The sequence below is a fragment of the Alnus glutinosa genome, chromosome 14 (assembly GCF_958979055.1).
Source record: "Alnus glutinosa chromosome 14, dhAlnGlut1.1, whole genome shotgun sequence".
Classification (NCBI taxonomy): Eukaryota; Viridiplantae; Streptophyta; class Magnoliopsida; order Fagales; family Betulaceae; genus Alnus; species Alnus glutinosa.
Window position 1 is genome coordinate 24264824 of NC_084899.1, and position 71697 is coordinate 24336520.

Genomic DNA, 71697 nt, shown 5'->3' on the forward strand with positions numbered 1-71697 from the left:
GACTTCCATTCACAGCCTGCCAACAAAACACTATCCGTCGTCGTTTGATGTACCTTTCAATCCACATGTCGTAGAAGTTAGAACACAAGCTTGTCCCATTCTTATTGCGGCGCCCATTGCTTCTACCCTTGTGTTTTGGCAAAGCATTCTTATTTTTTATTGTTTTTGAAATACAAAAAAATAAGAATTGATTAATGCGATATATATGTGAAAAGAATTTTGAATTTTTGTGAAAGAAAAGTCTTAAAAAAAAAAGAAAAAAGAGAGAGAAAAGGTTGCCAAAACTCTAAATTTTGGACCCACAATTTTTTTAACCTAAACCTAGTAGCATCGGTCGGCCTCTCTTGGGAGGGGAGCGATGGGGACCATTCCCTCCCATCTAAAAACCAAATAATGTTCTCAATGAGGTACGTGCGTGGGAAGGTTTGATAGTTTGGAAAAAAATAATGGTTTAGGGTAGGAAGCAAGACATCATTAAGTTACCCTAAAAAATAATGGTTTAAGAAGTAAGACGTACATCATCAAGTTATCTTAAAAATACATTTAACTTGTGCAAATTGTACTTGTAACATTTATGTTCTATATTGAAAAGATGAATATCACAATATGTAATTTAGTGCAAAGTGTACCAATCTTAATAAAAATAATCTAGCATTGAGTGCATGTTTCACTCACATTTACTTTACAAGTTGGACAGGAATTCTATGCAAAAAATTAGGTATTGTAGGGCTTGTAATGCCTCATTATTACCTCATGGCATGATGGTTCGTTACAGGTTCATTTGTAATGAACGGTTAGGATAGTACCGCATCATCTAAATTTAGAAAGAGTTAAGAAGTGGTGGAAAATAGATTGCTTTACCACCCCTAAAAATGCTTTGCTGGAGTGGCTGGCGACCCACATCAATGTCGATGTTTTGAGGGTGGTCGATCGGTCACCCCCATCAATTGTTTTGGGGGTGGTCAGTCACCCCCCGTCAGCCGCTTTGGTGGTGACAGCCACCCTAGGCAATAAAGGTAGTCCAGCCACCCCATCGGTTACTTTGAGAGTGACTGATCATCTACTTATACTCATTTTTCAATACTTTTTTATTTTATTTTTTTTTTAAAAAAAAAGAATTTTTTCACTATCCTTGCCATTTATTATAAACAAACGGTCAAAATATGAGGTATTGCTGAGAATCTTGATCGATCCCCATGAGTGTATAATAGACATTAGAGAGCAATAATAGAGGAGGCTAATAATTTAATCAATGAACAAATGGAATCAAACATAGCCTAAGTCAAAAGGTAACGGGGAATTAATTAATTAATTAAGCTTTAATTACTTTTATATATATATATATATGTTGGTAAGTTCAATGTCACATTATTGAACCAAAGACAATAAATAATAATATTAGAATGAGCGCAGTTCACACATTAAAGCTTTCACATGTCTTCGTGTGAAAATGAACTCGCTTGCATATATGCCGGCCTCAATTATTTAATCTATACATTTTTTATGATTAAGAATCATCTAAATCACACCAATTTTGAAATTGAAAGAAGTAAACAATTAAGCATTCTATGTTAGACCATAATCCAACAATAAGTCTGTATCTTATGGCATAAAATATATGATGATTAGATAGCTAACAACACGGCCCGTAAGATTTATTTATTTTTATTTTTTAATTACAAAAAATATTTGAGATATTACAATTTTTATTATAATCTATTAAAAAAATAACGTGGCAATCTACGTAGCACTACCACGTTAGTTACAATGAAATTTAATTGTGTAGTGGCCGACTAGGTAAGTGCCACGTAAACTTACAAGCTGACATGGCAATGAATGCGACATTGTTATCTATGTTAGCTACAATCACTTTTAATTGTTTAGTGGCTAATATGATAAGTGTTATGTGAACTTACAAGCTTATGTGACATTGACGGCCATGTCCGTCACAATCAAATTTTTTTTGTCTAGTGGCTGAAGTGATATGTGCTACGTGGACTGCCATGTCAAGTTATAAGGAACTTGTAGTAAAAATTATAGTATCCATAGCAACACTTTACTTTTATTAGCACAATTACTAAGGAAATGCTTGAGGTATTTCAGCTTTTATTAATTCCTTAATAACTAATTAATGTGCCAATTCATGTGGAACTGCCATATCACCCGTAATTAAATTTAATTATTTAGTGGTTAAAATGATAAGTATTGCGTGGATTTATAAACTTATGTGGCAGTTCATATGATAAGTGTCATGTGGACTGCCATATGATTTTGTAAAAGACTTGGGGCACGTTTGAACACATAATAACTATTTTATTTGAAAAAAAAAAACATAACTATTATTAAGAATGGAAGAAGCTGAAATTGAATAACTATTCATATTCATTAATTTAGTTTTTTTTCTTTCTTTTTTTTGAAGCAAATGATTTTATTGAAAATCAATGAGAATACTCTTGCTCAACAAGAACAATGCTCTGAATAGGGGAAGGATAGTCCTCCATCCAGACTATGTCCATAGAACTTGTCCATTGTTTAGCTAAACTTGCCTTGACAAATTCATTAATTTGGTTGGAACATTGGATTAGAATCTCGAATATGTATTGTAGTGTTTAGTGCACTGTAATACACTGGTAAATAGAATCATATTATAATTGAATTTTCTAAAACACATTTATAATATAATTATAATTTACATTTTTATGAACTCTTTTCTTTATTTTTTTAAAGATAAATATTTATGTTATGACTCTCTTTTTTTTTTTTTTTTTTTTCAATTATGTCACACGAGAATACCCAACATAATCAAATTCAAGCATGAATTTCCATCATGTTCAATTCTTATAATATATAGATATATATAGTCAAGGAACCTTGCAAGCATTGTAAAACATGCTATTTGATTATAAATATAATTAAACCACCCTCAAATAACTTAACACCAATTCTTAATTTAAAAAGTGAAACATAAATGCAAACTAAAATCAGCCGGTAAAGAGAATTCAACAAAAAAGAATACACTATTCGAGCGGAAGTGGCAGAAATTAAGTAGAGAACTTCCCTGATTTTTTAGAATTTTATTTAGAGAGAACTTCAAATAAGGGTATTGAACTTTCACTTTTTTTTTTTAGAGAACGTATCGGGACTTCAAAACGTCTCAATTTAGGGTATCAATTTTTCGAAAAGCTTCAATTAGGGGTCATTTGTTAAGATTTTCGGTTAAATACTGTCAAAATTCTCAAAATACCCATAATTTTTTAGGAAAAAAAATTTATAGGATTTAGGTGTTTGTTAGAATTTAACGAAATTTACAAAAATACCCGTGCCTGAATCTTTGAAATTTTTTGTAATTTCTTTTTAAAAAATAAATACATGAATATTTTTTAAAATTTTGACAGGATTTAACGAGAAATCCTAACGGATTACTCATAATTGAAACTTTTCGAAAAAAAATAAATACCCTAAATTGAAACGATTTGAAGTTCAGATACATTATCTCAAAAAAAAAAAAAGAAAAAAAAAAAAAAAAAGAAAGTGAAAATTCGATACCAAAGTGAGGTTATCCTATTTGCTTTGTTTTCCACCTCTACATAAATTCCTTCCAAATTTCTGTTCCTGCTTCAAAAACACATTATTTCACACTCGCCACCCTAATTTTAGATCTATTATATTATTTTCTCACTCTTATGAAGTGCTGTTTTGGGAATCAAGGAGGCTGAACGGTTTCCGTGTATGTGTTAGAATCTTCGAAAGCATAAATCTTGAAAAAGCAACCTTTGTAATCAGCTGCCGCAGGATATATACAAGGATAACAACAGGAAGAAGATTGAAACATGTAAAAAAAAAAAAAAAAAACCCACAATATATTTTCAGTAGTTTTTTCAACGGCCGGTAAAATTTAATTTTAAAATTTTTTATAAAAAAATAAAAATAAATAAATTTAGACTGTTAACAAAACTACAAAAAAAATGTGTTTTTTTTTTTTTTTTTTAACATCACCTAAGCAAAATCCTTAAAAATAGCATCTATCTTAAAGTTGCCGAAGGTGGAGAGAGATACCTCAAGGGCTATTCGAATAATAAATAAAATAATAATTATTCCATTTGAATGATTTATTTTGCATACCAAAAGCAAACATATATACTCTTGTCGTAATTAAAGTTAGATCACCTCTAACTTCACTTTCACTCCAATTAGTAATGGCATTTGAAGTTCTTTTGGTGGTAAAAAAATAATAGGAAAATAAAAAAAAAAAAGAAAAAAGAAAAAAGAAAAAAAAAGATACCATTTGGAGAATATATAGGAATACTTTTTAACTTTTCCTACGATTGAAAGGCCAAATCTTGTTGATAGATCGAGTCGCAGCGTTTAGTATAAACTGCTTAAGAAATTTATTGGGGGAAACCCATTATTTTAAAATATTGGCAAGTGTTGAAATGCAATCGAAGGGTCAAGGTTCGACGACGTCACACGTGGCTTTATCATTATTATTATTTATTAATTTATTTTTATGACGACCATCTATCATGATATTCCCAACATGGAAAAATAAATAATTAAATAGACAAAGTTGGGAAACTAATGGAGTATATTGTTTTATAAAAACAAAAGTAGGGGAAAAGAAAAAAACCAAGGGTGTTAAGTTGTAGTCTTCGAATCGCCCCATCAGACAAGATAGCCAACTGAGGATGGCCGAAATTAACGAACATTCATTTTAAATCAACCATTCAAATAAGTTATTTAATTAAGTGTGTCGGGTTAGAATTGATTTATATAGTCTTATACACAACATTTAGAGCTTTCAATTTTTGACACACCTTGTGAAATTTGTTGATTAAGGCTGAGAGATACGACTCATTTAATTAAATGGGTTGAGTTAAAATTGACATATTTAATCTTATATCTATGCTTCGACATTACTCAAACCCGACATGTGAATACTAATCAAGAGTAATACAAGAAGAACTTCTAGCATTATATGAGAATGCTTTTAAAATTATCATTAGACTTACGATTAATTACTATTAAATTTTAATCAAATGATAATTTGAAAATGACTCTTCGAATTATTCAATCAAGAACAACCCCTACTCGTAGGGGAGAAATCATAACGTTTGTTAGTCATCCCTTCAAAGTGGCCCAATTCTAAAGGCAAATAAATTGCAAAAAAAAAAAAAAAAAAAAAAAAAAAAAAAAAAAAAATCTCATTTTTCAGCCGCCCCAGTCCCCCACCATGATGGTTACATCCATGTGCTTTAGAAAGAACTTAGGTATTCAAGAAAAGTCCAATCTGAAGGGCCATGGTTTAAAGTAAAATTTCCAAGATCTTTCCTATCATTCATTCTTCATCTTGAATCAAAAACCCTCAAAGGAAAAACTATAAAGTTCCACTTTCACATTAAAAAAATCAAAGTCGGATGAGACATAGGGTTGTGCCTCTTTGAAACTACTCAAATGGCTATCTAGCCCACTTCATAGTGGGGAGCACACTGAGAGGACAAGCCAGCATGGTCACACCAACTTCCCTACATGAAATAGCCTATTTAGAAGGTGACAATTCGTATTTATATGTCGGGTTAGATATAAGTATAAGATTAATTAACTCATTCTTAACCCAAATTATAATGGTCAAATCATAACTCTGACATACTAATTTTGTTTTGAATTTATATATCGTGTCAAAAATTGACAGCCATAAGCTTATCCCACTTCCTTTGCTCTCTTTAACAACCAAAGTTGGAATTTGAACTGCCTGCAGTTCCTGGAAGGTCCCTAAGTCAAAAATTGGTGCAATGGACGGGGCTCTCTTTGTATACATGGTCCAAATGGGTAGGCTGATGTTGTAACTTGAAAATGACAAATGCACTGAATTAACCTTCAAAAGCAGGAAAAGTGTCTTTATGTTTACCTGCTTGCTCAAATATCAAACAAAAAATCTCGTGCAAGAAAGAGATCGAGATGACCAAACTCAATTAGTCTGTGGTTATTTGGACCACTAAAATATAGATTGAGAGTTCTTTATAATCGGACATGTCTTCTAATTAGAACTCACATGTCCAAACACGAGACTTACTTATCCGAATAGGTGCTCGAACAGGTAAGCCCATAAAAGGGCTCACGCAATTGCAATTGCAAGGGGAATCATCCCTAAAATACTGTATCTGGGTCAGAACATGAGCCATAGATGAACATGATCATGCTGGCCCCAAAGCCATCTGATATTTTTGTCAGCAGATAAAGGGGTGAACTATTCTTATTTCTTAATGTGACCTGGGCAATATAGAGATCGAGCTGATCGAAAGCAATGTTGGTTAGCAAGAACAGTGAGACCACTAACCATATATATCTCAAATATAAAACATTGCAATGGTCGATGACTGGGTTAGAAGTGGCTACAAAGTGGCTAATTATAGCGGTGACCCAGACAAAATAATTACAGTTATTGATGAAATCCTACGAGCTGCTTATTAGTAGACATAATGATTAAGGTGGTCCAATAGCAAAAGTGTGTTAGCTCTTATGTGCAAGTTTATGAATTTTTTAGAAGGAGATAATCATGTACCTAGTTTTGATGGTTCCATGGATTCTGCCCTGATTCTGCCTAAAGTTACAGTTTTAGTTAGAATTAGACTTTTATTAGAATTGCAACACTTGTTTTTTTTTTTTTTTCTTTGGGGCGGGTGAAATGACACTCCAGACACGTATCTTAATCCTAACGAATTATGTTCTAATTAAAAGTAAACTTAAACCAAACCTGGTTCAATATTCATGAATGGTATGATGGGAGTATTAAACTTTCTTATATTGTATAATTAAGAAGTTAAAGTAGCACTGATAATTTTTTACACGATTTATGAATTCGAAACAAAATTAGTAGGTTAAAGTTAAGGTGTCTAACCTGTTTAATTAAATGGGTCGGATTAAAATTGACCTATATATATAACATTATACTCATACTTCGATACGATTGGAACCCGATACACAATATTTAAAACTGACAATTTTTATATGACATAGGAATCTAATACAAGATTAATGGGTTAGGTGTTTACCCTATTTAATTAAATGAATCGAAAGAAAAATAAATCTATATAATCTTATACATATGTCTAGACACGACCAAACCCAACATCGGAACACGCAAATCACCTCCCCTAGTGAGGGGAGTTTTGGGTGCTGCTGCACGTCACTTTCACACGTTTTCTGCTTTGCCGAAGAGTCCAACATCTCTCTTTATTTCATGTTTACTATTATTCTTTTTTTTTTCTTTTATGGTGCTTGAACAGTGAAAATATGAAGTGCAGTAAGAAGAAAAACGTTGGCAAACATGGTTGCACACTAGCAACGAGTTGACATATTTTGAAAGATTGAAATGAAGAGATCATGTGATCACCACTTCTGTTTGTTGGTGGAACATGTTAAACGTTCATAGACCAAACTATTTTAGCATCACTAACTTTAAATAAAAGGCCCTTTACCTTTATTTTCTTCTATTTGTTTTAGGATTTATGTATTCAACCCATTTCCTGTCCTGTCACTTGATACGATCAAGCAAAGGACAAGATTTTATTTTGTTTAATTTTACTGTATAAATAATGTCACGTCGTTTAAAATTTTAAAATGATATGATAAGATATTCACCGCTTAATATTATGCATACGATTAAATAATACAAAATTAAATCTCGACCATAAAATGACCGGTACAAACATATGACCGTCCCCTTTCCCCCTCTCCCCCTCTTTTCATTAAAATCTATTTTTTTAATAAAAATAATGGGAGAGGGGGGTGGGGGGTTTTGCAAAGTGGACGAGGATTAGTCTCCATCACCCATGTGTTGCTTCTATATATGTTTTGCAGGAAATAAGCTTAACAAAGACTTTTACAAGCAGGCCTACTAATTAAGAGGCGATGAATTACGTGCTTTGTTTGTTTTGGTTTAAAATATAGAATTTTATTTTTTTAAAAAAATATATATTTATTTTTTGTAAATAATAAGACAAAGAATTATATATATATAAACTGTAAACATCATACATGGAGACATGAGTGTGAGCTTTATTACTTAAAATTAAGAAGGAAAAAAAAAAGAGAAAAAAAAAAATGCCTTTCCACAAAGTCTATTCTGAAAGTTTATTATTTTCCGAATGGAATGCCGCCAAAGTGTATTCCGGTTCATTTCAAGTGGAATAGATACGAGCTATTTTATGATAAGATTATATTTTACAGATTTAATTGTATATATATATATGTTGTCAATTGTCATGTTGTTTAAAACTTTTAAATAATATAATACCATGTACACCATTAAACGTAACCAAACAAAATCTTAAACTCGCTTGAAAGGGAGAGAATCTCATTGTTCAAACTCTTATCCTACTTAATTTGAAAATATCGCAGGCATGAGTACGACAGTTTTGTGGTTGGAATTTTTTTTTTTTTTTTTTTGATTTTTTTTTCTATTTAAATAATAAAAAGGGTTACATAAGAGAATCCTTATTGTTGAATTAGTTAGTCATATTGGACCTTTCTTTACTTGGTCGTGGGTCATATTGCACCTAATTGGTTTTCTTTTGGGCTAGCTGAAACTCCAACCGGTTAAGGGGGCTTTAATGTATTGATTTTGGGTCCAGTGAGGAGTTTACATGGCCCATACTTTGGAAAGGAAAAGGAATTATTTTACTGTTTAAATTTTATTTTGTTGTATTTAATAATGTAAGTAACGTCATGATATTTAAATAATGCAAAAACATATTCATTATTAGATCAATAAAATCTAATAACAGTAAAATAATTCCTCTCCTGAAATTGAATCGTGTAATTAGTGCTTCAATATTCAATAACCATCAAATTAAGTAAATTCTTAATATTGTATACGCATAACGTGCTATTAAGGAATACTATAATTTTTGCTATAAATTCTTTATAAATTGATGTGATAGTCTATGTGATACTTATCACACCAATCATTAACAATCCACGTGACAATTATTAAAATGTGATTGTCACGTGACACTTGTTTTCATAAAATATGAACTACCACGTAAATTTGTAAGATAACTGTAGTAAAAACTATAATATTCCAAACATTTTTTATAGCGATATAATTCATGCATCAGTCACTTGTTGGATCAACCAAATCCACTGCTTCAAGCAATCTTTTACCTGTTTAATTAAATAGGTTGTGTTACGGTTGAGAGATCTGGCTCGTTTAATTAGTTGGGTTGACTTAAAGTTGACTTATATAATTTTATATTTATGTCTCGACACAATTAAAATCCAACACGCAACTACAAATTTCCGCCTATTTTTTGTGATGCATATAGGCATAGCATAACTTTGGACAACCTAAAGGGTTTGCAGTTAGAGATGTGTTATTCTTACATCATATTATCTTACATCAATCCTACACCAAGACACATTGGATATGGGATCTATGTATATGGGATCTACATATATGGAATTCACATGCAAGGATCCCACACTCTATATGCCTTAGTGTATGATTGATGTAAGGTAATATGACATAGAAAAATCATTTTCCTTACGGTTAAGAAACCTCGCTCATATGTACGTTGTTAGAACAGTTTCTGGTATGGTAGCTGAAGAACTGGAAGAGCCTATCTCTGCTGTCCTGCAAAATAGAAGACTACGTCGGGGGGAGTTCGACAATCTCATTCCGATGATTTTGTCAGTATTATCTCAAGTGTATATCACTCTTAATCACGATGAGCAATCTAACATTTACCTGTTTAGTCGTGAGGTATTTATACATATAATGTTTAGAGCGATCCGGTTCTTCTATTGGACCACGTGTTAGATCCGGAGAGTTTGTCGACTATTTCGATCGTGGGATTGAGGTGTACCCCCCACGATCGCTGCCGAGTCGATCTTTAACCCGCTTGGGATCGTGGCGTCGTGGTTCAGCCTCCACAAAGGTTGCGAAGTCAATCCTCAACCGGCATTAGATCGTGGGGCCACCTCCGTTTCATGTGGATTATGGGAGGTGCTTTCATTGAAACTACTTCAGACGAAAGGAATTGGGGGGTAACTGTTATGAAAGAAATCAGATTCTACCCAAATGAGCCAGGATCGTAGCCCATTAAGATTTACCAACAGGCTCAGAGATTTGCCGTAACTACATAAAGATCAAGGAGGGTTAAAAGTCGATATCAAGACCATAAAAGGAAGTCCCACGTCGGTTAAAGACCGACTTGGCATCTTAGAAATGACCATGAAGGAAGTCCCACGTCGGTCAAAGACCGACTTGACATCTTACAACGACCTTAAAGGAAGTCCCACGTCGGTTAAAGACCGACTTGGTAACTTACAAGTGACCATAAAGGAAGTCCCACGTCGGCTAAAGACCGACTTAACATCTTACAGATGACCATGAAGGAAGTCCCACGTCGGTTAAAGACTGACTTGGTAACTTACAGTGACCATGAAGGAAATCCCACGACTCCCCGATATCAAGTTGGTTAAAGACCGACTTGGCAATGATTGTGGATAATATGTCTTAGTCCCATGATCCGTACGAAACGGAGGCGACCCCACGATGTCAAGTCGGTTGAGGACCGACTTGGCAATGATCGTGGAGAATATTTCTCAGTCCCATAATCAGCATGAAACGGAGGTGGCCCCACGATCTAATGCAGGTTGAGGATTGACTTCGCAACCTTTGCGGAGGCTGAACCGCGACGCCACGATTCCAAGCGGGTTAAAGACTGACTCGGCAACGATCGTGGGGGGTACACCTCAATCCCACGATCGAAATAGTCGACAAACTCTCCGGATTTGACATGTGATCCAATAGAAGAACCGGATCGCTCTAAACATTTTATGTATAAATACCTCACGACTAAACAGGTAAATGTTAGATTGCTCATTGTGATTAAGAGTGATATACACTTGAGATAATACTGACAAAATCATCGGACTGCCCCCGACATAGTCTTCTATTTTGCAGGACAACAGAGATAAGCTCTTCCAGTTCTTCAGCTACCATACCAGAAACTGTTCTAACATATGTTACATGTTAGAAATCTCATTGTTGAAAAGTGTAAGAACGGAAGAAGCTAAAAACTATAGTGAAGAAGTTCTTACCCGGTTAGTAAACTTTGACTAACAGAGAGAAATTGATTAACATAAATTTATAACCAAGAACTTGACCTAAATATGTTACTAATTTCATGTCATTACTTATTTAGAAATAAAAAAGGGAGAGATGCTATAAGTTTTTTTTTACGTGTTTTCTTTCACTAATTCCATCCAAAATCGTATAAAATTGCTCACGTGACATTAAGTTATTAACCTGTTAATGCCAGGTATGCATTTTTACCACGTCATTGATTTTCTTTTTTAATTAAAAAATTTAAAATCTAAAAAAATAAAATAAAATTAGAGAGCTGTGCTCCACTCTCACAAGGGGGCAGCCACTACCAACAAAGGGGTGGCTCCACCTCCACCATTGGGGTGAGCCGGTGCGAGCCACCCCCATTTGTTGGGCCACCCTTTTCTCTTGACATGATGAACACTCCCTTTTGTTTATTTTTTTAATAATATAATTTTTTTATATAAATAATTTATTTTTTTGAATTTTATGACATGGCAAAACCACTTACGTGTCATTAACAGATTAATGGCTTAATGTCACGTTTGCAGTTTTAGCAGAAACGATTGAAATAAAAAACGTGAAAAAAATCAAAAGATTAAAAGTCGAATTTAAAAATTCAAAAAGAAAATTGAAATGGTGCAAGTAGTAAGAGCATTTTTAGCAGTTGGAAGTATTTTACCTAGTCAAAAAGTACATTTTTCTATTTTACTTATACATTTTTTTTTTTATACAAATTCCAGCAGATTCTTTATTTCATTTAAATATTATTTTAGAGAGAGAAAAAATTAAAAAATTAAAAAATTTAGACATTGTGTTATAGTGAGTAGCAACTTATTGCTCTTCACTTAAAACAAAAAAATGTATTTTATTTACTCTGAAGAAAAAAATCATTCTAGTATTATTATGAAGCTTTTTTATGTTGACATGTCATATTTTTTTTTAATAAAAAAAAAAAATTATAATTTTTTTATTAAAAATAAAATGTCATATTAACGTAGAAGAATTTCGGAACGACTCTAATATTTCTCTTTAACTATTGTGCTAGAGATGCTAGTGAAATAAATTTACATTTTTTGTATTTATTATTTAGAGCTTGAATATTTGTCATCAGCCTGAGAAACATAACTTAGTGACTAATGTCAACATCAAGAGCTTACTCTTTCTTTCTTTTTTTTCTTTTTTCTTTTTTTCCATGAACTCAAGCACAGGAGCTCGCCGACGGGGCACATTTCAATTGCCCAGGAGCTAGCTTACCTTGCTGCTCAGATTCTCCTCCCATTACTCCTCCCCTCTGGGCTCTCTCTCTCTCCGTCTCTCAATGGCACACACAATTGAAACCCTTCCAGAATCCGAACGGACAAAGGAAATGGATGAGCCGGAGAAGCAGCAGCAGAAGAAGAAGAACAAAATCACCTGCCGGTAAGACAACCAACCACCCAGCCACCTCCCACACACACATATTTGGTCTTGTTCTTGAATTGGGCAATTTGTGGTTTGATTATATGAATAAGAAGAGATTAGTTGGCTGCTTTGAGTTTTCTGAAAGGAAAAAAAAAAAAAAAAAAGTTTTGTGCTTGCTTGTGGTTTGAAGTCATCAGAGGATTGGGTGGAGAAAGTGAGGCAGTTCTTAAGAGAGGACTTCATAATTTTCCTAATTAAGAATTATGAATGAAAAAGCTCAAGTAAAAGATACCTGCAACTAGAATGGTTAAGTCTAATATGATTGAGATTGAAGTACAATGGAATTGTAGATGATCCAATTAACCATTAATGCTGATTGTTGATTGTTCACATTATGAAGAGGTAATTGCAATATATATAAAAATTGGTTGCTGAATTTTCTTTTTCAATTATCAAATGTCCACTTTCCATTAATATCAGCCTGAATAAATGAATCAGCATCCAATTACTCATTAATATCTAAAATCTCTCTTCAATTGATTCGTACATAGAGGGATTATGTCATTCAAATGATTCTCTCGTGTTTTGCCACCTGCCTCAAGGTAGTTGATTCTTGGTTGACAGCATTCCGATGGTTCAACAGGTAGGTTATTTGGGGTTTCGACCCATATTTCTACTGTTGAAATCAACTGCAGATGCTCGTTTTATTCTTTTTCCATCCATGTTATCATTGTACTTGTCAAATCCAAAATGCGCATACTTTTGACGTAAACAATATAGCTTTGTGGATTTGGAAGGTTGGTTTGCATTCTTGGCCCCAAAATCCATGTTATTGCTTAGAAGTTAGATTCAACCTTTATATCCATCCTGAAATTTGGTTTGTCCAAATCCAAGGATGAATTTGCGGATGAGAATTTATGCATTTGACTTGATATGGAAGGGAGGTTAGACTGGAAAATTGTATGGTTGCATCTGCGAGTGAGGATTTGGTATACATCTTGTGTAATTTGACCAAATCCTAAATATCTGCCATAGTGTATAATGATCATTTGGATGTCTGCATTGTAAAGTTTGGTAACTTTTCACTCTGCTTTTCTTTCTCTTGTTTTATGTAGAAGGATCTTTGTTCTGGTTAATGTCTGTTTCTCTGACGTACCTGTCACTGATTTACTTCAGATCCTCAGTCAACAGCCTGCTCAAAGCAATAGATCATCTTCAGGTTTGTACTTGGCTTCAATTTCTTATAGTTTATTTTTAAAAAAAAAATGGTGCTCCTCTCTCATAATTCTTATGATGTTCTGATATATCAATGTCAGTTAAACTAAACTTGTTAAAAATGATTTTTCTATGACTTGTTCACTATTATTTCTATATATAAACCTGCTTGATGTTGTAATTTATAGAATCATGTGTTGGAAAATGTTGCACCAGATAGATTTTTTTTACAAGTGTTATTTTTTCTCATTTTATATGTTGATATATTTGTTCTATACTCATTTTTCAAAAATATATATGTTGAGTGGTAGTTCAGGATTTTTGTATCTGGGTTTTAGGTTTGTACACTAGGAGTTAATATTTGTTTATTTTTTTCCCAGTTCAGGATCTTTATATATGGGTAACTGAACCCAACAACTGACTTAGCCCCCTACTTTTTTTGTCTTTCTTTCTTTCTTTCTTTCTTTCTTCTTTTTTTTTTTTTTTTTTTTTTTTAAACTCACAACTTATGACATACAATATAACTATATGTCAGCAACACCTTCAAGCATCTTGACCCTGGCCGCATCAGTGTATGAGTTTGTGGAATGACGTAAGGTCTCACATATTCTTTGTCCTCCTTCTCTTTCCACATCTTCTCATACGCTATTTAAGCCTTCTTTTCATCATTCTAATTTTTTATCTCTGGTTGCTGATTCAAATAATTAGTTAGCTTTTAGAATCTTGAACAAGTGAGTCTTATGTTCAGTCTCAAAGCTATAGAAAATCATGGAATATGAATCAGCTTGATAGTGCGCTTTCATCTGAGCTTACTATGAAACAGTTATATTAATTCTTACGTGCATTAGTCTTACCAATGCTATGGTGATGTGTGTTCGATAATTGTCTACAATTCTTCTTCTGGCTTCTCTATCTCTCCAGCTCAAGGCTGTTAAGATATGCATTTCTTATTGTTTTTTTTTTAAAGAAAAAAAAAACTTTCTATTTTCTTTTCTTCAACCTGGTTAGTGCAATCTGTTTGTAAATTTAAGAAGATTTGTTAGACCTCCTTTTATTATTAATAAAAGTTAGTCGTCTCCGTATCCCCACTGGTACACTTAAATTAGCCCCTTAATGAATATGGTTTGTCAAAAAGCCATTGCAATCATATGTTTTGCCCATGCATTTGATTAGTTAGTGCCGCATTTGATTTAGTTAATTCAGAATAGCTCTTCCATTTATTAGTTGAACCTTGGTGAGAGCAATGTGTATGAATAGCTTTTGTTGGAGCTGTTTTGGACTGTGGAATAGGTTTGGACTTCAGATGCATCCTTCAACTTGGCCCTGGTTGGGAATTGCTGAATCTCATGCTAGTATGTAACTGGTGACAATTTGTGTCTGATCATCCAATAAAGAAATCAAAATATATATCTAGTCTGTAGCTTTGCTAAAACTTGTTGGAGTCTATATACCCTTTTATCCAAACTATTAACTACTATCCATCGTTAAAACAGAGCTTAACATTTTGACATTACGTGATTTTCCCAAATTTGGAGAATTAATGTATGTTGCTTTTCCTTACGAGTGGATTAATATCCAATCCTCTGTATGTATAAATGAAAGCCAAAGAAGTGGCTTAATTGAGCAAGGACTATATTAACAATCCCAACTTTATTTTTGAAATCTGTATTCTCTTGTGATAATTTTCTTTCTAATATATATTAATTCTTAAAATGACAGATTTCTGATGCTAGGGATGGAGATGTTATTATTCTCACTTTGAGGCTTCCCAGGTTTGCATTTGTGTTGTTTGTTTTCTTCTTTCGTTTCAATTATCTTGGGAATTTTGGTTTTTTATTTCGAAAATTCCTCTATTTTAAACAGTAGAAAAAATGTCTGACATATGTACCACTATTATTCAAATTTTCTTGTATATGCAGAACAGTGCCAAGTAGGGTCAGTTTCAGTACAAATATCAAAATCCTTGTTGGATTCTGCATCTTTGCTTTAGAAATCTTTTATGTTTCCTTCCACAATGAACCCATGAACCAGGAGATGAGGGCGCTTTTGAACTTAATGCTTTTTACTGGTTCCATGATGTTTATTATTTCAATTGAGATGTCACAACTTGTTCCCCATAGACTCACACTGGAACAACGAAGGCTCATCCGTCTGGTTGGGTGGCTTCAAGAAGCCCTAATTCTTTTAGTGTTTGTTACCATGGTTTACTGGATCTTAGGAACACCAGTGGTACCACCAGTGACTTTTGCTACCTCTAGGTAATGGTAAATCTTCTTTATAGTTTCATTCTTGATGTGCAGTTGTGTAATTAATTCTTTTTAGTATAGTTGTTTATTCTAGTTGATTATTCAATTAGATGGCTTTTGTAAGTAATTGTTTGTGATATTATTAGTGTGAATGAACCATGTATTCTTCACAGTGCAGTTGGTGTTTTCAATTTGAGGGTTGCTAGGGGTAGCAATTTGTGTTTGTGTATCGGGTTGAGATCGTGTCGAGACATGCAAACATGCATACAGATGATAAAAAGTACTCATTGCATACACCATTATAAATCTGGATAAGGCAATTACTAGGTCTAAGAGGTCTTTAAGATTCCAAAGAGCAAAGAGGGAATATTTCCTATTTCAACTTATCCTTCCTTTAATCACATTTCAGCAAATCTACCATAGATGGGGCTGTTGACGCTCAAGAGCCTATAAAAGTTGGTGTACCTAGCCCCAGATGGGCCTTTAAAGCCCATTTGTTAAGAAATTACCCCTCTAACATGAATTTGGATGAACTGACTCATAACTTGGCCGGCCCAGGGAATTGTGGGGTTATTGGTGTACCCAGCCTTCATTGGGCTTTCCACTGTTGAAGAGCCCATAGGGCCTATCTGCTGAATGGTCTGTCGGCCTGTCAAGGACACTAAGGCTAACGGGCCAAAGAAAGCCCGTCAGCTAGGCGTAAGACCTACCCTGTTTTGAGACTAGGATGGTGTGAATGCCTCAACAGGACGCACCACAACCAATTCCTTCTCTCGCCAAGTCGGATAATGGCTTTACCATGCCAAGAAATTTTTCTCAATATTCATTATTCACGGGAGGGGGGGTGGGGGGAATCATTAATGTCTTCCACATCATTTGAGCTGGAGACCCTAAACCCTACCAAAGAGAAAATTTATATTAAACGGGGAAGACCCCTTCACTAGCTACGTCATTTATACAACCATTCTAGTCTCTCAATATGCTTTTTTCTCCTCTCCTGCTCCTCCTGATTAAGGCAAGTATCGAATGCAGTTTTGTCGGAACTTGAATAATAATATATAACTCTATAACCTTTGTCCACTTTTCAACTCTATTTTTAGTGCTTAGCGAGTTAGCGTGTATATTTAATTAATTTAGGACAGCGGGAGCAGGTTTGCGCATGATGTGCAATATATACATAAACAAATCCTAGACAGCCTGTTTCTGCTTTGTTTTACATAGTATTTCGTGTTAACCTATATTGCCACTTAACAGGGGATTAGGGAGTATCTTTTTTTTCTCGAGTATCCGCTTGTGGGGCAGCCTGCTTTTTTGCCCACATATGGAAAGTAAAGGAGATTGCTGTGGGACCGTCTTCTTTTTGTCAAATCCAAGGATATGAACAATTAAAAACAAAGTGAAATGCTACCCTTACACTCTAACTCCCTGCACCCAACCCTTACACCCTGAAGTTTGTAATGCCACGTAAATTTTTTATTTTTTATTTTTTTTCCGTTTTCTTCCTCAAATGCAAAGGAAGATTGGAACACACCGAACCCGGAACCACCCTGCTCGGAACACGCCGGCACCAACTCCTGCCCACCTCGAACCATCTGGCACCACCCACCCCGTAATCCGGTCGTTCTGGCCGGGGAAATCAGATCCCCGCCAGCCGTGGTCCGGCGCCTCCTGGACGTCCGTTTGTGGACCCTTCGCGCCGCCTCGTCCGTCCGTTCGTCACCATCATCGGCGTATCCGTCACCGTCGGGAATCCAAACCTGGAACGTTGCCTCTGTCACTGACGGGTGGGAGGGGTGGGAGGGATGGGTGAGAGTGGAAATGGACGGGTGGGAGGTTTGAGATCTAAAGCAATTTTTTTATTATTTTTTATTTTTATGCCATGTCTCTCTGCCACATCATGGTGTAAAGGGTTGAGTGTGGGGAATTGGGTGTAAGGGTAGTATTTCCCATTAAGACAAAGGGGTGGAAGCCTCTGGAAACCTCTGGATTTATATCCTTTTTCTATTCTGTTTGGTGGATATGTTTAATATATTTTTTGGTTGATGCCTTTAGCTTCTATGTTTGTGTGGTAATACTAATATTGGTATACTCGAGAACTTTCTGGACGGGTTAAGGTTTGAAGTGGAACAGCTGTTCTGTCCTGTCCTTGACTATGGGTCTAATTTCCCACTCGGTCACTGTCAGTGGGCTAATGTGGAAGGGGATGAGGCCGGAAAAGGAAAGGAGGAAGAGCTTTCAAGGAGAGACAATTGCAAATCCCCCTCTATGCCAGCAAAATAATTATGAAAGAAATACATAGAAACAAAAGGAACTCTTAAGAACAAATGTGAAACTGGTATGTCTGGGATTGAACCACCCGTGAGTTGAAACCTCGAACAGGGCAAACAAGGATATAAAAAAAAATGAAACCAGGATAAGATCACAAATAAATAAGGAAAAGAAAGAGAGATCAGTTTTATGGAGCTGGCAATTTATGTTGGTATGTCGAGTTTGAATTATGTTGATACATGAGTACAAGACTATATAAGTCAACTCTAATCTGATTCAATAAAAGAAATAGGTCTGACCCCTTGACTTCTAACTTATTAATTCCATATTGGGTTTGCAGGTCGTGTTAAAAATTATCAACCTTAAATGTCTTGTATCGGGTCAAGAGATGAGTATAAGATGATATAAGTCAATTCTAATCTTCTGACTCATTCGATTAAATTGGTGAGAACTTTTCAATTCTCATGTCGAGTTCATGTAATGACCTTAGAGAGTTTTTATGAATGTTAAAATGGTTGAACTTAGATTCAGGAGTAATAGAAAATAAAAGGGCATAAAATTCCTTTTGGTGTATCATTTTAGTGGTGACTTACTATTATTAACATGGCATAGCCAAATAGAGAAGGAAAAGGCACATGCACATTTATTATACTGTTTGTACATAAGTTGGTGTTGGTCCATTCAATTGGATAGAAGGGGACACGCACTCTTATTTGAAAGATCCAAAGTCATTGGACATGATCATCTTCCTATTGCGCAATGATCAAGAATAAAGACTCTGTTAAGTGTTATCCAATCCAAAAAGGAGAACACAACTACACAAGTTGGTAGCGAAAAATAAAAAGATGCTTTCACGGTATCATTCTTACCCGGTTAGTTGTCCTGCTTTATTGGTGCCTTGCCGACAGAAAAAGAGGGAAAATAAATAGACAATGAAAACAGAGGGACTATTAAAGATATTTTCGTGTAAATAATAGCGACAGATGCTTTATAATATTAGGTTAAACCCAGTATGTTTTTTTTATTTTATTTTATTTTACAGACAAAACCAATATTTTGATCCTCAAAAGTTGATACAAAATCCAAAAACCCACTACTAGCAGGAAACCATTGTAAATGCAAAGGGAAGATCGGATATATATATATATATATATATATATATATATATGTTAATTTCTTTTGAAGGGTTTTTTATTTTTATTTTTTGATTTTATTAGTGTTTTGTGTTCGGATGATTTGTTAATGTTTTTATTCTGAAAATAGAAAATAAGCATTGTATTTTTATGAAATTAAACGACTAGCGAACATGATACAAACCAAACACAAATTAACGATTTAAGATCGAGGGGTTTTAGGAGTATTTTTGTGTTTTGAGTCGTTTATTATTATTTATTTATTTATTTGAGAATGGAAAACAAAGGATCTTCATGGAATATTATAGACCACAATAATTGAGGTAGACAAGCTAATGCAATTTGATTACAATCCCATCTTTTTTGAACTTTACAAACAACAGGATTGATTAATAGAATCAGGAGTAGATCTAACCTCACTGTGATGCCCCTCAAAACTTGGCGAAATTGATATGTGCTCCTAATTAAGTTGTATTATCAAACAGAGATAACAGGGAAAAAAAAAAAAAAAATTGAAAAACAAGAAGAACAAACAAAGGAATAATAAGAAAATGGAGGTGAAGAAGATCAATTCACTGAGTAGTACTAGTAGCACTCTCAGATGGGCTGAGGCTCAAAAGTTCCTCTAAATATTCAGCTCCCAAGTCCTCCAACACCACCACACTTTCTGACGCTGTATCTTTCTTCCCTTTACTTTTCTTCTTAATCGTTGATTTTCTTCTCATGGAGTGCTTCCTCTTTAGTGCCACCACCGGCGAGCACCCCTCCTCACAACGATACTTCATGTCTTGGAGTGAATTTCTGACCACTTCCACCGGAAAATTGAGCACGGCCAAGGTACCCCTCATCGAGAATGAAGCTTGGTCGTATGCCAGAGCAGCTGCCTCGGCACTATCAAACGTTCCAAGCCATACCCGGATGCCGTGCCTAGTCGAATCCCTTATCTCCGCCGCGTACTTCCCCCACGGCCGCCGCCGAACCCCTCTATAGGACTTCTCTTTCTTGCATACTTCTTCTAATTTGGGATTTGAAGTGTCTTCCTCTTCCTTAACCACACACGTGGGACTGGTGCTTTCCCATGCTTCTTTAGTCCCCTTTGCCAGGACATCCAAAAGTAGCATTTCCTCGGAGTCATTGAGGTTGAAGGGAAGGGAATTATGGTGGAAAAGAAGCTCATCCCACGAGAAGGATTCTCCATAGAATGATTCTTGTGAGAATTCTGAATTTGGGTACTCAAACAAACATGATTCCATGGCGGAATTCAGCGGCTGGACTTGGTTTTTTCGGTGCTTGGAGCCTGGTGACAACTTATGTTGGTGTACCCAGATTTGAACACCTAACCCATTTATATACCCAAAGAAAAAAAAAAAAAAAGAGTGGATTTGAATGGATAAAAGATTAGAACAACGCAAAAGATTAAATTAATGAATATAAATATGAATAAACTAAAAGCAAGTTGAGAGTAAGATTATTGGGCAAGGAGGATGTCCTCTCAGATTTTAGAATAAATTAATGCAAATGTCCTATTCTTCCTTAAGCACGTGGGTCAAATCAGAGGCGGCGGGGTTGGTATTTTGGATATTCGGTGACGTCTTTGCTGCTGAGTGCTGGCCATAACTAGGTTCCCGCTTGTCCTCGTGGCACCCCTGTTTTTGGTGACTCAGGAAGGTGAATGAATACAGAGTTTCATGAATTTTCATGCAACTTATTTGTTAATAAGTGCACAGGCACAATTAGGAGCCTTATAAATTATGTTTAGCGTTAGGATTCGTATAGGATGATATAGCGTTAAAATATAGATATAAGACTATAGAAGTTAACTATAATTAAAAGACTTAGATCTTTTTTGTCAATACTAACTTATTGAACAGTACTGTAAGGAGTACATGAATTATGTTTGTTAACAGTTTTGTTTTCTGTTATCATATTAAAATATTAAAAAAAAATCAATAAAGTATAAAAATTGTTTTAATCTTTATGTCATATCAGAACACGTTTTAAAATAAAAAAAAATTTTCAAACCCATTAACAAAACGTACCGAAGTTTTCCTTTTCATTGGACTTTCTAATTCCAAATATTGGCTCAAGTCATGAAATTCTGGTCAGCTGGTCAAGTTTCAAAGTTGAAGTATTTGAATGAGAAAGCACATGTAAAATCATTGCCTAAAAAGTTCCAAGGAATATTGCCTAGGGGTAAAAAAAAAAAAGAAAAAGAAAAAAGAAGCTCTAAAAATCAAACCTTAATCTAGTCAAATTTACTTCCCATGCCTTAAAACCATAAACAAATGTTTAGATTATGTTGGCATGAGCCTTTCCTAGTACCTTCTAGTGTCTATATACATATATTATTTTTTACTTTATAAATGATGGCCCCACTTTAAAATTCCAATGAATTTCAATGCCAATCGCCTTCTTAAAATTAATTAAATTTGTATTTCTGTTCCTGTCAAATCCGAGTCAGTGCAATTCATCAAAAGACAGAACATGTTTCTGCGACAAGTTCATTGCAAGGTGACTCGAATGTGCTTCTAGGTTTTACTTCACGTTTATCCTATGCAAACCACATATTCTGTGACAAAGAGATCATTTCCTTCCATTATGGGTCAACAAAGCTCATCTCAGGCACAGGGGAGAGAAAGAATTATGGACAGAGATTCTCAGCAGCAAGTTCACTGTTCAGATAATTATGACAGTAAACATGCGAGAATTTTTATAGAACTCGCATGTTCAAACACGCTTCTAATAATTCACTTTCTTACTCGGACAAGTGAATTTAATAAAGACTCATTAACTGTTTAATATTTACTGTTCGAGCCGCGAACTAAAAAAGTCAAAAACTTTATTTTTTTACATTACAAAACATCTTTATTTATTTTTACTTTATATTACATTAATCATTCTTTCATCATTTTACCTCTCAAAATTGGTACTCTTTATCAAACACATAATTTTTTTTTTTTTTTAAAAAAAATAATAATAATTTCAAGGACAGTAACAGGTTGTGTTTTTTTGACTAGAATTGTCTCCAATATCGGTGATATTAATTACTAATTTGTTCGTGGTCCTTTGTTTTAGGACTTTCAATTTCAAACGTTTTTATCCAAACTTCGTTGGTGACTTTGACAGATGGAGCTCAAGCAGTGCAGAGGGCCTGCATCTGGACCTTTACAAAAACATCACAATCAAACATGTGTAACTTTCTTCACAATCCTCCGCCTCTGCCGCTGATCTGCAGTCATTTCAAGCATATATCTCAAGAAATTTAAGCCTGCCAAATTGTCTTGCTGGTGACAAAATTTAGAGGTAGAAGAAGTCTTAGAATTCTAGATCTTAATTGTCAGTCCTGCCTTATTTCATGCCATAGTTGTAACTACACGGGTCCTTTAATCAACAACTTTGATCGAGTTCCCTTTTCCCCCTCCCTCAAAATATGGATTGCTAAAAGAAAGAAAGAAAAAAATTAAGAATAATCTACTTTGAGTGTCATGACAGACAAGCAGCCAATTATTCATGTGGCACTGGCAGTCCTCTTCGGCGAAAGGAATTTAACCAAAAAAGACAAAGAAATTGGCCTAAGAGTCTAGTATCTTAGTCATGAATAATGCTATTCAAAATGGTGGTTTTGACCCCTCTTGATTTGGAAAAGGAGAATACTGTTTAACCGATTTAGTGCAAAACAGGACCGATCCTGCGGTTGTGACCACTCATAAGGGTTCAATCGGGTGACCGATCACCCGCTTACTCTTATTGGAGTGGCTCAACCACAAAAATATAGACTTCGTTGACGTAAGCCGTTGAAATGTAAATTAATTATATATTTTTCCTTATTCATTATCTATAACCCGTCCTCTCAAAACTAGAACTTTTGGGCATTAAAATGATTAAGAAAACAAATTCTTTAAAACCCATGTACAGATTAAATATCATGGATCAATCTTAGTAGTTAGTTAGTGGTGGAATGAAAGAGATTTAGAAGAGATGAAAAAAAACACCCAGTTATAATAATAGTATATCTTAGTACGGATTATGATTATAAAATGAAGATTATCTTAGGTCAGTCCATTATTCATTAAAAAATATTATCTGATTGCGTACTCTATAATTCTTACTGATAATAAAAAACAGCCGACTCTTTTTTAAAAAAATTTTTTATCCTTTCTCACGTGACTAGAATTATGGACCCAACAAATCAAGCTAGCTAGGCACAGTCGTCATTTGCAGTTTGACAAGTTTATTGGTCATGAAATGGTCCTCGTGATTCATCGTACATGGTCACTTCCTAGGTAACTAGGTTACACTTTGAATTTCCTCCATTTTTTTTTTTCCGGTGTTCTTTGTAAAAGGCCCCACAACCCACAAATGGCTGATGCTTTGAAGCTCTTGCCGTCGATGCCACGGCATTAACTACAGTCGTTGATCGATGTCATTTTGTCATATTCAAGCCTCTATAAAATTTAGAATTAACTTCTAAATAAATGAACTCTGTTAATACAGTTTTCGGTATGATTTGAATCTGTACGTTCTTTTGATGTTCTTCACGCTCCTTAATAATTTTGCAAAACAACAAAAATTAAAGGACCCTTCCGGGGGTCCTCTCCGATGTCTAAATTAGTTTCTATAAGAAAATAATGCTTTGTGCATAAAAACTCATTCTTATTTTGTACCTGGAGTATGGGCCTATTTATAGGCAAAGAGGTGGAGTCAAAGCTGGATTAGAATTCCTGCTCCTTGTCGATCTAGAACTGTTGTCAGAGTTCTAATCGAGATCTAGAATTGATATCAAAGTTCTAATTGGACTTTGATCCTTTATTAGACTTCTAATCTAATATCTTCTTAGACTTCTGATATGATCATTATTCTTATTTGTTTGGACCTTATTTGACTTTCGAATCTCCTCTTTGGATTGGGTTGAGTGGGATTTATCCCCAATAGTTACCCCCAATTCCCTTATCCGAAGCTTGCTTAAATAATGAGAATTCCATGTCTAAGGAAACCCGATCTTTGTCTCCTTCTGAAAACCTGCTAACCTGCAAAACCTGAGGGTTAAATCTTACCCCTCATTACCTTCTTATTTTTTCTTAGGGTTTTCTCCTTGTCTCTTGAAATGGCTAACTCCTGGAAAACTCGAGGGTTAAATCCGACCCCCCTGACTCTCTTTATTTCTTTTTCTCGGCAATGATTGATCCGAGAATGCTTTCTTGTTGCTCTCGGCTAGGACTGATCCGAGAGGCTTTGCTTCTTGCTCTCTGCTAGGACTGATCCGAGACTCTCGGCTAGGACTGATCCGAGAGTTTTTCTTCTTGCTCTCGGCTAGAACTGATCCGAGAGGCTCCTTCTCGGCTAGGACTGATCCGAGAAGTTTTTTCTTGCTCTCAGCTAGGACTAATCCGAGAGGCTCCTTCTCGACTAGGACTGATCCGAGAAGTTTTTTCTTGCTCTCGGCTATGACTGATCCGAGAGGCTCCTTCTTGGCTAGGACTGATCCGAGAAGTTTTTTCTTGCTCTCGGCTAAGACTGATCCGAGAGGCTCCTTCTTGGCTAGGACTGGTCCGAGAAGTTTCTTCTTGCTCTCAGCTAGGACTGATCCGAGAAGTTTCTTCTTGCTCTCGGCTAGGACTGATCCGAGAGACTCCTTCTCGGCTAGGACTGGTCCGAGAAGTTTCTTTTTGCTCTCGGCTAGGACTGATCCGAGAGGCTCCTTCTCGGCTAGGACTGATCCGAGAAGTTTCTTCTTGCTCTTGGCTATGACTAATCCGAGAGGCTTTACCTACAAAATAAGCGACATCAACGGGTTCTCGTCCCTAGACCGGGAACACTCCGATGCTTAAGTCAGCTTTATTCATTTATTCTGAAAATACTTATTCCCAAAATATGGGGAATTTTCTGTCTAGTCTAAATTAAAAATAAAAGTCTAGTTCTTTGCAAATATAAATGCTAAAAAATAAAAGCAAGCCTGAAATTCCCGAGAGTCCTTTTTATCGGATCACGGGCAGATACTGTTGTTGCCTCGGCTCTCTATGCCTAGGGCTTCTGCTTCCTCGGTCTTCTCTTCTTTCTATGTCATCTCGGGGATCGTTCTCTTGATGCCTCTCGCCTAGTTGAGGACGGTCTCGGGGATAGTAATCCCGTGGCTGCTGATCTCGGGGCTGATAGTCCTGATGATTCCGAGGCCTGTTATTTCCTTGCTGGTTCCGTTTTTCTCCCAATAACCGAATCAGCTTGCCAGAGTTCCTGCTCCTTGTCGATCTAGAACTGTTGTCAGAGTTCTAATCGAGATCTAGAATTGATATCAAAGTTCTAATTGGACTTTGATTATTTATTAGACTTCTAATCTGATATCTTCTTAGACTTCTGATATGATCATTATTCTTATCTGTTTGGACCTTATTTGACTTTCGAATCTCCTCTTTGGATCGGGTTGAGTGGGATTTATCCCCAACAAACTCCATGCTTTGATCACATATTTGTACATACTAAGCCTATAGCTAGCTACTCAGAGCATTCTCTTCAGGCTAGCCAAATGTTCTTATGGCTAGTCCGGATGCTAAAATGAGAGTAAAATGAGCGTGTTTTAAAAAAATGAATAGCTAAAATAGGAAAAATATAATTTTTTTTAGCTTAAACGAAGAGCAAGTTTGTTGAGCCGGATGTTAATGCTCTAACATATATTATCTCTCCCCTCAATAAAGAAATTTTTGAGAAATAATATTTAAAGAAACTTTTTTAATAAAATTTGTGGGTATAAAATTTTTTGGTAACTCTAGAAAATAAGTAATGCTACATATTTAAATCTCATCCCATTAAGTTGGTGTGGCAGTGCCCATCAACTTTTATTAAAAAAATTAAAAAATAAAAATAAAAATTCAAGGACTGATGGACACTATCACCTCAGGCCAATCAAATAAGAGTGAGATGTTAATTGAATATTTAGAATTACTTGTAAAAAATATTAGAATAGTGGGCAAGCTAGGGAGGTTCTTCATGATAAAGGGGGATTAAAAGGGTGCATCAGCATGAATGGATGTTTGTCCAACTTTCACTGCATGCACTTTCGGTTTGGTGGTGTTGACAAAGTTGGGACATGTCTGTTATATATATAATCACAAAGTATTTGGGGATGGCCGGATGGGCTGGGTATGGAAGATGAACTCTTGTGGGCATGGTGCAAGAACCCGTACCTGAATTGAACCATGCATATATATATATATATATATATATATATATATATATATATATGGTTCTGAATTAGGTAGGATCCATCATATCAAAAAAAAAAAAAAAAAATGTTCGAGGCCATGGGCGTTGAAATTGTTTGTGTTTTTGTCATTATCGATAGTGATCAGTTCTTGATCTTTAGTTGTGTTGTTTTATGCTCTTTATAATTCAAAGGCCCTATTGCTTTGCATTTTGGTTAAACAACAGGGAATATAAATTCACTCGCCCTCGATCGTGGGATTACCCATGAGTGCATGAATCTCTTTAACTTTACTTTATTAATTATTTCTTCTTATTGGGATAGGCATGAAAAGGAGGGGGATGATCAAAAGTTTGACGATTCCAATCCTCAAATAAACTAATATTTTATTTTAAGTAGATGTAAAAAGAGGGAAAGTGTCAAGTCCTCCATCTTTATCCACTTCATTTTAACAAAGAATCATTTGTTAATTTCCATTACCCTGGCCTGTAAAAGTTGGGACTAAAATCCCCCTCTAGTGGACGTTTCTTGTAACCTTTTGCTCCCTATAACTGGACAGGCAATTAATTAAGAAAGGCCTTTGATGAGACTTACTTAATTGCCAACGGAGGTGTTTGGATTGCCCGAATACCTATTCTGCTATTCAGATGAATAAGCTCTATTGAAAGAAACCAAACAAGCTACATGCATATTATAATGAGTCCGTTTGGATTTGTAGTTTCAGAACGTGTGATTTCAAAAATAACAATTTTAAAATGTGCGATATATAAAAACGCAGTTAATCGTTTAGTAAAATTACAATTTAGCCTTTAAAATCGTATGCGATATGAAAACATAGATTTTTCAAATTTTTTTTCTTTTCCAGACCACAATTTTTTAAACTCATTCTCAAACTATACATATTTTGTGATTTTATTTAAAATTATACTTTTGACGTCCAAAATCGTAAAGCAAACAGACTCTACAGCCAAGTCCGATCCCTTGATGACCTGAGCGGATGGTTTTTATACTATCATTGAAATCAATTTTAAGGACACAAGCACCAAGCACATGTATGGGTGGATAATACCTTTATTTCGCATCTATATATGCACTTTGTGGATGGCAGATTTTAGTAACCATCCGCCCATCCAAGGTGGATGGAATCCGCCCATAACCGACGATCGTACATGGGCGGACAAGTTTTTTGTACTCCATTTGTGATATCCGCTTTGCATTTTGGGATCTTTTTTGGGTTTTTTATTTTTGGGATTTTTTTTATTTGCTATAAACTTAATTTATATTGGTCTATTGCTTTTTGAAAGCCTTTTATGAGTTTTTTTTTTTAAAATTTTTTTTTATAGATGGACTTAATCAAATTTTTGAACTAAATACACTTTTCAATTTTAATACGAAAATACAAATTGAATGGTAAACCCTAGGCAATACAAGTAAATTGAAAGAAAAAAAAAGAAAAAAAGATACAATTGAATTGAATTATATTATCTAGAAAAAAAAAAAATACAAATGAATAAACTTCAATTGCCTTTAAATAATGTCTGTAACCCATGCGGACGGGCGAATAGTAGATGCAGGACGGTTTAACTGCCAACCTCAACACACCTATGCGTCTTCATGGTCACAAAAGATTTTTTTTTTTTTTTTTTTTTTTTTTTTTTTTTTTTTTTTTTTTAATCTAAGGGTATAATTTTATTTTTACACATTTGATAGGAGTACTACATACAATGGATATTTTACGTCACGTGTGGTTCACGTGATGTATTTTTTTTTTCGAAATTAACAGAAAATGCTGATGTAAGGGGCAAAGTGAAAATAATTGATAGTTTGAAAATCGATTGCAACTTTTTTGAAATTAGGGGTACATTACAAATTGAATAGAAGTCAGAGAAGATTAGAAGAATTAGTATAATTTCTCCATACTTTTTCTTTTGTTCAAGAAAAAAGAGTTTGAGATTCAGCTTATCATGAATATTAGATTTAGAGGATTGAAAATATTTATATCAAATATTGTGGGAAAAAAAAATTAAAAAAATGCAGCCGTCATAAATGATTATACCCGTATATAATAATTAAGAGATGGGTTCCACAAACACTAATAGACATCAATGACTGAAAGTTGCTTCTGTCTAGAGGAAAGTGAAAGTGCTTGAATTCATTAGTCTTAAAATATTATAGAATAATAAATAAATAAATAAGAGTTTGCAAAGTAGCTTTAAATTTTGAGAAATACTAGAATTTTATGTAGTGTTTTTCTGGTGTCTAACTAAAAGAATATAAATGTAGTAAAAAAAATTATATCTATGTTATTCTTTAAATGACACAAATGTAATTTTTAAATTTTTTTTATTATATATATATATATATATATATATATATATATATATATATATATATATATATATATATATATATATCATTTCAGATGGACACTAAAACATATACTAAAAAAAACGAGTAGACTAATAATTACTGGTCAAAAGGGGATGCTACGGCTAGGGGGTTCCAATCCGGCACCCTTCCCTCCCCTCCTCTCTCCTGTTTGCTTATGGATAATGGATTGACCATTCAACATTGTTTTGAATATATATATCCTTTTGACCAGGAGAGAGGAGGGGAGGGAAGGGTGCCGGATTGGAACCCCCTAGCCGTAGCATCCCCTTTTGACCAGTAATATATATATATATATATAAATCTTGGAAGATTCATTTTTATTATTATTATTTTTATGAGCATTTGGAAAGGTTATCGATCTGTTTGTTATGTCTTTTTTTTTTTCTTATAATAATATTACAGTTTGACAGCTTCCACTCAGGGATATATATATATATATATATATATCCCCTCCTTAGAAGTTGCTTGAGAGAGGTTTTGGGCGGTGATAGTCTTTGGGTCTTTTTTTTTTTTTTTTTTTTTTTTGAGTCTTTAGGGTCTTTTTGAATGGACGGAAGAATTAAGTAGGGAAAAGATGTTCAACTATGAAAATGACAGACGCGACAATATTGTACGTTGCTGGTTGTTCATAGAACACTCACCAGATGCTTGAGAAAGGTACTACTAACATCCTAAGACACGGGCAATCAACTTTTCTGAAGAGTTTAATGAAACAACAATTAATATTTAAAACTTGAGAAATGCTAAGGACTTGTTTGGTAAGTAATTGTGTTGTTGAATATTTGTGTGTTGTAGAATAAAAAGTGATTGATGTGATATAAAATTTGAGAATGTTTTATAAAAAAGTGAAAAAATTTTGTTTTGTAGTTGTGCTTCCTACTTTACTTCCCTATAACTGACTTGAGAGCGTGATGCGGCACTCTCATGTAAACCTCTACAAAGTTTTTTATTTTTAAACAAAAAAGTAATTGAAGGAATTAAATTTAATGGTGCTGGACGGCTACTTTCATTGGTGGCTAATTACCCTTTTGGAGATAAGGGGATGGTCCATCCACTACAAATAACCTTGTTATTAGCCACTTGCAATTAGCCACGTGTATGGGGTCATACACATGGCTAATTGCATTTAGCCACAGCCAATTACACGTGGTAAAACTTGTTGTGTGTAAATGCACAATTAGCTGCGTGTCCCTTTATATATGTGGCTATTTAGCCATGTATCATTTAGCAACTTGCAAAAAATACGTGGCTGACAGGAATTTGTTTTTTTTGAAATTCTAGCCGCGTGTATTGAAATACACGCGGCTAAAAATTTTGTCCTTTTTAAAAAAAAAATTGGCATACATCCGGCCAGGCCAGGCCGGTATCCTTTCTTCTCCAATCTGGCATACATCCGGCCAGGCCAGAAAAAATAGCAAGAAGCCAGAAAATTCATTACACCCAAACCCAGAAAACACAGCAAGAAGCCAGAAAAAATAGCAAGAAGCCGGCCATTCAACCCAGTCGCCCGAAACCCAAATCAATACAAGATGGGAAAAAAAACAACAGCATGACGCCGGGACCAAAACAACAACATCACGCCGGAAATAAAACCCAAAATGGGAAAAAAAAATCAATACAAGAGAAACCCTAAATCATCAAACCAATTCGCCCGAAATTATCAAACCAAAACGCCCGAAACCCAAAATCAAATTCAATACACCCAAACAACAGCAAATCGCCGGAAATAAAACCAGAAAAAAAATACCAATCCCTGAGAATCGGTCGCCGGAAATCGATCTCCCTCTTCCATCTCCAGCTCCGACCGGTCTCCCTCTTCCATCTCCCTCTGTGTGAAGAAAAGAACAAAAAAAAAAAAAAGGAGATTTAGGAACGAAGAGCGTGGGAAAAAGGGAAAGAAGGAAAAGAAAAAATACACGCGGAAATCATACCACAGACCGGATCTCCAGCTCTCTCGGTCTCCGTCTTCCATTTCCCTCTCTGGCTCTCTGTGACTGTGTGAAGAAATAAGGCTGGGGAAGAAAAGAAATAAGGGGAAGAAAGAAGGAAGAAGGGAAAGAAGGAAGAAGGCAGAAAAAAGAACAAAGAAAAAAGAAGAAGAAAGAACCGGCCATTACCCTCGAAGGAAGAAAGAAAAAGAAAAAATAAATGATAAAGAAAAGTCAAATAAGGCGGGCGGTACGGTGCAGAAGGAAAAAATAAAAGGGGGGAATTTTGAATCATTTGGCAACGTCTATTTGATACAATTGGCCGCGTGTCAAAAATAAACGCGGTTAATTGGCCGCGTGTAAAAAATAAACGCTGCTAATTGACTGCGTGTGCAAAATACACGCGGCCAATTGGCCGCGTGTAAAAAATAAACGCTGCCAATTGGCCGCGTGTATTTTTTACACGCGGCCACTTGTTTTTCGCAAATAATCTGTCACGTAGTCATTAAGACACGCGGCCATCTGGCCGCGTGTCTACAGTAACTATTACTGTAGACACGCGGCAATTTACAGTTTTTTTTGTAGTGATCGGTCGCCCCCACCAAACCATCCCCCTAAGGGTAAAGAAGTGTTTGCGAACACTCTAATCACTGATCCGGTACAGAACAAACCGCACCAGATATGGTGGTCACGATCACCCTCGTGTGGTAGTTGGGTGTGCCATTGCCACGTCAGGGCATAAGGCTAGTATGTACAATTGTACATATGTCTATCATTACTCATAAACTATATAATGATTACTGTGGGAACTATTTCTTTGACGGTTGTCAAATGGACAATCACTTGAGCCCGAATTCATTTGGATTTGCGTACATGCTAAACTTGGTGAGGACTTGATGAAGCTTTTCCTTTGCCAAGCAGTACTGTGGTAGATTATGGAGGTCGTAATAGGTATTAATTTTTGACATGCATGCACGCATGCACTTAAAGGCTTAATTGAGTGCTTGAAAGGGTTGGGAGTGATTGAGGGAAGTTAAAGAGAATAATTGAGAAATGAGGAAATACAAGAATGTGGGGAGAAGGAATGGGGTGATCGGTCATGTTGCGAAGATAGAGTTCCATAAATTAAGTTGGTTTACTCTAAGCCTAAGGACCAAGGATTCTCACCAAGCCTCGAAGGTTAATTTCACATGATATGGCCGGGTTATTGCCTTGTTTTAGCTTCATAATCCAAAAGTCAAAGCTATTTAAAGTTCTTTTCATAAACTAGTGCTCAATATATATATATATATATATATATATATATATATATATAGCATGCATAAGTTTCATAAAGTAATTGTTAATTAAAGCCATATAATAATTTAATGTTAAAGACTAGAGGTTAATGGCATTTTTTAATCGATCTCCTAACCAAGGGCTAAAGCCATGTAAAGGTTAATTTAAAAAACTTAAAAGGTTAATTATGGTATGGATTAGCTTCATAACCCAATGTTAAAAGCCATGTAAAGGTTAATGAATATGTTTTAGTCTCATAACCAAGGGTTAAAGCCGTGTAAATGTTAATTTCAAAATAGAATTGATAAAAATCATTCTCCAACGTTAATTTTCACTTCTCTCCATACAATAAATAAGTGATGGAAATCCATCGTTAAATTTATGAAACTTAAAAATAATGATAAAAGTGACGTTAATATTAAGACTACAAAAATTGCAAATTCTTGTAGGCAACACGTACACTTCTTCTTTAAGCATTCTCACCGACATGTTCCACTGTTTGATATATGACTCGACAGTACTACAAAGCATCCGGCCCCTCCCCTTTAGTTGCTGTTTTTTCTATCCTGTCGTATTACTTTTAGACAACCTTCAAAAAAAAAAAAAAAAATAAAGAAAGAAAGCGGCAAAATATTTGTGGATGAGAAGTAACGAGAGGTTCAAAAGCAATTTCAGCCACTAATTAATACTGTGGAAGAATCGAAACCTCGTTCTGCTTTGAGGAAGCTTCCTGGCAAAGGCAAATTCCAACCGTGAGATATGACTCGATTATTATGAACCCTACAATATATAAATATATGTATATATAGTTCTACGGTCTAACGTAGAACACGTAGGCTGCTGCGAGCTAGCCTCCAAATTTGAAACAAATATGGAGGGAATGAAGAGAAGGGAAGAGAAGCTCTTTATAGGGGGATTCGTCGGCGGCCATGGGGGAAGTTTGCGGCGGAGATACGTGACCCTGCAGGAAATGGGGGTCGTACGTCGCCGATGGCTAGCTAGGAACGTTTGATACATTAAAACTCGAGCTCTTCGTCGACATCTATGCATGGCTTCCTCCTCTTCCACCTCCTCCTCTTCAGGTGCTCCTGGCAGGAGTAGTTGTACGTTCATTACATGACTAATCAATTTCAGTTGGAAAATGAATCAAAATAACGTTTCTTTTTTAATTTTTTTTTTTTCAAATGTATGTGAAAGAAAATGATTCCACTTTGAATGAAAGCTCAGGGAACTTGACTGGAGCCAATTAGGGTTGATTAATTAGGCCTAATCCTATATTAATTATCTTGTGAGATAAAAATATAAGGAAAAAAATATATATTAGCCCCCCAAACTACCACCCTTTCTCTGGATGGCCTCCCAAACTACTAATGCTTAGATTTTGACCCCCCAAACTACCACTTTTTATTTTTTGGCCCCAACCGTCCATTTATACCGTCAATTCTAAACAGAATTCAGAAAATACTCCTCCTACACTTTAAAATTCTCACGGTTAATGGAGGGATATTTTCAGGTTTTTGGCCAATTTTTGTTAGAATTAATGGTATAAATAGACGGATGGGGCCAAAAAATCAGAAAGTAGTAGTTTGAAGGGTCGGTGCAAGTGTTGATAATTCAGAGTGCCATTCGAAAAAAAAGTGGTAGTTTGGAGGCTAATATATATTTTTTTCAAAATATAATATTAAAAGATAGTAAAGGTGTCAAGCCTAAGACCCTAGGTATCAATCAGGCAGAGGTGATATATGGTGGACAATTAATGATAATTAATACAGCCGAGAATCAGGTGGCTGTTAGATCAAATTACTCTGAATGGGCACCCAAATTTGATGCCAACAAGAACAAAGTCAACCGGACAAATAGACTCTTTCTTTCTTTTAATTTTATATATATACTTTCTCTGCTAGCTGGTTATGTTTAAACAGCGGCAATTATATATAATTTATGTTAAAAGTATTTTTTTTACTTTTAAGTTAAAAGGCATGCGTAAGATATTTATTTTACAACTATTACACGATGTTGATATATCAATTCAAACTAATTATTGTTAAAAATAATAATAAAAAAGAAAAGTAATGCTATATATATCACACCTCTATTCTACTATGTTAATTGGAATAAGATCTTCTTCATTTTAAATGAAATAGAGGATATTTCATAGTCAGAATTTATAGTTGGTGCATCTAACCGTATACATGAATGAAGTTAATGTTGGTACATTTTTAGCATAGTGTGATAATGATGTGGTATATAGGATGTACAACCGGTTGCTAGTTAAAAACCGGTAGCCGCTTTTCTTAAATTGTTGATTTTTTTGTTCTTTTAAAATCCATACAGAATCTAGAGTACATTACATGAGTGATTAAAGTTGTGCCTAAAGTGATAGTATTATACTTGGTATTGGTAGCTTTCAGTCGATTTTAGGCTCCTCCATTAAGAAAATGTGATTGGTTTCCTGTCTTGAAGGAGTTGAATTAAGAAAAGATAATGATGTTTTGGTTGTTAACATACCAACAACTCACTAAAATAATCAAGGCATTTTTTATTTTGACGTCGTCCAATGAAAAGAACTTGATTGTTGAGCTTTTTTAAGATATATGATCAAAATCTAAACCAAAACAAGGAATTCTCGGCCGAAGGTTTTAAAGAAACCTAAGGAGAGAAAGTGAGGAGCAGTGTGAAGAAAATAAACCTAAGATTTTAATTTATTTTTATAAAACTGGTTATCCGGTTATTAACAACTTTTCTAAATACCTATAACTGGTAACTGCAATCGGCTTAAGTGATTGTCCGATTATCCGGTTGCGGTTATTTTCGATTATGCAGTTGTACAGTTATCTGGTTAGTGATTGTTGTCGGTTATTAGCGGCTAATAACCGACCGCTTATACACCCTTAGTATATATCATTACTCAAAAAAATAAAAATTTAATAATTGGTTGAGACTGTCATGTTAGTATTGTAATATAATTATCTGTGAAAAAAAAAAGAAAGTAAAACTTAATTTTAACATTATAAAATAATAATGTAGTTCACAAACAGCTCCAATGACATCACAACGTTAAGAAAACAAGTCTCACATTTATATCACAGTAGAATACTGTAAAAAGAAAACAGAAAAATCCAGAAGAAAAGTAATTAACAAAGCATAAACTTGAGCAGCAGCATTTCCAGCCACAAGTTATATTCGCACAATCCTCCAACCAAGTCAAAGGCTCCACGTATATATAAAGACAAAACCCTAAAGGAAAGAAGAAAACCAGACTGCGACAAGAAAGGTAACTAATACAATCCACTTGGTGATGAAAGGTGAGGATTGGAAGAATTCATAGGGGCCCCACAACCCTCCTTTACTAGCCATGTTTGGATTGGATGAAGATTCGAACCCCCACTTTACTAACCAAGTTTGTATTGGATGAAGATTTTTAAGGTCCGAAGAGGGAAGAGACAGACAAAAATAAAAATAAAAAACAAAGGACGAAAACCAGACAAATGACAAGAAAGGGAGCTAATCTCATCCACAAGTTTATGAGAGGCTAGGATTGGAAGAATTCAGAGGGCCCACAAAAACCCCCACCCCCCACCCTAGTCCCTACCCCGCTTTACTAACCAAGTTTGGATTGGATCAAGATTTGAAGCACTTTACTAACCAAGTTTAGAATATTATATTTTTTTTAATATTTTTCTTCCCCCATCTTCTCGATCTTGATCTTGAGCTCAAACCAAGTTTATTTGGATTGGACGAACATCTGAACAACGTCTAGCTACAGCAAGCTAGACTCGATCAGTTCTTCTTCGTTTTGTTTTCAAAATCAAGAAGTTCCTCCAACAGCTTGTCGTCCAAATACTCAAACTCAAAAACTTCTTTCCCAAGCTGATCACTCCTACTTCTATCAACGTGCGATGACGACGACGACGACGACGACGTCGACGTCGACGAAGACGAGGTGGGAGGAGGAGGAAATTCAACATTCGGGGGTGACCGATGTTCATCTGGGAAGTTAAGAATGGCCATGTTACCCCTCATTGCAAAGGCAGCTCGATCATAAGCCCGAGCAGCATCTTCCGCCTTGTTAAAAGTACCCAGCCACAGGCGGGCGCCGTGCCTAGTTGAGTCGCGAATCTCCGCCGCATATTTCCCCCACGGCCGCCGTCTGACCCCCCTGTACCGGACATCTTTTGCTCCATCGTCTTTGGCCGCCTGTCCCTTCGGAGGCTCTTCTTCCATGCTTTTACTATGGTCAATGTTCACACTAGCATTTATATACGAACTTGGAAAAATGCACCCAATTGGGAAAAAAAAAATGTGCAAATGGGTTAGAAATTTGGAACCTGCGAAGACAACCCCTTTGATGGAGATTTGAGAGTTTTGGTGCAAGTTCAACTTTGGTGATCGAGGAGAGGATGGCTTAAGCTAAAGAGTAGAGGGCCACTTGTTTTGTGCATATTTTGTTGTTTCGATTCCTTATGATATTTTTCAGTCTACATTTATTCTTATAGGAACAGCTTTAAAGCCAAGCTCAGCAGCTTTCACATCACGTTAACTTACTTCATTGCTGGAAAGAAAATCGAAAAATAAATATCTAGCAATAGGTGAGGTCATGCTACCACGTGGCATCAATGATAATTACGTTAGTTACCTTCAATACCACTCTCACGAGTCACCACCTTTCTTTCTTTCTTTTTTCCTTTCTTTTCCAATCTAAGAAACAAAATTACTTTTTTTTTTTTTTTTTTCTTTTATATATAAAAATACGCTCCAAATAACCTTATATATATATATTTTCTATATCATTAAAATATTCTTTCAATCACTTTTAGTTCTATTGGTTTTCCTCGGTTTAGGGAACACGAAAATAGTGAGTTTGTTGTTATATTTAAATAAAAGAATGAAATTTAAGGAATCTGTTGCTAATACTCTAAGAGCATTCTCATTGATTGGCACTATAGTAAAAATGGGCATTAAAGTAGTCATATACTTGCTCAACAAATGCATAAATCAAATAATAACAATAATAAAAATCAATATGATTATCTCTTCTATTTAAGAATCGTGAAAGTGGATAAAAAATTGAGAATATTTTAAATAGAATAGTAAAAGTTGATAGCAAAAATAGAGAATGAGACGTAGATGCTTTAAAAAAATAGGTAGACAAAATAAGAAAAAAGGTGATTCTTTAGCTAACATATGCTTACCCATGAAAAAAAATTTATGATGTTAGGTTTAGAGCATGTTTGGAATTGTGTTGAAAAATAGAATTTTGGCCATTTCTAAAGTAAAAAAGCCAAAGAAATACTTTTGTTTTTTTTTACAAAATAAACCAACTTTTTTTGTCTAACACGGCTTTTTAAGTACAAAAAGTGCTTTCTAACGCAATACCAAACAAATTTTTACAGTCTGTTTGACATTGCAATTTTAAAAAGTGCGATTTGAAACCAAATCGCATGAAACGGATTGTTAGGGATTTTTTTAAAAAAAAATTATAATTTGAAAATGTAGAAAAATTCACGCCTTCAAATCACAGGCAATAAGGTGCATGAATTTTAAAAACGTAAGATTTTAAACACTAAACTTTAATTTTTAAAAATTACATTTTTAAATTACACATTTTAAAAATTTTTATTTTTAAATCGCAAATACAAACAAAACGTTGGAGGTGAATGCTCTAATTTAGCTAAAATTTGTGATATTGGATTGAGATTTCAAGGGGTCCAATGTTATTTAGGCACGTGTTAGAATTACGCAAGGGCTAGCTAGATGGTTAGGCTTGTTGTTAGGTTATAACGTACGCCTCTCTATATATATATATATACATATCAGCAAGATTATGTTGGCAAATGGCCTGTCACTCAACGACGACGAACATTAATGGACAATCCTGTAAACACCGGTGAAAACCACTACACGTCTGCACATGCGAAAACAACATAGTCATAGTCATTTCATGTCGTACTTGTCATGAGACAACCACTAATTTTTGACTGGATAGAGTTTTTCTCAGCCACTAATTTACTCAAACCCTATATAAAAATTGCTATATTTTTCTTGACCATATAAAAATCCACATACTTTTTATTATTATTTTAAAAAAATAAAATAAAATAATTTTTTTAATATATTTTTTCCTAACTCTGTTAATACTAATAAAATATGTTCTTTTTTTTTTTTTTTTTTTTAAAGAAAAAGAAAGAACCCATTTTAAACCATATATAAGCATGAGGAGTCGATGCATAACACAATGATGGAAAAAATTCTTATGGAATTGAGGATTTGACTTTGTGGGTTCTAGGAATGATCATGAAAGGTTGTGGCGTTGTGCAATGCAATGTCAGTGGCAGAAATGTTTGGAAGAGATACCAATAAATGGAGGTGGATAGACTGTCGCGGTGCAATCTATAGTTTTGTCATTATAACTGAAAACAAAAGGCCTTTTTATCATAATCAGCAGTATACTCCATGTAAACATTGCTTGATTGAATAATGTGCGTTAAATATATAACATGCGCAGCAGCATATACATTATGGTGACCATTACCGATGTTATGGATTAATTAGTTTTTTTTTTTTTTGGTTTTTCTTTTGGGAGGGGTTAAATCAAGGTCCAAATCTGTAGGTTATCGACTAGATGCTAATTCAATCTCTTCATAATATTCTATCATAGTTTTTGATTAATAATGGTGTTCCTGTGCTGCAAGCGTGCAGTTTTATAAAAACAAAGTAATGGTCCTCTTTGTTCCACGTATAGGTGGAAATGATGGAAGAAAAAAAAAAAAAAAAAAATTTGCTATTCTTCACGTTTATTTATCAAATTCAATTCAAATCGATAGATATGACGTGTTTTAAGTGACTCTCTATATTAACCACTTAAATAATAATAATAATTAAAAAAAAATTATTTAAAATACGCCACGTCACCGATATGAAATGAATGTAAATAATAAATTACTCGGGAGAGGGGAAAGTGTGCTTCTTTCCTAAACTCTCACAGTAAATCACTTGCGAAGTGTGAATGAGGGGTCATGAAAATAGTCGTCTAGAAATAGTTAAGCAAAAGGATGGTAGTTAACCCGTTGGCTCAGTTAGTGAAAGCCCGAGACTTTGAGTGCATGCAATTTGCCTTTTGGGCAAAGCTCGCAACTCAATTAAACGGCCCATATCCTAAAAGGGGTGCGAGGCATGGGTTCCGAGTTTATCCTATAGGAGTTACTACACAAAATAGCCCTACCTTGAAGGGGTTTCCTGTCATTAAAAAACAAAGAGAGAGAGAGAGAGAGATGATAATCGCCAAGAAATCAGCTAGAGTAATTTCTTATACCTGCTTCATGTCATCCATCAAGGTCATGAAGCTTCCAATCTGCACACATGCAACTACGCATCAGACGAAATCACGTAAAATTTTAGCAATATAAAGACAATAGAAGTGCATTTAATTTTTTCTGCCTATAAATAATTAAATTCTAATCTACAAAAATCGTTATTTAACTATAAGTTAATCAGAACACTTCAGTAGAAATAATATTCGAATAAATACACTAGACCAAATTGAAAATGTGCTGCTCAGTTTTGCATCGTTGATCTTCATTTAATTTTGTATTAGGGTAGACACAACATTGAGCAAAAGTAAATTTATTTTAGGAACCCAACAATGGTAATGTGGAATCAAGAACATTTCAATCAACCCCAAAACATATAAAACTGAAAACCTAATTAAAAAGAGACATTAATTAATTTCTATTGCTACCACTCAATAAAATAAAATAAAGCTAACAAGGAAAATGTTGCCCAAGAGTACTGTATCAGTGCATAGTTGACATTAATTAACATCATCAATCACAATTCTAAGCATAAACTATCTCTTCTCACCCATGACTCCATGAGCCCAGTCATCATGCTAGCTAGCTAGGCATCATACATCCAAGGGTATGTGGATATTACATACCTGATGTATATGGGTTTTCCATGCATTTTCAAAACGTGCTCTTTCTTTTCTCCTCTCATAGAATTAGTGTCCTGACTCCTGAGCATATTGGTAATATCTTCCCACTTCTTGGGTGCCTAGGAGCTTTACGCAGCAATAAAATCATACACGTATCCTAACAATAAAGACATACTAAATTACAATATATATGAATGTCAAATGAGAAATTCTACAAAATAATGTCTTGCCAAGGTGGGCCACTACAGAAAGTACCTTTAGCATCAAAATTTCCACTCTTACATTAATTAAACTAGTATCTATTTATATGTATGTACATAATAATCTCAACAAATGGCATAGGTCACCATCCAAGGACTGCAGCTACATGCAATTTGTCAACAAAGAAGACACAAAGGGGTGTTTGTTGTTACCAAACCCCATTCCCCTCATTTATTTCCACTTTTCTCAAAAAAAAAAAAAAAAAATCAACATTGAAAGAATATTTAAATAATATTGGAAAATGATAAGGAAAGTTATTGTAGATCGTATTTGAATTAAGAAACAAAAAGTAGTTTAGTCCTCTAAAATTTAGAAAAAAATCTAAGAAAAACTGTTGTTAATGCTCTAAATATGCCCCCTTCGTTCACTGTCGAATTGGCAACCTGAAACATTAAATGAATCAGAACCTAAATCCAGTATTTTCTTGGCTTTCCTACAATAAGAGTGCACAAGTTGGGATCAGAGGCTATACGATAAGTTCCAATGGTAGAAAAAGCCTTAAAAATAAGAAAGAAATGTCTGTTGTTTGCAAATAAGGTAATTATTAGCTCAGGAGGTAAAATCTGTCCACAGAACAGTTTTGAAACTCAATTATTTAACTGTTTTATAGCTTTTCATTTAAGACATCGCTGTACCAAACTTCAAGGACCAGAGATATTTGTATAGACGAGCTAAAATTATGCATAGGATCTCCCTTAACAAATGTTGACGATGATGATTCAGAAAAAGTCCATATCGATTAGATTATAAACTATGGATTATACCGTTATAGCTAGCCTAGATGCCTGAATGCACGATAAACTTTGTCATTTTTCTGAGTGTTTCCAGATCCAGATCACATCATTTCCTACAAAGATACTGCAGTATAGGAAACACAAAATCAAAATCAGAGGGATGACAGTGAAGAAATGCACAGAAGAAAGAAGTTAGTATGTCAAGTATTCACAGTTCAATCAGGTGAGCCAACCAAGGCAATATGAAAGCTTAAGATATGGAAGCATACAAAGCACAAGGCTTTCTCAGGCCAGATAAAGCCACAAGCCACGCCCCATAAGCCCTAATCTTTTATAGCACACTCTCACATCAGTCGGGGGAGGGGGGAAGCACGGCATCCTATGGTGTTAAAAGGCAATATGCTTATATTTTTTTTACACTGTTAAGAAAACATCAGGAAACTGGAAAAAAAAAAAAAAAAAAAAAAAAAAAAAAAAAAAGGTGTCCCAGACCATGGATTCTGATTCTGTTACAAAGTTTGATTCAAAAACATAAAGAGATTTATTTATTTTTTGATAAGTTTGATTCAAAAACATAAAGAGATAAAATGGTACAATCGCTTTATAGCCCCAAAAGTTGGGAATCCACCCATTGCAAGATTTACAACTGTTTCCTTTTCTTCTCCAAATAAAAGTGATTCCGCTGGAAGTTCAGGATTGCCCAAAGGAAATGCCGAAAACCAATCTCCGGCCAAAGCACAGAAGGAGAGTACAAGGAACAGTATGCACTCTGCCAGAGAAGAAAATTGCTCAAGCGGGTCACACCAGAAGTACGGATTAAGATATCAGAATCAGGTGCAACTGCCATATACATATGTTTTTCAACATCTATTTAACTTAATAAGGTTCTCCATTCCATCCAAGTTGAATTAAGCCATATCCAGATCCGCTTGTATTCAATATACTGATCTCCTCCCACTTTTCTTCACATGATTTTTGGACAGCATGCACAATCTCATTGGTGGAAGTGTAAGCAACACATATTGACAACACTGCTTTGGAGTTTTTGGCAGTGGCCATCATAGCCCTCTCTGCTGCCAACCTGACCGGTTCACTTAACAGTTCTAGGTTCCCTAAAAAGTGCACCCTAACTCCATAGCGGTTTACTATGCTCTCTTCCTTGATTAACCCTTCAATTTTTTCCTGCATCAGATCCATCAAAGATTGAACTTCTTCGGGATGTCGTTTGAAATTATCTATGCTGAAGGCATAAATTGTTACATATCGCACACCCAACTCGTAGCAGTACTTGAACATGGACATAAGAGCTAAAAATCCAACCCTATGTCAGATCCCTTCCATCAAATTCCGCTTCTTACCATATCTACGATTTCCATCCATGATGAAGGCAATAGGATTTAGGAATGGGACCAACAGATAGAACACAAAAAATACATCTGAGCAGGAAAGTAACCAAGTTCCCCCAGATCTGGTTTATTCTACTCCCACCACCTTTCTCCATCCTAAAACCCTGTATAAATGCTAAATCTCAGGACCAAAAGAACCTGTCAGTACAGAATAGAACTTCAGTTTTCTTTTTGTTAAAATAACAAAGTTACATCATCAAAAAGCCCATACAAATAAGTTTGTATAATATACACCAAAGACGGTGTGCCTAATTGACTACTAATTCCATGCAGCTCACCGGCTGTTTAGAGACCGATCAGAGCAGCATAACATTCTTCAATAGGTACAACTTTTCCATCATTGGATGAGCTCCTTGAGCAAGAGAATATAGATTCTTCACTTAATCAAACAGTAATTCAAGGGATTTTTGACAAACCTAGCTTATTCTGAGAAGAAGCAACAGAGAAAGGGAAATACCAGTGCTACGTGTAGCCAGCTATAACAATGCTTTACGCATTTCTTGTTCCAATTTGTGTGTAAGACAAGCCATCAACCATTACCAACTCGTACACAACTCATGTATATTTTGACCAAGAAACAGACCCAAAACCATGATAGTGTAGACAAAAAAAGAGTTAGCTCAATTAAAAATGTGGGCAACCCGGACTAACACTCTCCCAATGCATAATGTAGCATTTATAAGTGACAAAACCAACAGATTGTTGTACTGATTTGATCGAAAAGAATAAGAATAAAAGAATGAACTCAAACTAAATGCAAGGAAAATCAAACAAAGCAAAGATACCAAACCAGCATGTGCGTTGCATCAATCCAATTAAATTGGATATTTGCCGATTATGCATTCAACAAACACAAACAAAACGGATAGAATAGCAGAAGTTGGCATCCAAACTCGACAACAAAACAAATTTACTCAATTGCAATGACCAGGCCATCAAAGAAAAATATCATCAAAATACCATAACAGCAATGACAAGAAACTCAACATGGACAACAAGTAAACGCATCAAAGAAAATGACAGTATCAATTATTTGGCAGAACCTCATTCATAACCCAGACATATCGCCGGCTTTTTCGATAAAAAATAGAAAGTTTTTGGAATCCAAAATAAAGTTAAATTAGAGCACAAAGGCGAACAAACAATAACAAATAGCTAACTCAGGCATCAATTAAAACCAAACTAAATCTAAAATTTTGATATGTGCAAATCCCAAAGATGCAAATATAATCAGCTAAGCAAGAGATAGATTTGCTGCAATTTGCGCGAAACAATACAAAGTGTGTGATATCCTTTAACCAAAGGGGTAGCTCAGTTCGAATATCCCCCTCCCTCTCCCTTGGGGCCAATTACTTATCAAAAAAAAAAATTGTGTGATATCCTTTGCAAGCAACTCGAACTTGTCGCAGTTTCAATCAGATATATAAAGATTAAAGAGCACAGATCAAATTCAAATACATTAATATAAAAATCATGCACTACTACTGTCGAAATCAAATTCATGGATCTGTTTGGATCGAAAGAAAACGCAGGAGAGCAAAAGAAAAGAAGAGAAAAAACGAAAGGTTCTGAATCCGATTTTCGCTTTTTATATTTGATTTTCTCGGCAAACAAACAGAGAGTTAAGAAATCAGAGAGAATTTGTTACCTGTGTGTAGAGAGATCGGACGAGTGAGAATGATGGTGAGAATGGTGGTGAGAATGAGACTATAGGTTATATGATGTATTTATACTAGTCATTTTGCGGTATCTTGTAGGTCTGAGTAACTAATATGCCCTTTTATTATTATTATTATTATTATTATTATTATTATTATTATTTTGGCTTAATTCAATTTTTGAACTAAATATACTTGTAAATTGTAATATAAAAATGCAAAATTGAATTGTAATCATTGGACAATAAAAATATTTATCACACCCAAGTTGCTCTTACTCCTTTTCCTAAACGGCATTGTTTTAGTTTTATAAGTATATATATATATATATATATATATATATATATATATATATGGGTATGCGGGTGCGAATATTATCTGCCTTCGCCTGTCCATATTTTATTATCTGTTCGCATATGTGTGGATAGTAGACATGGTATCCGCCCGCTAGAAAAATCTGCCTATAACCCATATAGACAGGTGGATAGTGGATACATAACGGTTTTTTTTTTTTTTTTTTTTTTTTTTTTAATAAGTAGAAAATTCATTAGAAAGCGCAGAGGGGCCCAACCTTAGTACACAGGAAGTATACGAAAGTGCCCATAATCAGAGGAAATAAACGAACAAGAAAGTAAAAAATCAGCGAACGACATACAACTCGAGCTATGTGTCGACACCCAAAAAGCACATTTCTACAAAGAGCCACAACTGATGCCTTCACATCCTAAAAAAGCCTAGAATTTCTCTCACGCCACAAGCCCCACAAAACACAAAAAGGAACCTGCTTCCAAATTCGGAAAATAGGACCACGACCTAGCAAAGTGCCACAACCACTCAATAAATTCAAGACACTACTAGGCATAACCCACTCCACCCCGAACAAGCTATAAAAAGAACTCCAAACAACACGTGCCACGTCACAATGAAGAAGAAAGTGATCAACGAATTTCCCATGCTTCTTACACATAACACACCACTCTACCACCACAATACCACGCCTACGTAGATTGTCATGAGTTAAAATCTTTCCTAAAGCTACTGTCCAAACAAAGAACGCTACCCGCTTCGGAGCTTTAACACGCCATATACCCTTCCAAGAAAAAGAAACCGCCTCGTGACAAACTAAAGCTTTATAGAAAGTCTTCACTTCAAAATTCCTTCTCTTAGAAAGATTCCACACCACCCTATCAACTTCCCCATGTTGAACCCGAATAGAGTATAACTGTTCAAAGAAGGACATCACCATCTCCACCTCCCAATCCTTAGCAAAGCGCGTAAAGAGAACATTCCAATGAACCACACCTCCTACCACAGACATATTATTTACCACCCAAGTATCAGGAGAACGCGCAATAGTGTACAAAGCTGGATAACAGAGCTTGAGAGGCTTGTCCCCACACCATAAATTATGCCAAAAGAGAATATGAGACCCATCACCCACCTCAAAACGCAAATACTTGGCAACATTATCCCACCCCCTTCGAATAAACTTCCAAACATCGACACCATAAGGCCCCGTCACCGGTAATGAACACCAATCTCCCCTCACTCTCTCATACTTCACCTCAATCACCGATCTCCACAAAGCATTGCGCTCCTGAGAAAACCTCCAAATCCACTTCTCCAATAAGGCTTGATTAAAATTAATAACATTACGAACTCCCGGTCCACCGGCCTTGATTGGAGTACAAACTCGATGCCAATTGACTAAATGAAATTTAGTCTCATCACCCATACCACTCCACAGAAACTCCCTTTGAAGCCGCTCTAGTTTCTTAGTTACACTAACAGGAATAGGGAATAGAGATAAATAATAAGCAGGAATGCTAGAAAGAGTACTGTGAATCAACATCACCCTACAACCCTTGGATAAAAAAAGTTTCTTCCAACTAGCCAACCTCCGTTCCACCTTCTCAATAACCCTATTCCAAATAGAACGGTTTTTAACCGCCTACTTGAACACCCCTAGCTTTAAAAAAAAAAAAAACAAAAACAAAAAACAAACATAACAAAAATGCAACACTTATGCTCTAGTTTTTTTAATGGTTCAGATTTAATTTCAAATTTTCCATGCGAAAGACAGAGAAAAGTGAAATTAAATCTAAAATGCTAAAAAACTATAGCATAGGTGTTGTAATTTATAGCACCTAAGCCAAATCCATTAAATTGTCTTAAAATAGTATCAAAGCTAATTTAATAACATCATTTTGGAGGGTTTTTTTTGTTATATTTTTTAAAAAGTGTTCTAATGTGATATAAATGTGAAAATAATTTTGAGTATTTTGTATTTTAAGTTTGTTTGTTAGTATTTTTTTTTTTAGAAAAAAAATAACAAAAAATAAAGGTGAGAGAATGATTTAACAATCAAAGCAACTATAACTTAATGCAAACCCATAGTAGATTAAAATTGGATTGTGAAAGGTACTCTATGGATAGTGCTAAGTAAGGGGAGCTAGCACTTTCATGGGTATGACATCATGATTAATAACATACTTGACAAATAATATTTTAACACAATATCAAGTTTCCAAACCATATGAATGCAATAGGCAACCAACTAATTTGTCAAAGTATTAACTAAATGGTTAAATTTATCATTTCTTATCAGTTTAAGCTATTAGGTAATGATTTAAGATGGTATTATAGCAAAGCTCATAAGTCTAAACCTTAACTTTATAGCTTACCTCTCATTTCATTTAAATATTCACATGTTGGGCATCATTTGTTGAGAGTGAGTTTAAGTTCACATGTGATGGAGAGATTAAAGTATTAATTAAATGATTAAATTCAAAATTTTATATCAACTTAAGCTTTTGAGATAAATGATAATTTATTGTAATTAACATTATAGAAATTCCTTCTTTAGTTAGATTTTAACATAATTGACATTATAGATTTTATTAGCAGTTCATACTTCTTTAGTTAGAAACGGGCTTGAGGAAGAGTTCAAATATCATTTGGTGAGATTACACTAGTTTGTAATCAAATTTCTATAATTTTGCAAGAAAATTAATGTATATCTTGGATACTTAAAACTTTTATTTTCATTGAGGTGATTACGTATTATACATATATTATTCTTTTAGAAATATTGGGTATTTCTGAAATACACATTCAGAGTATTCCAACTTTTTTTTTTTTTTTTTCTTTCTAGGCTGAGAGTATTCTAACTTTACTGCAGTAGAATTATATAGGTTATTGGGGACAACAACTAGCTACAAACTGGTTTCTAACTAATTTTTACAAATTAGTTTAATAAAGTGACGTGTTCTTAAAGCATACGTGAAGCATATGCCTTCTTATTAAAACACATGTTTCTCGCATGCTAATTGACAATTTATTAGACTGTGAGGCATCTTATAGTCACAAAGCTCATCCTAATGTGACATGCAATTTGCATAAATCTGAAAAGCGCATAAGAAACAGATAGTAAATAAGTTAGAGCATTCAACAAAAAAATGACTAACCTGAAGATAGGTCTGCTTGTGAATTATTTTAGTCCTGCTAAAGGAAAATTTCATTGATTGCCTTTGTTTCAGGCGTCATTTTGATAGGGCTAACCTGAAGATAAGTTCCATTTTGATAGAGTACCCAGAAGAAAAGAATATTAAAATGTTTGTCAACAAATGTAATACGTTGCGATTGTAGTAATAACAGATTCAGGAATCAAGTTAAAGCATTTAATCTACCAAGTCTCACTCACTTACCCAAAAAAAAAAAAAAAAAACCCATGTGAAAGCATATTCTGATCATCATATAACAGAGCAAGAAGCAAATTAACCAAAATATTACTGTTATCCACGAATTACTAATGCTCTGCCAAAAGCCTGCTCCTTTATCCCAATTGTCAAATCAAGTGGGCTGAATAAGTGCTGGAAATATGCGGGAAGCCCAAAAATCGTGTGGAAAAGAAACAGTAACAAAGCAAACCCAGAAATCGTCAATAAAAGAACGGCAACAACAACCACAAATGTTCTGGCTGTTAGTGGTGAACAAAGACAGGTTTTCATTTCCACTTTAACATAATTCAACCATCAAACACAATGAAGTCTAAACATCTTTACAATGAAAGCATATCAGTTTCTCATGACAGTAAGTCAGTAACTATTATGGGCGTGGGGGAATGAATTTTCTGTACGATTGAATCTATAATTTCCAGCCCATGGATCTGATTTTGTTACAAAGTTTGATTCAAAAACATAAAGAGATAAAATGGTACAATCGCTTTATAGCCCCAAAAGTTGGGAATCCACCCACTGCAAGATTTACAACTGTTTCCTTTTCTTCTCCAAATAAAAGTGATTCCGCTGGAAGTTCAGGATTGCCCAAAGGAAATGCCGAAAACCAATCTCCGGCCAAAGAACAGAAGGAGAGTACAAGGAACAGTATGCACTCTGCCAGAGAAGAAAATTGCTCAAGCGGGTCACACCAGAAGTACGGATTAAGATATCAGAATCAGGTGCAACTGCCATATACATATGTTTTTCAACATCTATTAACTTAATAAGGTTCTCCCTTCCATCCCTTTCATTCCATCCAAGTTGAATTAAGCCATATCCAGATCCGCTTGTATTCAATATACTAATCTCCTCCCACTTTTCTTCACATGATTTTTGTACAGCATGCACAATCTCATTGGTGGAAGTGTAAGCAACACATATTGACAACACTGCTTTGGAGTTTTTGGCAGTGGCCATCATAGCCCTCTCTGCTGCCAACCTGACCGGTTCACTTAACAGTTCTAGGTTCCCTAAAAAGTGAACCCTAACTCCATAGCGGTTTACTATGCTCTCTTCCTTGATTAACCCTTCAATTTTTTCCTGCATCAGATCCATCAAAGATTGAACTTCTTCGGGATGTCGTTTGAAATTATCAATGCTGAAGGCATAAATTGTTACATATCGCACACCCAACTCGTAGCAGTACTTGAGCATGGACATAAGAGCTAAAAATCCAACCCTATGTCCGATCCCTTCCATTAAATCCCGTTTTTTACCATATCTACGATTTCCATCCATGATGAACGCAATATGATTAGGAATGGAGCCAACAGATAGAACACAAAAAATACACCTGCGCAGGAAAGTAACCAAGTTCCCCCAGATCTGGTTTATTCTACTCCCACCACCTTTCTCCATCCTAAAACCCTGTATAAATGCTAAATCTCAGGACCAAAAGAACCTGTCAGTACACAATAGAACTTCAGTTTTCTTTTTGTTAAAATAACAAAGTTACATCATCAAAAAGCCCATATAAATAAGTTTGTATAATATACACCAAAGACGGTGTACCTAATTGACTACTAATTCCATACAGCTCACCAGCTGTTTAGAGACCTCTGATCAGAGCAGCATAACATTCTTCAATAGGTACAAATTTTCCATAATTGGATGAGCTACTTGAGCAAGAGCGTATAGATTATTTACTTAATCAAACAGTAATTCAAGGGATTTTTGACAAACCTGGCTTATTCTGATAAGAAGCAACAGAAAGGAAATACCAGTGCTATGTGCAGCCAGCTATAACAAGGCTTTACGCATTTCTTGTTCCAATTTCTGCCTAAGGCAAGCCATCAACCATTACCAAGTCGCACACAACTCATGTATATTTTGACCAAGAAACAGACCCAAAACCATGATATTGCAGACAAAAAAAGAGCTAGCTCAATTAAAAATGTGGGCAACCCGGACTAACTGTAACGACCCACCCCTAATGACACAATATTGTCCGCTTTTGGCTCCCTCGAATCAGACTTCCTAGAAGGTCACCCATCTTGGTACTGCTCTCGCAGAAGCACGCTTAACTGCGGAGTTCTGATAGGTTCATGACCATCATGGCTTTAAAACGCGTTGTGTCATAAATGGTGCATTTATACATATAAGCACATCCTCATTCCCAGGCGATGTGAGACGTCACAATCACCCTCTCTTTGGACCCAGCGTCCCCGCTGGCGTCCCTCATTGGGCTTGTGCACGCTCCCACTATCTCAGGCTGGGCAATGGCTCTGATACCATTTGTAACGACCCACCATTTGTAACAACCCACCCTTTATGACATAACGCGTTTTAAAGCCGTGATGGTATGAACTTATCAGAACTCCGCAGTTAAGTGTGCTTCTGCGAGAGTAATCACAGGATGGGTGACATCCTGGGAAGTCTGGTTTGGGAAGCCAAAAGCGGACATGTGTCATTGGGGTGGGTCGTTACACTAACACTCTCCCAATGCATAATGTAGCATTTATAAGTGACAAAACCAACAGATTGTTGTACTGATTTGATCGAAAACAATAAGAATAAAAGAATGAACTCAAACTAAATGCAAGGAAAATCAAACAAAGCAAAGAATTACCAAACCAACATGTGTGTTGCATCAATCCAATTAAATTGGATATTTGCCGATTATGCATTCAACAAACACAAACAAAACGGATAGAATAGCAGAAGTTGGCATCCAAACGCGACAACAAAACAAATTTACTCAATTGCAATGACCAGGCCATCAAAGAAAAATATCATCAAAATACCATAACAGCAATGACAAGAAACTCAACATGGACAACAAGTAAACGCATCAAAGAAAATGACAGTATCAATCATTTGGCAGAACCTCATTCATAACCCAGACATATCGCCAGCTTTTTCGATAAAAAATAGAAAGTTTTTGGAATCCAAAATAAAGTTAAATTAGAGCACAAAGGCGAACAAACAATAACAACTCAGGCATCAATTAAAACCAAACTAAATCTAAAATTTTGAAATGTGCAAATCCCAAAGATGCAAATATAATCAGCTAAGCAAGAGATAAATTTACTGCAAATTTGCGCGAAACAATACAAAGTGTCTGATATCCTTTAACCTAAGGGGTAGCTCAGTTCGAATATCCCCCTCCCTCTCCCTTGGGGCCAATTACTTATCAAAAAAAAAGTGTGTGATATCCTTTGCCAGCAACTCGAACTTGGCGCAGTTTCAATCAGATATATAAAGAGCACAGATCAAATTCAAATACATTAATATGAAAATCATGCACTACTACTGTCAAAATCAAATTCATGGATCTGTTTGGATCTAAAGAAAACGCAGGAGAGCAAAAGAAAAGAAAAAACGAAAGGTTCTGAATCCGATTTTCGTTTTCTATATTTGATTTTCTCGGCAAACAAACAGAGTGTTAAGAAATCAGAGAGAATTTGTTACCTGTATGTAGAGAGATCGGACGAGCGAGAGTGAGAAAGAGACTACAGATTAGATGATGTATTTATGTTGATAAATAAATTGTATAAAATGTAAACTCATATATAAATTACATGTTTATCAAGCATCTACTGGAAGAAAAAATATCTAGATATTTATAATTTATAGTTATATAAAAAAGAAAACTTTATAAATAAAAAAAAAAAAAAAAAAAAATACACGTAATTTCCTCACCCTATCAATTAGATATAATACGTTTATAATTTTTGTACAACTCTAACAAATTTTTTTAAAGATCAACCATTAAATATTTATGACTCACATGTAAGAAGACAGATCCAATGCTTGATCATAAAAAAAATTGTTAAAGTCGTGTAAAAATTGTACGAAAGTTGTACAACAATCATTTCTCAACTATCAATTGTGTCAATCTTCCCTCCCCTTAAACTACCGTAAAATGTCAGTGTCCCCTTTTAATGACAAAATACACTTCATAAAATTATTTAAAAAGTTATACAAAAAAAAATTAAAAATTAAAAATTAAAACAAAATAATAATAATAATAATAATAACAACGGGTTAGAAGCAATTTTTCCTAAAAAGAAATTCAATTCCCATATAATTATTAAAAATTAAATTTAATGGTCAATACTGAAACAACAATATTTAATTTCACGAAAGCTCCACATGGCATGTTGTGCGAGATAAAATTAGATTATATAAGTGGTGTCAGGAAATTCTGATTGTAATTATCCATTGAACAATGTATTTTGCACAACTTTTATATCATTTTTGTTCAATTTTAACTATTATTTTTATGATCAATTATTTGATTTGTTTTCTTAAATGTGAGCCGTAAATATTTAATGGTTGATCTTAAAAAAAAATTGTTAAGAGTTATATAAAAATTGTGCAAAAATTGTGCAAGAAAAATTACTCTTAGCCATTTTACAAAATTCTGTAGGTGTGACTAATACATCATTAAATTGGGATTTTGGTGCTGTAATTTAGTTGTGTAAATCGTCCAATATGATAGGACACTGGGCAAATAATACTCTTATTCTGTATCTGTATTTGCACTTTGTAAATAGTGAATTTTAGTAATCACATATGGATTTTTTGAAATCTGCCCATAACCGCACATGTGCGGGCAGTTATATTTTTGTATTATCTACCGGTGACATCCCCTTTTCATTTTGGGCTACTTTTAGGCTCTTTTTTTTTTTTTTTTTTTTTTTTTAATTCAATTTACACACACATATATATAACCGGTTACTCGGTTATTAATCGGATTTCTAAAATCCTTTAACCGGTAACTGCAATCGGCCTAGACGGTTATCTGGTTGCGGTTATTTCCAATTAGCGGTTGTTGGTGATTATTAACGGTTAATAACCGCCCGATTGTACACTCCTAGAGGATTCCTTGATATTATGATACATAAATTTATAAGAGATGGGAGTCATGGGGTACACTATTTAGGGTAGGTGAGTTCTGCATTTTTAGCTGTTTGGAGCAGGTAGGCCCATGAATAAGGATCTCCAGCAATTTAATTTGGACAGCACATATGAGAGAGCTCACATTGGATTCATAAGCTCGAGTAGGTGGCTCCTAAAATTTATTTGGACATGAAATTTCATATGGGCTCTCTCATAATGTGCTGCCCTTGCCGGAAATCCCAATCGAGGCTTCATAGTCACCTCTCTTATGAAATTTGAACAGCTTAATAACAAAGAATCTCAATCTGCAAGTTACTGACACCAAACCAGAATATCCTACAATTCACTGTCTACAATTAAAGCAGTCAAATTGCAGGAGATCTACCATTTTTGAAGATAAATGCTCCTTTTGTTTTTAGGTTGAAGATAGGTACTCTACCCCTTACTATCATTGCACCATTCTATGCAGACCAAAAAAAATTGAAGTATGGACATCACAGTTTTTTTGTAAGCAATGCTATTATTGAAGTTTATCTTATAATTAATAACATAAAAAAAAAAAAAAAAAAAAAAAAAAAAAAAAAAAAAAAAATTCCAGATCATTGAAAATGTTGTAACAATATAAAGCATGCTAGTAGAGCTCGATCAACTGCTCAAATATTCCAAGTAAGCCTCTTAAGCTGACCTAAATGATCAATTAATATAAGTTGACCATGACTATATATATATATCATACCAGCACTACAAGACCTCCAATGCACAATTCCACATGCATATTTGCATCAAGGATCGGACTACGTGGTGCCAATAATAAACTAAACAAAAACCAACAAGTTGCTATTATTTTGCAAGAAATTTTCGTCTTTTTTGGTGGGATTCTTGGCATGGCCAACTTGCCACACGTTAGATCGATTTACGGTTTCCTCTCTATTTCTCCTTTGGATCCCCATAGATGATACCTTCTTTTTGTCTATGGAGAATCCCGGCCAGATCCAATTGATCGAAGACCCATATATATGCGGTATCTCCTATAGTTTCATCGTCGAGTACTACAGTTTACAATGCATATAGACAATACCCAAAGCAGTCCATAGACATAGACTGGTGTTCCCCAAATGATCGGGAATTTTATAAGACAATATTGAATGTTAATATTGCACTAAGTTAATATTTATGATTACCACGGCTATATATGGGCTAAGTATTTTTTATTTTATTTTTTTTTAAAAAAAGTAAATATGCATACTTAGGGTTAAATACGTTTTTAGTCTATACCTGAGTTTTGGAAACTTTATTTTTTGATTATTGAGTTTCAATTCGCATCACAGATAGTACCTCAATTTTGGGAAAAGACCAAACTAGTACCTCAGTCAAGTTTTCCGTCCAAAAACTAACTGTCTACCAGGTGTCAACCCCTGAGGATTGACACGTGTTTTAGTATAATAATAATAATAAAAAAATTTAAAAAAAAAAAGAAGAAAAAGAAGCCTCTTGACCAGTTTGGGGTGACTGAACCACTCCATGGGAGATGGTTTGGCCACCCCATGGCAAAAAAAAAAAAAAAAATTGTTCAAGGGTTTTGGCCCTTGGGGATGGCTGAACCACCCTCAAGGGCTACAGGGGTGGTTCAGCCACCCCAAACCGGTCTCCACCCCCTTGGCCAAAATGGGGGTGGCCAAGGAGCCACCCCTCTTCTTTTTCTTTTTTCTTTAATTTTTTTTTTTTTGTATATGTTTGTAATTCATTCTTAAATATTTTTTGTTTTTTATTTTTTATACTAAAACCCGTGTCAATCCGACACCTAGCGGGCCGTTAGTTTTTAGACGAAAAATTTGACTAAGGTATTAATTTGATCTTTTCTCAAAACTGAGGTACCATTTGTGATGCGAATTGAAGTTCAGGTACCAAAAACTAAAGTTTTCAAAACTCAAGTATTAAAAACGTATTTAACCCTAATATTTATGATCACTGTCATTGTTATATTTGTCACTTGTCGTGTCCTATTTTGAAAACAAAATGGTGAAGGTGCCAACAAATCAATGAATGCCGTTGTAAAGTATGAAACCAATAATGATTATTTGATAATATATACTTTTTTTTTCTTCTACTTTTGTTTTTAATTTTTTTTTCAAAACAAAAATATTAACAAACAACTCAAGATACAAAACACTCAAAAACTACTTTCAGATTTATGCCACGTCATAACGTACACTTTTTCAAACAAAAAACACCCTCTAAAAAACATTAACAAATGAAGTCTTGTGTGTTCTTTTTTATTGGAAAATGTTATTTGCATATCTTTTAGGGTTAAATATCCCATACATATATATATATATATATATATATATATATATATATATATATATATATATATATATATATTGAAACTAACGACATGTATCACATGTAACACTTTTTGAAACTAAGATTGCGGTTTGATGCAAGGCCAAATTATAGGTATCTCTGAGATATTTAACCGTATCTTTTATTCAAACTTTTTTGTATATGTATCTAATATGTGGTTTATTTTAAATTAAACTAATGTGATAGCTAAATGTGATATTAAAGATGTAGATATGAGGGACGTACGAGGAAAATCGTTAAATTGATCTTTGTAATTTGACATTGTGATAAATAGATACACCGGTGTCAAAATAAATTAATAAATAATTTATTGTGGTATGCAATGATACATATGTAACAAATAAGTCATTTTGAATAAAGTTTCATAATTTTTTTTTTTTTTGACATAATCCTTATTAAATTACAAATTTACCATCAAATAAAAAAAAGTTTGGGTTAGGGTGGCATGGTGCATGGGTGGCCGAACCATTCCAATGATCAACCAGACGGGATGACTGAACCACCCCTAAAGACCTTAGAGTATTTAGACCACCCCATAATCCCACTCCTAAGGTCATATATAGAATTAGTTCAAATACCACCATTGGTCAAATATGGAGTGGTTTGTACCACTCCAAAGCCATGGGGTGGCCAAATCACCCCAAAGACCTTGGGGTGGTTAGTCACCCTCTCTAGTCGATTATATGAATAGTTGGCCAATCTAGCTAGCGGTTATGGAGTGGTTGACCACCTTAACCCTTCTTTTTATATAATTTTTATTTATAATTTCATAATAACTATGATAAAAAAGGATGACCAAAATTTACACGACGAATTTATTTGTTACATATCTATACAATATGGAGTTATTTGTTTATCTTGAAATTTCAAAACCTCGTAGGATCCCTTTGTCAGAAGGTCAAAACCTCATTAATCAATTTAGCAATTTTTCCAAACATTTATATTATCTTGGAAGGGCTTAACATACAATTTTAGAAAGGCAAACAAATCTATAAATGAATACACAAGTACAAAGTTAACCAATCATGATGATATGGACGTGACAATATTGCATTAATCATGAAAGATATATATCTTTAAATTTTTGTTTTTAGCTTATATTTGGGTTAGGCCTGCACATCAAAATAAACGTACGTACGTACTGCCTTATAACAAGGGAGGGAGTTAACAACAAATCTAGACAGCCCTATTTGCAAAATGAAATGATCAGCCTGATTGGTTTTGCATGGAAGAACATTGAGCTCCTCAAGTCTCTTTTGTAATTGACTTCATACATCGATTTTGATGAGTATAGGAATGCAAAATTACTATTTATCTTAAAAGTTTAAATTGATAAAAAATAATAAATTTAATGATCACTTAATTAATATTTTAACACTTTCCGTTACGTACAGGTTTAAACTCTTATTCAATAAATGAGATTCAACACGTGAAATATTTAATTAAAATAAAAGATAAACTAAAATGAAATTGTTTGCGACCAACTTTTTTGTAGTACTCTTGATGCTAATCTCAAAAGTAATTAAACTAGGCCACTTAGGGTCACTAAAATGGTCAATTACATTCACCTGTTGACCTTAATGACTCATTTATTTACAAGTTGGAATGCTTTGAAAGTTTCTAGATGTGTTAATTATCATGCACATATATGCGTTAGCTAATTAAGTAAGCAGCTTAATTCTCACGTTCTGTTTGGAAGCATCTTATAGAATCTACAATTCTCTGTTCCATTTAGATCAAGAGTAAAAAATATCTCACTTGTAATCCTTTTTCCTTCATCAATTAGGAAAAGAAAAAAGAAAAACATTCATCAGTTGACCTCAATTAAAGATAAAATAACAATAACTATTGTAAGCTTGCCTCATATAATAAGCAACGACCCACATGTACCAATGACTCCCTAAGAAGAGACACTACACAAGCTTTAATTGCTTTTCAAGAATATACACGTTCCTCATTGAACATGTTGACAATAGAAAATGCTTTAAATGTATTTCCATTTGAAAGGAAACAGTAACTTGTCTGGTACTGATCGATGATGGTATATCACTGAACCTGGTTTGCTAGAAGCTGCTTAATTGTTTCAGGTTGCATCCTCTTGAATCTTTCAATCTTCAGAATGCTTCTCAATGCATCTTTTTGCAGGTTTAATTAAATAATTAATGGCCGGGGTGATTACCATTAACTCTTCTGAGATTTTGTATATATAGTCTTGCAAGTACAGATATGAAATCAACACAATAATGGCTCCTTCATTCTTTGACATCCCATTCAGCAACTCCTTAATTAATAAATAATCGTGATGGTGATATATATACCACCGTACTGATTAAGTCACCCTCTTTTTGCATTATCACAATGACCAAGAATCAATAATATTCTCTTCTTTCAATAACATGGCGACTAGCTAAAGGGAAAAAATCATCATGAATCTAGGTCAAAATTATTATGTCAATTTCTTACCGGTCGTCTACCTTGATTTCAATACATCATATCAGGCCGGTAATTTTTGATACGTGACTTGAGAAGTTAAACATAAAATTAGAGAATTATAATTAAAGAATATAATCCGTTTAGTTAAATTAATGAACCGAATTAGAATTGAGTTAATTATAAAGTTTTATATTAATGTGACTTAAACTCGACGTGCAGAACATAAATTGCCACATGTGCTTTCTCAAATCTGCTTTCAAATCTCTACATGGCGATCGTTTAGTGCTCTCTTCTATCCTTTTAGGTCGTAAAAATTGGCTAGCTTGCATTTGTCAAAGGGATTAGCTTTCAGGTGCAAGCTAGAAAAAGACATAATAATGGGTATTGATGAGATATATAACTGAAAATACCTTGTCGGCCGGTGATTATCGGTTTTGTTTTTTTTTTTTTTTTAATAATAATAATAAAAAAAAAATCAAAAAAAAAAATCAAAAATTTTGGTCAATCCCTACACGTTTCTGAAATAAGCAAAAGAGCGTTTTTAAGCATGTCTTCCTAGCTTCTCGAAGAACTCAATATTGTTTACCTAGAAAATTAAAGCTTTTCTTCAGTAAAAGGACTGGATTCGTGGTACTGTTATTATTATAATTATTGTATCAACTGTCCATGCATGTGGATTGCTTATTATATAAGCGGCAAACTTGCAATCGTTTTACTAATGACCCATGTTCAACCAATCAACCATCCTTGCTTTACAGCCAATATTAAAGCCCCTATAAAAGTTCTGTAATATTCAGAGATCGATTGACGTGGAGATCACCATGGATCAGAAATTTCTTTCAAGCTGGCCTAATCTTCAATTCGTTCCTGAATCTTTTGTGCACCCACCAGAGAAAAGACCCGGCAAGCTGCTTGTTGCTCAAACGTGTAAAACAATTCCTGTTCTTGATCTTCAAGGTCATGATCATACCCAAATCGTTCAGCATATTATGAAATCTACCAAAGAGTTTGGATTCTTCCAGGTTAGTTTTTTTCCTCCCTTTGCTTTCTTTTATCTTCTCAGAAAATAAAAGGCAAAATTTTCTTAAAAGTTCTTTGAAAAGGATGTAGTTTTTTTGTAGTTTTTAGGCCCGACTTCTATGAGTATGTTCCTTTTTCGGGTAACTTTAGTTTATATAAAACAGGCCATAAATCATGGAGTTTCCAAGAAATTAATGGATGAAGCAATGGATGTTTTCAAACAATTCCATTCCATGCCTGCAAAGGAGAAGGCTAGCCAACGCTCCAAGGACCCCAATAGAAGCTGCAAGTTCTACACAAGCAGTCAAAATTACACAGCTGAGGAGGTTCACTACTGGAGGGATGCACTAACACACCCTTGTTATCCTTTAGAGGAATGCATGCAATTTTGGCCTGAAAAGCCATCTACTTACAGGTAATTAATGCATGGAAGATATATGTACAAATAAATATAAATTTTGATATTTCAAAATTAAACTTCTGCATGCAATGAATCTAATCATGTTTTTATTGGCAATATACGATCAGGAAGGTTGTTGGGGAATATGTGATACAAGTTAGAAGGTTTGGTGAGAAAATTTTGGAGATGCTTTGTGAAGGATTGGGACTTAGCAGCAATTATTTGAGTGGGGGGCTGAGTGGAAATCCTGAGCTGTTGGTTAATCACTATCCACCATGCCCAGACCCAAGCTTAACCTTAGGACTAGCCAATCACAAGGACCCAAGCCTCATTACCATATTACTTCAAGAAGAAAATGGACTTCAAGTTTTCAAAGATGGTCAATGGATTGGGGTTGAGCCTCTTCCTCATTCGTTCGTGGTCAACGTAGGCTATGTTTTACAGGTATATATATATATATATATATATATATATGGCCATCCCTTGTAATAACTTCTTGTATGTCCCCCCCCCCCCCCCCTCTTTAATTTCTTTATTTTTCTCAATTAATTGCCTTTTTTGTTTAGTTCCATCTGCATGTTTAAATTATAATACTCCATTGTCGACTAAAATTGAAAAGAATGGCCAGAATCTGTTGTTTCCATCCTTCTACGTGCAGAGGTTATACCAAATAAATAATTCATGTTTTTTTTTTTCTTTTTTTGGGTCGGGGGTACTCTAATATTGGAGATTCATTGTTCCTGTGGATAACAAAATGGGAGATATATAGCTCTCTCCGTTTTGAAGTCCTTGCTCGAGGTATTTATAGTATTTACAACAATTTTCTTATAAATTAATGTGACTTTTTGCAATTAGTAAATTAAAAATACTCAATCATATATAATTGAGAAGTCAATTTTTTTGTCAAATTATTTCAATAATTATGGATTATCACGTTAGTTTGTCTATGACTTAAGTAAAAATTGTAGTACCTTGTCAGCACTCCCTTTGGTAATTGTGTTTAACTCATACCAAACAATCTATGAATTTCTTATATATATTTATATATATCACCTAATATAAGTAATTGTAACTTGCATGTTTAACTCATGACAAATTCCACTATATATATATCTGCTTTTTTATTAGATCATCAGCAATGGGAAGCTTAAAGGTGCTGAACATCGAGCAGTGACAAATTCAAGCTTTGCTCGAACATCTGCTGCTTTCTTCATTTATCCTTCTAATGATAGCCTTATAGAGCCTGCAAAAGCTCTGACAAATGCATGCGATCCCCCGCTCTATAGAGCCATGCAATTTAAAGATTTTCGAAGGAACTTCTTATGTAGGGCCGCCAACGCTGAATTAGTGCTGCAGTTTATAAGCTCCAAGCAGAGCTAGCTAGGTAGCTCATGAAGCAAGAGAAGAAGAAGAAGAAGAAGCTGTTCTCTTTGGCACTAGACATGGCTCTTCTTTGTAAAAAGTTGACACTATATTGTGTTACTGAATAACAACTCCTCGACTGGCTTATATATGCATGCAATCTGCTAAGATTACGTACGCAGAGTTCGACGATGGCATCAACAAGATTGTGATAGAGATCTAGCAGCCTTAGATTATGGTTTGGTATATATTTATCATGCTGCAAACTAGCTACATGCATATATACAAATGTTATGAATAAATACAATGGAGTACTGTACATTGATTTACTTATATGTTATCATAAATAAATAAAGTTGAAAATATGCATGCGACCAAGTATTTGTGAGAGTGACCAGAGTACTGATTTAAAAAGAAACTACTGGCTCTTTTTTAGGGATTCTATGTACGTTTATATAATGGGAGTCATATTAGTAATTCAAGAAGATATATATATATATATATATATATATATATATATATATATATATATATATATATATATATACGAATTAATATTTAAATTTATTTTTTAAACTGAAGCAAGGTAAACCATGAACGAAAAAACATTGAACAATGTAACATGTAGTACTGGATTATGGTGGGTGTGTGTAACGTACGTTACATGCGTTTTGTGTGCTGAATTAATGTTGAGACTTTATTTATATATGTGTGCATGCTTCATGCAATTAGTATTGGCTAATTGACATTGTGTGTCTACGTACTATCTAACTATGGAAATTATTTCAAGGCAATTGAAGTACTTGCATTTATTTTTTCAGAGAATATATATATATAATTCAACTCAATTGTATTTTGTAGAACATTAATGTTCAATCTAGTTACTTGTATTTCTCAAAGTTTATAAGTAAATATTTTTTTTTTAATATTAAAAGAATTGGGTTTATAGATACTAGCTTGTATTGCCCAATTAATGTTTACAATTCAATTTGTAATAATTAACAAGTATATTTAGTTCAAAAATTGGGTTAAACCCGTTAATTAGTTACTCAAATATTCCCTGAGATCGAGTACGTACTATCTCTTCCAATTTTATCTCCTCCGAGAATTAATTACTAAAAAGGAAAAGAAGAGAAAAATACAGGAATATTTAATGGTGTTGCCTAGGGAAAGAACGCGGTTCCTAAGCCTGTATTTACGCTGTAAAGGAAATAAATTAACAAAGAAATTAAAAGCTTGCAAGCTTTGCCTTTTGTAGTCAGCCATGCACTGAATATCAACTGATGCACATGCATCAAAAAGTTAGTATCAGAGTTAATTAACAAATTATATATGGTTTTGCAGAGACATTAGTGCAAATCCTTGTTGTTTTGTTCATTTTTATATATCAAATCCAGCTTCAGTTGAGTTTTGATCAGACAAGCACGACACGAAAAGCTGCAATATGTATATATATATATATATATTATAACTATATGAACCGGCCAGATCTGCCACCATATATGATTAAACTAATTAATAAATAAAATAATTACTAATCATTAAAATAAATAGAAAAACAGTGGCCATGACGTGTACATATATACATATAGATTAGTTTGTGATTAGCTGATTAGGACACATAAACTAAACAGGCTAATAATTTGTTAAAAATAAAGTCAAGAACCGAGTAGATTCTACGTACATATGTTTTTTTTTTTACTTTTCTTGGGGGGTTGGGGGGGACACATCCAATAAAGGAGGAAATAATTAATTAAAACACTTTTCTTTTTTTCTTTTTTTATTTGAATTTTTTTTTTTTTTTTTGTAAAAGGAGTATTAGTCTGATGATCATGGTAGATTAACGACTTTAGAATATGATAAATGAAAGGTGGTGAATAGGGCATATAATCTAAACAATTAAGCTAGGTATATACCAATTGATTGGAAGAGAAAGGTTCAACCAAGGACATGCATAGATATATATATTGTGAAGCAAATTAAGGGAAACCCATTGGATTCAAAATCTTGAATCCCCAAAAAGAATAACCTTTTTTAAAAATAAAAAATAAAAAATACAAGTATATATTATTAGTTGTTATATATAGGACTCAAATTTTGTAGATAAAATTGAATAAAGTTTTTCTCTAAATTAGGTTGGAGGAAATTCTTTCAATCCAACATGCATTTTTAATAAAAATATATGTGACAATCACATATTTTCAACAACATATATATTAATTTAATACGCGTACAATTTCTTCTTACCCAATTTAAATAAAAACTTTATTCCATAAAATATCAGGGCATCTATATAATTAACCGCCTTCCTCGAATATTACATGTAGTCCCAAACAAATCTTGAATTGATTTGCATATATATAGCCCCATGCGTGAATATATCTAATTAAAAAATCAAGAAACATTTAACTGCCGCTTTGCTAGCTAGAGATAAAAAATGTATACTAGGTTCAATAATGGTCATGATCAAAAGATTCTTGTAAACGTACACTAGGTTCAATATAATTTGGCACAAAAATATTTTGATAATAAAATAATTAGAAGATCTAGACCAGATTCTTTTCAAATTATTCAAAGACTGAAACATACCATAGAAATTCATTAATTAGTTAGTAAGATAATTATCAAGTACTTCTAATGATCGATCTTTCTTTTTTTTTTCTTTTTTTTTTTGTGTCTTTGGATAAATTTTTAAAGTTGCTTCTTTTGTTAATTTGGTATTAATTCTTTACATTAATATATAAGTACATTCATCAAACAGCTTAGTTCCATGATAAATCTTATGCGTTTAATATATTATTTAGGATGTGTTTACTAATAACTATATTCATTATAATGGTCTTAATTTTACTGTTATTTGTTCTGATCGATCTTTTGTAGGTAGCTCGGCATATGTGCAGGGTTTTAGGGGTATTACATTAATAGAAGAAATGCATTCACATTATTATTTTTGGAACCAACACATTTTAGTCATGTAATTAACTCTCTCTCTCTCTCTTCTTTCTTTCTTTTTTTTGGTAAGATCCGCCCCTTTATCTACAGCAGCAAACATAATTAAGGACGGGTGACACCCTATGCGGAAGTTGTGGGTGTCACTTTAATAATTAAAGACGGTGACATCATATTCGCAAGTTGCGGGTATCACTTCGATAATTAAAGACAGGTGACACCACAGCTTGTGTCCAATGTGCATGTGTACATGACATGCACAAACCAAAACATTTCTTTCGCCATCGCTTGTTTCATTCGATACTCACTACAAAAAATTGAGCATTTAGTAATACTTTGGTAATACTAAATTATTTAGCGACATATCAAATTTGGCACGCCATTAATTAGTGACGTGCCAGACTAAATATTAAGTATATATATATATGTTTAAAAAAAATGAAATTTAAATTATTAGTGATGTGCCAAATTTGACATGTCACTACTTTAGTGACGTGCCCACTTTGGCACGTCATTAAATATTAAGTCAACATAATTTTTTTAAAAATCATTTGAAATTTAAATTACTAGTGTCGTGCCAAATTTGACACATCACTAATTTAGTGAGTGCCGACTTTGGCACATTACTAAATATTAAGTCAATATAATTTTATTTTTTTAAAAAAATATTGAAATTGAAATTATTAGTTATGTGCCAAATTTGACACGTTACTACTTTAGTGACATGCCAACTTTGGCACATCACTAAATATTAAGTTAATATAATTTTTTATAAAATAATTTAAAATTTAAATTATTAGTGACATGCCAAATTTGACACGTTACTAATTTAGTAACCTATCAAATTTGATACGTCACTAAATATTAAGTCGATATAATTTAAAAAAAATTAAAATTGAAATTATTAATGACGTGTCAAATTTGAGCCATTTTAAAAAATAAAAAATGATTACATTTATAATAACTCTAACCCTATATACTATATATAACACTAATTAATATATATATATATATAACACTACATAAATTGTATTTATGGTTGTTAATCTCGAACTTGAGCCGATCTATGAAATGTTTGTTTAATCTCGGCTCGATCATTTGTTCGATCTAACGTGCGATTGATCTTAAGTACTAGTCCGATCGATCATAGTCTGATCGATCATGACAAGATCATAGAATCAATCGAATATCTGATCAATCCAAGTGTATAATTATATTTAGTATATATATTATGTATAAGCTAGCATGCGCATTAAATGGTATACTGTACAACTATAATTAACCACATGTTATATAATATGTATATAATTATATAAGGTAAGTAGTTAATATGTAAGTACTAAGATATATAAATAATACAATAGTAATAATATAACCATGTATGAAAAGAATATGTATCGACTTAACTTTGCACAGAGGTGGGTCTCTTTGATCATGCAGTGTGTAACCACGATCAGCTACTCAATACTGGTGAATGGGAATCCCTCTGAAAAGATTATCCCTACGAGAGGGCTTCGACAGGGCAATCCTCTATCCCCGTACCTGTTTCTTTTTGTGGCTGAAGGTTTAAGTACATTGCTCTCAAGTGCAGCTACTGCTGGCCGAATTTCGGGGGTCCCAACATCACCCAATGGGGTCAAGCTGAGTCACTTATTCTTTGCAGACGATAGCTTGCTGTTTTGCAGAGCTAATTTCCCAGAATGGTGTACCTTGATGCAGTTGTTGTCATAGTATGAAGAAGCTTCCGACCAAAAGATAAATATGGCAAAAACATCTGTTTTTTCAGCAACAATACAGGATTGGGGTTCAGAGATTATCTAAGTAATTTGGTGGGAATAACAGCTGTCTAGGGCTACGAAAAGTACCTTGGTTTGCCTGCTTTTGTTGGACGATCAAAAACTAGAACCTTTGACAGTATCCAGGGCCGGGTCCAAAGGAAATTGGAGGGGTGGAAAGAGAGGTTTCTCTCTTAGGCGGGAAGGGAGGTGCTTATCAAGGTGGTCATTCAGGCGATCCCGACCTATGCTTTGAGAGTTTTCCAGCTACCAAAGTCTCTTTGTCAGAGGATCAACTCTCTAATTTGGAGATTCTGGTGGGGGCAGCAACATCAATAGAGGAAAACAGTCTGGGTCAAGTGGGACAGATTGGGGACTTCTAAACATGCTGGTGGAATGGGATTTAGGGATTTAGAAGTGTTCAGCTTGGCTCTTTTGGCAAAGTAGGGGTGGAGACTGGTACAATATCCAGACTCGTTGGTGGCGAAGGTGCTTCGAGCTAAATATTTTCGGGAAGGATCCTTTTTGGATGCTCAAATGGGTAGGAGGCCCCCCTTTGCATGGAGAAGCATTCTAAAGATATGGGGAGATAAGTGGATCCCCAACCCTTCCTCCCACAAAGTTCAATCACCGGTGGGAGCTCTAGACCCTGATTCCACAATCAGCTCTATTTTGGGGGAGTCGGGCAACTGGAATATCCCACTCATCAGGGACTCCTTCAATGAGGTGGAAGCAAGGATTATTTGTAGCATTGTCACTAGTCCTCTCGGTCAACCTGACAAGCAGATATTGTTAGTTTGTGTTGGATGTTCTGTTGAACAAAATCACTATCATGTACTGTTGCTGATTTCACAGCGATGCCGTATTAGTTTAGAGTCTTCAAATATTCAGAGTTTATTTCTCTGATATGGAAATGGTCTTATTATGACAAGATCAGTGTCACAAGCGTCAAGAAGGAATTTTCAGACTCCAAGAAGACTCTCCAAAGTCTACAGCTCAGCAAAAGTCGGAAAGTCAGATCTCGAGTTTATCGTCTGAACGGCCTAGTGAAACGTTTGATCACTCATCAGTCAGTAACATAAACAATTATGCTTTTATCCAGGGCTTCAGTCAGTTTTCAGAAGTCTTCTTCAGAGATATGTTTCTAGAAGATTATGCACAGATTCCAAGTCAAAGAATTTGGTTCCTTTGCAACCGTCCAGACGACGTGATATACCGTTCGAACGCTCAACTATCCAAGCATCATACGTCCGGACGACAAGAACTTTCCGTCTGGACCTTCCTCTCTGTCGAGAAGCTTCGAACTGTTCCAGCTTGCATTCGTTCGGACGTTTCAGCAGCACGTCCAGACGCCACTCAGTGTTCGATCAACTATGGGATTTCTTTCCAAAACACAGATATGGGAAGACAGCTGCAACTGTCCGATCGCGTTCATTCATAAGGCAAGTCGTGCATTCAAAATCCAAACGTCCGGACGTTTGTCATCATGGTCCTGACGCGCGAGCTTCAGATATGGAAATTGCATGCATCAGATTAATCGTCCAGACGACAGATGTTATGGTCCGGACGCGCCAAGCCTTGATATGGAAATTGCGTGCAGCTAAAGTGCTGCCGTTTGGACGCTAGGCAACACCGTCCGGACGCAACTCAAATCAGGAAAGAATTTTAGCAAATTTTAAAAAGCCGATCGCACAGTTGTCCGTCCTGACGTCTTATGACTAAAGTCCGGACGGTGCCTAGGTATTTCAAGCTATATGCTCATTTGAACCTGCAGCCTATAAATAGAGGCCCCTAGGCTTGAGAATTGTAAGAATTCAGTATTGAATTATGTAGTGCTTATAAAGTTATATTTTAGAGTTAATGTGCTGATTTGCTCACTCTCAAGTCGTTGCCAAGTTAGGCTTGTCAATTCGGGTTAGCGGGTCGGGTCGGGTCGACCCGGCTGACCCGATTACATAATCGGGTTCAACACGAACCCGACCTGATTATTAATCGGGTCATGCCTTCAAACCCGAACACGACCTAATAATGAATCGGGTTACACGACACGAACTCAACGAACACGTTCCTGCTCACTGGCCACTACTCACCGGCCCCGCCTCATCCCACAGGCCACGAGGACAGAGGACACAAGGTAGAGCAGGTTCGACTGGGCTTGGACAATTGGATCCGAGAACCGATTCGGCGGTTGCAGATTTTGACGAATTCGCCGTGCTTGATCAACGGCACCGCCTAGTCGAGCTGTAGTTCACGTCGATGGCGTGCCTGCCGCTGATGCTCTCCAACAGCAAGACTGCAAGATCCCGAAGCTTAGATCCCTGGCGCAAGATAAATCGTGAAGTGAAGAAGGAGTCTGGACTCTGGACAGAGGACACTGGACAGTCTCTTGGAGGCTTGGAGCAAGTAGGTGTGACCGTGTGCCGCGTGAAGAAGGTGAAGGGAAAACCCGGAAATGAAAAGTGATGTGGGCATCTGCGGACTGTGGCTATGGTTTTCCGGTTTTGCACTTTTGCTGTTTTGGAGACTTTTTTTATTATTATTATTTTTTTTAATATAATCGAGTCTAATCGTGTCTGGCGGGTCAACCCGCGGGTTGACCCGCCAGCCACGATTTTAATCAACCCGATTATGATAAATCCAAACCCTATTTTTCCGTGTCGTGTTCGTGTCGGGTTCGCGGGTTGTGTCAAAAATTGCCAACCCTATGCCAAGTGCTGTTGTTGTGCTGAAACTGAAGTCTATTTTAGGGGTTGGCCCTAAGGTAAAGGTTTCCATTGAAGACTCCTTCAAGTAGGTGACTTGGTTGGGAGGCGTTCGTATTGGGTTACACGTTAGAGTTTAAGGTACGGCCACTACATAAAGGTATGTAAGTGCTACTACTTTGTAACTAGCTTTGTCTTTTGAATAGTGGATATCTTGGGTTTGGCTGCCACGGAGTGATTTTTCTCTTAATTGAGTTTCCACTTCGTCAACAAAATATATGTCTCTTTATTTTCCTCATTGTGATATTTTGTGGCACACTATTGCACACACTTGATAAATTAGAAGTCCAATAATTTTCAGATATGGTTAGGGTCGGCAAATGGGTGTTTTACTGTTAAGAGCGCTTACCACTTGGAGTTGAACAGCATAGCTTAATTCATGGGGGAAAGCTCGACTTCTCAGTAGGACAAGGGAGTTGGAGGGAGATATGGAGTCTACAGGGTCCAGGAGTTTTAAAGAACTTTGTTTGGAGATTTTGCTCTAATAGCCTCCCGACAAAAGAAAACCGTTTTAGAAGGAAGATGGTGGAGGATTCCTTGTGTCCAATATGTAAGGTAGCGAAGGAGGACATTGGCATGTGCTTTGGAGCTGCACTGCTTCGGTGGCAGTTTGGCAGGAAGGCTCAAGACAGGTTCAAAAGCTTGCCCTTGAGGAGAGTGATGGGTTGGGCCTGTTCCAACAGTGGCGGGAAAGACTTGAAGATGATGAACTCCTGGTCGTTTTAACAGCAGCTAGGCTTCTCTGGTTGCGTCGAAACTTTATGGTATTTGACAGGGGGTTTACTCCTCCGGCTATTTTAATGCGACAAGCTCAGGAGGCCATGGTTGGGTATGCAGAGACCTTGGCTCCTGCCTGTCAAAACAATCAGGGAGAGCAACAGGTTATATGGAAACCACCACGTGGGGGATTCTTAAAACTTAACTTGGATGCTGCCCTCTCTGTGTCTACGAAGACTATGGGGGCATGGACTATTAGAAGGGATGAGACCACCATTGTCCAAACTGGTGCATCATGTAGACGATCCTTTAGCAGCCGAGGCAGTGGCTCTGTGGAGAGCTATTGTTTTCTGCAGGGAGGTGGGGGCTTCTCAAGTGGAGTTTGAAGGAGACTTTTTAGGGGTGGTTCAAGCAGTGAATAATGGGAATGCCGGATGGATTTCCTACGAGCATCTAATGGATGATATCCGAACTACACTTGTGGAGTTTCCCAATTCAATTGTCCGGCATGTGAAAAGATCGGCCAACCGGGCTGCCCATGGCCTAGCTCAATTGGTCGTGTACCGGTTAGAAGATTGTGTGTAGAATAGATTTTGCCCTAATTCTATAAGAGATATTGTACTTGCTGAGCAAGGTTTTTCGGCATGAATTTATAGAAATTGGAAAGTTCTCAAAAAAAAAAGAAAAAAAAAAGATGTGTATCTAACATGTAAATTTAAAACGTGTAATTATTTTAAGAGAAGTGTTACTGTTGTCTTCTTTTTTTTTTCAAAAGTTAATTTTTAAATAATGTGTTAATTATGGATGAGATATATTCTTTTAGAAAATGTATTCCACATCATTTGAGAACTACTTTGGAGAATTTTTTTTGGAAAATATTGCATTTTTATTATTTTAATTAAAATTAGAGATAAATGACGAAAACAATGTTTAAATTCATATTTTTTACTTTGATAAAAAAAAAATAATAATAATAATAATAATCATTTAATTAAAAGCTTAAGTAAAAAATCTGGTAATTCTGGTATTTCTCCGGCTCTTGTGAAAACGTTGAACCAGAAGTCGATGCTATCATGCCTATATTTGAACCGTAGCCACGGACTGCAGGCTCCATAGCCATTAGTGGAGAAAATGGAACTTGAAGTTGTGGATGATCACTGCCACCAACTGCTGAAAAGTCGTCACTGATCACCACACCTGAACTTCCCGTCGACAACACTTCTGACCAAAAATCCTCATCCACTTCCGGAAAATTTTAAAGTTTGTCCATTTCGGTAAAGTAAAACAAATATATATATATATATATATATATATATATATACATGTGTGTGTGAAATCTAATATATACCATGAAATGGAAATAATTATATTTCACAATTCTCCACATCAGTCATCACTAAGCACAGTGTTTTAAAAATATTAATATCTTTTTAATATAAAATAGAGTAATTCTAATAGTACATTAAGCATCCATCAAAAAATAAGGTGGCTTTTAAAATTACTATTTCATCAAAACATCATTTGTTCAATTACTTGCCTAATGATGATTTTAAAAGCCACATTATTTTTTTATGGTCACTTAATGTACATGTATAATTACTCTATAAAATATTCACGTACAATCACAATCAAAGTAAATAAAAAGAAAAATTATACCATTGATCCATGTGGCAGGCCTAAATTACAAATTGCCCTCTGGACTCTGATATCAAAATTAATTCAAAAATCTCAGTGATTGACTTAATTTACAAATCGCTCATTGGAGTTAAATTCAGCTAAAAAGTTTAACAAACTCTGTTAGATGTCATGTCAGAGCCAATAAGATAACGACAGGGGTTGATCATCATAAAAAAATATAAATATATTAAAAATATAAATAAACAAAACTTAAAAAATTATTTTTTTTTTTGAAAAAAAAAATAGAAAAGAGATGGATGCCGGTTGCTAATGGGGTGGCGCACGACCACCACCATTGATGGGGCTAGGCGGCCACCCCTTTTTGTCATTTCATTTAGAATATAATTTTTGAAGTTTTATTTATTTATATTTTTAATAGATTTATATTTTTTTTATTAAGATTAACACGTCGCCATCTCATTGGAATTGACATAGCGCCTAACGAAATCTGTCAAAATTTTTAACAAAATTTGATTCAAAAGAGCGATTTGTAAATTAAGCCAATCACAGAGATCTCTAAATTAATTTTGATACCAAATAGTGTAATTTATAATTTTGGCTAAACAAACTTATCGACATCATCTCATTACGTGTCAAAGAGTAATGATATTCTTCATATTAGATTTTCACACTGGTTGATATGATGTATTTTAAGTGTAAGTCACTTAAAAAATTAAAAGTGTTAGCCACTTAAACACGTTACATCGGTCGAAGTAAAACTAGTATAAAAATCTAGTGCGAAGAATAGCATTACTCTGCGTCAATTTTTTTTTTAAAGCATTTTAGGGTCGGTCCAACGAGAATGTAGTAGCTTAGAATCTAATCATGGTTTTAAGTGTTGGCATTTATCAACATAGACTAAAAGTAAAAATCTAACACAAGGTATCTAGCACACATTATCTAGTCTTTCTTATACCAAGGCTAACAGAGGCTCTAGTAGGAAGTGAAATGGCTCTGGGTCGAAAGATATCAGTAAGCCAACTCCCACATTTTTCCCATGCAGTCCCATGCGTTCTCTAAGAGTATCCTGATACAAGTTTGAATCATAAGGTTATCATAAATCTGGAGAAGCCTTTTCTTGTGAAGCTATAATCTGGGCATCAATTCTGCGATACCTCATGCAATGAAGAGAACAGGAAAGCATATAACAAGATGAGGATTTTAGAACATCACTCTTACTTTCCACTATTTGCATTTTCCATTCAATCTGAGAGAGAGAGAGAGAGAGAGAGAGAGAGAGAGAGAGAGAGAGAGAGAGAGAGAGAGAGAGAGAGATAAGGATTTTAGAACATCACTCTTACTTTCCACTATTTGCATTTTCCATTCAATCTGAGGGAGGGAGGGTAACAAAGCAGAAAGATATTACAACAGACATTATTTCCAACTGTTGTTTCATTTAAATCTGCAAAAAGTCTCACCAGTGCTATTGCTTAATGATTCAGAGGATGGGTTGA

General features: G+C 34.9%; 6 protein-coding genes, 2 long non-coding RNA genes and 1 pseudogene across 17 annotated transcripts in view; 2 read left to right on the forward strand and 7 right to left on the reverse strand.

The window, feature by feature from the left end:
• The first annotated feature begins 12296 nt into the window (after window positions 1-12296).
• LOC133857848 (uncharacterized) lies at window positions 12297-16145 on the forward strand. Of its 3 annotated transcripts, XM_062293207.1 has the most exons (5): window positions 12297-12532; window positions 13066-13157; window positions 13691-13733; window positions 15449-15501; window positions 15649-16145. In XM_062293207.1, the coding sequence occupies exons 2-5, from the start codon at window positions 13084-13086 to the stop codon at window positions 15989-15991; spliced, it is 513 nt and encodes a 170-aa protein (XP_062149191.1). In that variant the 5' UTR covers window positions 12297-12532; window positions 13066-13083; the 3' UTR covers window positions 15992-16145. The 3 variants fall into 3 exon arrangements, with proteins under 3 accessions (XP_062149191.1, XP_062149189.1, XP_062149190.1); XM_062293205.1 differs by lacking the exon at window positions 13066-13157 and having other exon boundaries at window positions 13630-13733; XM_062293206.1 differs by lacking the exon at window positions 13066-13157.
• Window positions 16146-19678: 3533 nt separating this feature from the next.
• On the reverse strand, window positions 19679-20809 carry LOC133857274 (ethylene-response factor C3-like). The gene has a single exon (XM_062292477.1). The coding sequence runs from the start codon at window positions 20627-20629 to the stop codon at window positions 19949-19951; it is 681 nt and encodes a 226-aa protein (XP_062148461.1). The 5' UTR covers window positions 20630-20809; the 3' UTR covers window positions 19679-19948.
• A 9752-nt stretch (window positions 20810-30561) lies between these two features.
• LOC133856549 (uncharacterized) lies at window positions 30562-31113 on the reverse strand. Its single transcript, XR_009898218.1, has 2 exons — window positions 30894-31113; window positions 30562-30790 (listed from the first exon to the last, which is right to left on the reverse strand). It is a non-coding gene; the product is annotated as an uncharacterized LOC133856549 (long non-coding RNA).
• Window positions 31114-35756: 4643 nt separating this feature from the next.
• LOC133857233 (ethylene-responsive transcription factor ERF098-like) lies at window positions 35757-36645 on the reverse strand. The gene is made up of 2 exons (XM_062292418.1): window positions 36497-36645; window positions 35757-36399 (listed from the first exon to the last, which is right to left on the reverse strand). The coding sequence occupies exon 2, from the start codon at window positions 36390-36392 to the stop codon at window positions 35949-35951; it is 444 nt and encodes a 147-aa protein (XP_062148402.1). The 5' UTR covers window positions 36393-36399; window positions 36497-36645; the 3' UTR covers window positions 35757-35948.
• Window positions 36646-39127: 2482 nt separating this feature from the next.
• LOC133857234 (uncharacterized) lies at window positions 39128-44188 on the reverse strand. Its single transcript, XR_009898322.1, has 4 exons — window positions 44151-44188; window positions 41127-41220; window positions 40105-40258; window positions 39128-39519 (listed from the first exon to the last, which is right to left on the reverse strand). It is a non-coding gene; the product is annotated as an uncharacterized LOC133857234 (long non-coding RNA).
• Window positions 41614-44129, reverse strand: LOC133857232 (dehydrodolichyl diphosphate synthase CPT3-like; annotated as a pseudogene).
• Window positions 44189-48194: 4006 nt separating the features above from the next.
• On the reverse strand, window positions 48195-51460 carry LOC133857636 (dehydrodolichyl diphosphate synthase CPT3). Of its 7 annotated transcripts, none has more exons than XM_062292916.1 (4): window positions 51351-51439; window positions 49623-49715; window positions 49452-49520; window positions 48195-49341 (listed from the first exon to the last, which is right to left on the reverse strand). In XM_062292916.1, the coding sequence occupies exon 4, from the start codon at window positions 49296-49298 to the stop codon at window positions 48426-48428; it is 873 nt and encodes a 290-aa protein (XP_062148900.1). In that variant the 5' UTR covers window positions 49299-49341; window positions 49452-49520; window positions 49623-49715; window positions 51351-51439; the 3' UTR covers window positions 48195-48425. The 7 variants fall into 7 exon arrangements, with proteins under 7 accessions (XP_062148900.1, XP_062148903.1, XP_062148899.1 ...); XM_062292919.1 differs by having other exon boundaries at window positions 49482-49520; window positions 49623-49719; window positions 51351-51411; XM_062292915.1 differs by having other exon boundaries at window positions 49623-49719; window positions 51351-51411.
• A 6791-nt stretch (window positions 51461-58251) lies between these two features.
• Window positions 58252-60694, forward strand: LOC133857516 (hyoscyamine 6-dioxygenase-like). The gene is made up of 4 exons (XM_062292781.1): window positions 58252-58603; window positions 58766-59016; window positions 59130-59445; window positions 60130-60694. The coding sequence occupies exons 1-4, from the start codon at window positions 58403-58405 to the stop codon at window positions 60379-60381; spliced, it is 1020 nt and encodes a 339-aa protein (XP_062148765.1). The 5' UTR covers window positions 58252-58402; the 3' UTR covers window positions 60382-60694.
• Window positions 60695-71540: 10846 nt separating this feature from the next.
• LOC133857981 (anaphase-promoting complex subunit 2-like) overlaps window positions 71541-71697 on the reverse strand; it is a 3339-nt gene continuing 3182 nt past the window's right edge. For both annotated transcript variants that reach the window (XM_062293381.1, XM_062293382.1), the window contains one exon: window positions 71541-71697. This exon is cut by the window's right edge and continues 294 nt beyond it. The gene's annotated coding sequence lies outside the window, so the exon portion shown is untranslated.

Bases quoted from the DNA above. Each gene is read 5' to 3' on its own strand.
- LOC133857848 (XM_062293205.1), top strand. From the start codon at position 12,484: ATGAGCCGGAGAAGCAGCAGCAGAAGAAGAAGAACAAAATCACCTGCC. The intron at 12,533-13,629 runs GTAAGACAACCA...TGTTTTATGTAG, and splicing joins AAGAACAAAATCACCTGCCG to AAGGATCTTTGTTCTGGTTA. The intron at 15,502-15,648 runs GTTTGCATTTGT...TTGTATATGCAG, and splicing joins CTCACTTTGAGGCTTCCCAG to AACAGTGCCAAGTAGGGTCA.
- LOC133857274 (XM_062292477.1), bottom strand. From the start codon at position 20,629: ATGGAATCATGTTTGTTTGAGTACCCAAATTCAGAATTCTCACAAGAA.
- LOC133857233 (XM_062292418.1), bottom strand. From the start codon at position 36,392: ATGGAAGAAGAGCCTCCGAAGGGACAGGCGGCCAAAGACGATGGAGCA.
- LOC133857636 (XM_062292920.1), bottom strand. From the start codon at position 49,298: ATGGAGAAAGGTGGTGGGAGTAGAATAAACCAGATCTGGGGGAACTTG.
- LOC133857516 (XM_062292781.1), top strand. From the start codon at position 58,403: ATGGATCAGAAATTTCTTTCAAGCTGGCCTAATCTTCAATTCGTTCCT. The intron at 58,604-58,765 runs GTTAGTTTTTTT...TATATAAAACAG, and splicing joins AAGAGTTTGGATTCTTCCAG to GCCATAAATCATGGAGTTTC. The intron at 59,017-59,129 runs GTAATTAATGCA...ATATACGATCAG, and splicing joins GAAAAGCCATCTACTTACAG to GAAGGTTGTTGGGGAATATG.